At 40.6% G+C, this 72,089-nt stretch overlaps 4 protein-coding genes across 4 annotated transcripts; 3 read left to right on the top strand and 1 right to left on the bottom strand.

Annotated features, from left to right (window-relative positions):
• Window positions 1-13,477: 13,477 nt before the first annotated feature.
• On the bottom strand, window positions 13,478-14,554 carry LOC131065602 (uncharacterized). The gene is made up of 3 exons (XM_059218372.1): window positions 14,356-14,554; window positions 13,907-13,984; window positions 13,478-13,779 (listed from the first exon to the last, which is right to left on the bottom strand). The coding sequence occupies exons 1-3, from the start codon at window positions 14,523-14,525 to the stop codon at window positions 13,710-13,712; spliced, it is 318 nt and encodes a 105-aa protein (XP_059074355.1). The 5' UTR covers window positions 14,526-14,554; the 3' UTR covers window positions 13,478-13,709.
• A 36,286-nt stretch (window positions 14,555-50,840) lies between these two features.
• LOC131065612 (uncharacterized) lies at window positions 50,841-52,170 on the top strand. Its single transcript, XM_058000181.2, has 3 exons — window positions 50,841-51,575; window positions 51,695-51,927; window positions 52,028-52,170. Exons 1-3 carry the CDS (start codon window positions 50,845-50,847, stop codon window positions 52,141-52,143), a joined length of 1,080 nt encoding a protein of 359 aa, XP_057856164.2. The 5' UTR covers window positions 50,841-50,844; the 3' UTR covers window positions 52,144-52,170.
• Window positions 52,171-52,262: 92 nt separating this feature from the next.
• LOC131857530 (uncharacterized) lies at window positions 52,263-52,997 on the top strand. Its single transcript, XM_059210196.1, has 3 exons — window positions 52,263-52,673; window positions 52,787-52,919; window positions 52,969-52,997. The coding sequence occupies exons 1-3, from the start codon at window positions 52,284-52,286 to the stop codon at window positions 52,995-52,997; spliced, it is 552 nt and encodes a 183-aa protein (XP_059066179.1). The 5' UTR covers window positions 52,263-52,283.
• Window positions 52,998-53,097: 100 nt separating this feature from the next.
• Window positions 53,098-54,032, top strand: LOC131855823 (uncharacterized). The gene is made up of 2 exons (XM_059218371.1): window positions 53,098-53,195; window positions 53,295-54,032. Exons 1-2 carry the CDS (start codon window positions 53,108-53,110, stop codon window positions 53,891-53,893), a joined length of 687 nt encoding a protein of 228 aa, XP_059074354.1. The 5' UTR covers window positions 53,098-53,107; the 3' UTR covers window positions 53,894-54,032.
• Window positions 54,033-72,089: the final 18,057 nt, after the last annotated feature.

The following is a 72,089-nucleotide window of genomic DNA, read 5'->3' as shown; positions in this document are numbered from 1 at the left end:
AGTCTTCCCTATGCAACTCAGGATTCCAACCTTGAGATTTATTCAGGAGTACATGGAAGACACTGATGCGGTACAGGCCAGGTTGACACAGTTGATGAACCTAGAAGAGAAAAGAGATCAAGCACTAGATAACTTCGCTAAACATCAAGGAGTGGTGAAGAGATGGTTTGATCGACAAGCAAGAGTCAAGGCGTTCCGAATTTCAGATCTCGTCCTGTATTGGGACAAAGCGCATGAGAAAAGAGGAGAACATGATAAGTTTGATAAGCTTTGGAAAGGTCCTTATCAAATTTCAGAGATATTGGGAGAAAATGCATTTAGGTTGCAGACTTTAACTGGAGAGGACATTCCGTTGCCTGTCAATGGGAGATATCTCAAACACTATTTCCAATCCTAAAATGCCAAGGCCTTCCCTTGTACATAGTTAGTTTAGTTTGCTTTCGTCGTTTTCCGTTTGTTTGTTTTTCTCGCGTTGGTTTGCCTTTTGTTTTTCTTAGTTTAGGTGCTTTTGTTTTTTTTAGGTTAGTTGTTTTTGTCCTGAGGGGTATCCATTTGACATTGGGTGATTTTGTTATATAACGCTCTGACTTCCTGCTGGATTGTTGGATGCATTTGGAAAATCATGAGGTCTTTTGGAATTACTGAGGGAGTTTCTTTTAATGAAGCTTTGAGTCAGGACATATTTGCATTGAAGTAGATTAGCTTATTGAACTCACGTATTTTTGTCCTCCAGTTATTATATTTCACACACTTATAATCTCCGAGTCATTATGGTTTACAGGCGAAGCTGTGATCAGTGAAAAATCTAAAGTCTAGCTTCAGCGCCACCGCAATCCTCAAACCCTAGTGAGTTTCGTTACTCACAAGCCAAAGAATTGACAGAACTGAAAAGCAGTATCAAAAGAAAAGTTGAAAAGATGAGAAAAAAATCAAAAGAAAAGAAATGAGCTAAAAGGAAATATCAAATTGGCTAAAGGGAATATGCGAGTAACTCCATCGGGGCTATAGACGCCTGACTGGCAATGGAGCAATGTTCGTGAGCTTGCGGCGATAACCTCGTCGGGACTATGGACGTCTGACTGGCAGCGAGGCTCTATCCAGGATGCTTTTGGAGTTTAGACGAACTATGTAGCTTATCACAGGGGAACTTGGAGATCATGATTGTCTTGTTGAGGGGAATTAACGCATTTGCACACACATGGGTAATTGTGGACTTGATACTTTGTCTCAATATGATGGTCTCTTCTTGTAAGTGTTTCTTAACTCCTGGTTTTGTTGAGGGAGGTTTTCTGGGTCTTCTTTTAGAAAGATTGATTCCCAAATGTTTTGCAACATTTCTCAGTGGTGTCGCCAGATGTTGTGACCATTTCACACATCGCCCCATCGCAAATGGGGACCCCCTCTTTTTCGCTTGTTTTCGCTTTCGTTTTTAGGGTTTTGTTAGTCCGTTAGTTGTCTGGATTTAGGGCTAAGCCTTAGGGTTTTAAATCTTGCCTTTTCAAGCCAAAATCCAGTCATTTTTGAGAGCTTTTGAGCTTTCTTTTCTAGAATGCAAATTTTGAATGCAATAAATTCGCCAAAATGGTCTAATTTTCAATTGGAATGTTCATGCAAAGCTTAAACTTGTCTAAATGATGACCGTCAATGTGAATTTTTGTCTGATTGAATATTTTGACCAAATTTTGACTTTTTTGAAGTTTGATCCTGGGCATTGGAATTGATTTGTTTTCGCCTCGTGAAGTGTTAAAATGTGAAAAATCTTGTTATTTTGGCCTGTAGGAGCAAAATCGCTCCTGTCCCTCAGTGAAGGACGGGAGCTCAATTTCAAATATCTCATTGTCCTTGCAGAGTCCAGACGAAGTTTACGTTTGAAGTGATGGAGAACGACAAGGTCTTTCCATTGAATATAAATTGAAGATTTTCATGAGCACAGAAAGGCCTCCAGGAAGAAAATCGCTCCTGTCCCTCAGTGAAGGACCGGAGCTACAATTCAAATTTCGCCATGTCCATGCAAGATTTTGATGACTCAGCAATTGGAGGACGTCCGAAGGAAGATACTTTGCCAAATGAATATAATTTGAGATGCAAAAAATGAAGGAAAATGACCTATATTGACTAAATCGCTCCTGTCCCTCTCCAAGGGACCAGGGCGAGGTACCTTGTAGCTCTCGTCCCTCTCCCAGGGACCAGAGCGATTTCCTCCATTTTGCAAAATCCAGACAAGGGTCAAGGCAAGTTTACGTTCAAAAACAAGGGAAAACATGAGATGAACGCATTGAATATAAATTGAAGATTTTTGGGACGCCCATAACAGTGCTAAATGCCTAGTTCGCTACTGTCCCTCAGGAAGGGACCAGAGCGATTTTTGATATAATTACCTCTTTTTGCAAAATTCCAAACAATGTCAAGGCATGGACGAATGGGGTGAAGAGGGACGAATCCGTTGAATATAAACTTGGAACCTGGCAAAGTGAGGTAGTGGCCACAAGGGAAGGATCGCTCCTGTCCCTCTCCAAGGGACCAGGGCGATACATTGATGATAATACTCCCTACGCAAGTTCAAGGTCGTTCCTCCGAAGTTCAAGGTCGACACAAGTCAAGACAAGGTGGCGAGGGACATTTCAAGGCGTCTTCATCATGCGCAAACACTCAAAGGACGTTAAAATGAAGAAATTGACACCCTATAACATAGATCGCTCCTGTCCCTTAGGAAGGGACCAAGGCGATGTTAGATGCATTGGCCATTTCATGCAAAATTTACGTAAGGACAAGACATTGCAATGTTTTAGAGGGTCCATGGTATGGTAAAAGGATGATAAACAAGAGTTTTGAACGTGAAATGATCATTATTTTGAGCATGGAGACTATATCGCTCCTGTCCCTCTCCAAGGGACCAGGGCGATTTGCTTTGGATTCCTTGTTTTGCTTCAAGATCAAGCTAAGTCAAGACGTCTTAAGATAGCATATGGTCCAAGGCATCGTTTGAAGATAATTTGCAAAAGTGTTGAACGTCCAAACATTGCCAAATAATGTAAAAGCCTCACATCGCTCCTGTCCTTTGGACAAGGACCAGGGCGATATCATCAAAAGCACGCACGTTCCTTCAAAGATCAAAGCGAAGCAAGGTTAGGTAAGGTGAAGGACGACGTTTGAAGGGCATTACAATGAAGATCGAAGTGCAAAGTTGACAAGGTCAAGGAAAGGACATGGATCGCTCCTGTCCCTCTCCAAGGGACAAGGGCGATGATCCCTTTAATACACTCAAAACTTCATGCGAGCAAATGGAATAAGCGCAAAAGACACGAACAAAGGATGCTATTCGCCCACAATAAAAAAATCGAAGTTAAAAGATGCAAGATAGACATGAAAACAAGAGGATCGCTCCTGTCCTTTGGACAAGGACCAGGGCGATGTGCACTTAAAGGACACCCATATGCGCACACAAGGCGATCAAATTCGAAGGACCATCAAGGTGATCGATTTTTAACGTGGAGATGAAGGAGTTGGACGTAAGAAATGCAAAAGTCAAGACAAAATGGTAAATCGCTCCTGTCCCTCTCCAAGGGACCAGAGCGATGAGGTACGTCCCTTTGTTTTCCAATTTTGGCGCCAAACAAACAAATTTAAATTTCCTTAAATGCTAAATCGATTAAAAAATTGAAAATCCATTTTTATTTAGCATTTAATATGGCGTTATCTTTTATTAATTATTTTTTTGCCTTTATTAAAAATCGAAATTCTCATTTAAAAAACGCAAGGCATTAATAATTAATTATTTAATTAATATAAAAATCGATTTGAAGCGCCCAATTAGGCAAGTCGGCCTTGTTATTTTATTGCAAATCATTTAAAAAATGGTTTTATTTGTCAAGTCGGCCTAAGAGGTGAAAGGGTATGAGCGCTATTTATAAGGGGAGTGAAACGTTCATTTTTACATAATCATTTTTACCTTTCTTCATGCGAATCAAGAAGAGGCGAATATAGTGCGAAGTGTGTTCAAAGGTGGTGCGATTTCAAACCAAAGGTGGCGCTAGTATCATCTTGTGTGGAGTGCGAATTGCGTTGAAGACCAAAGGTGGTGCGAATTTCATTCATCCAAGGGTGGCGCGTAGTTATCAAAAGGTGGTGCGAATTTCATTCATCCAAGGGTGGCGCGTAGTTATCAAAAGGTGGTGCGAATTTGAAGACCACACCAAGGGCGAACTTGGAGATCCATCTAAGACCACACCAAGGGCGAATTTGGAGATCATTTAAGACCACGTCTAAGGCATTACTTGAAGATCACGTTCTCTCCCGAGGTGGCAAAGTATATTTTGAGGGAATCATATTGAAGATTATCTTATACCTCAAATTTTGCCTAGGCGAATTTTGTTTTTGCATTCTAGAGTTAGCTCTCTATCAAGGTATGGCGATTTAATTGTTATTGCTTTATTCATTCATCGTCATATTTCATTTTTGAATTTTGAAATTTTGAATCTCTTAGCTCAATCGTTGTTTTTTTTTTAGGAAATGATAACTCTAGGGACTTATCATGAGGTTTCCTAAAACCTATCTCTCTTATCTACGTTATTTATTGCAAAATCTATTTCTTATAATGAAATGTTGTGTAGGTATGGCGACCCCAAAGGCGGGAGCATCCACCAGTCGCTCGGCTCTCATGAAAGAAGATCAGAAGACTGAAGAGGTGGAGACCAAGATCGTGTCCAAGTGGAGCAACATTGGAGATACAAACTTGGGAAACTTTAGCACGAAGAAGTTCCGAGAGGTCCCTTACATCGGCAAGCCATCACCTGTCGCCCGGAGAATAATAGAGAGTGGCATCATTAAGGCGGCCGGTTTTCCTCCAGCTATTCAGTGCCACGAGTTGATGATCGAGTGTGCCCGTCATTACAATCCACAGTCCAGGACAATTGTGTCCAATGAGGGAAACACTTTGGCGTACCTTTCAGAGGAGGCCATAAGTGAAGCCTTCCATCTTCCAGAGCACAGGGACATGATATACAAGAGCATTGAAGGAGCTAGATCAGTGTACGATGACGATCCAGATGCTTGTCTAAGCATCATCAACAAGAACTGGCTACTCAAGAGTCGTCCCCGTCTGAGCAAAGTACCGAACACACCACACCGGATCGATTTCCAAGAGGAGTACAGAGATTTGATCACCATGCTCAACAGAGTTACAGGAGCACCTCATGCCTTCTATTTTGAGAAATGGATGTTTTATTTCATCCAGGTGATTGTTCAAGGGAAGGGTACAATACATTGGGCTAGGATAATTAGCCATTGCTTAGACGTACAGTTGAGAAGACTCAGGGCTACTAAGTCCTTCCACATGAGTTCATACGTCATTTATGCCTTAATCAGGAGCGTTGAGTACGCAGGACTACCTCACAGAGGAGTGATTGGAAGAGGACCCGGCGAGGTCAGAGTTTGTGAATCCTATACCTACTTGCATCATCCACCAGGGAAGAACTACAAGTTAATCAATGATACTTTCACGATGAACATCACCAGGACGTTGCAAGGAGGGATTCACAACAGATTATCTCAGGATGCCCAGGAGTTAATTAAGAGGTACGGTGCTTGGTTCATTCAGTTTCCCAAGTTCACTTACATTAGAGTGTATGGATGTCCTTTACCTCCATATATGTTGCCGAGGTACCCGACAGATAGAATTGTGTTACTTGAAGTAACAAGGCAGTTGGCAGCATATGTGAAGGCATTCAGACACAGACATCAGAATGGAGTTCAGGTACCTATTATTTTGGGTAATTCAGTTGAGGTATGTCCCAATGTCTCAGCCATGGATGACGCAGAGAGGGAGTTAGCCTTGTATCCTTTTTCATCTTTTGCTTGGAGGAATAGTTTTGATCCTCATGGACATTTAGAAGAGACAGTCGGTAGAAGATTTAGACATGAATACCAAATTGAAGATTTTATGATGAATCTCCTAGATGATCTTGAAGTGAAACGCAAGATACATTCTAGATTGCCTTTGGATTTCATCAGGAAATGTAAGATTTACAGAGTAGCCGACCAAGCTCAGGACAACGGCAGGCACATCCAATCTTCATATGATAGAGAAAGTAAAACAATTAGTTTGAATTGGAATGAGCCCGAGGCCGTGGATTTAGATGATTTGATGGCACCAGTCTTGTCTTGTACTCGCAGATGGGTAGACATTCAACATCAGAAGTTGAGAGAACAAGGCATAGCCATGTCTTTTACTTTGGAAGAAAAGCCAGCCGAAGGTGGAGCCAGTGTTAGTGAAGGCAATCCTAATCCTAGGAATTCAGGTGAAGGTAACCTTCGATGTGCCAGTGAGGGCAATCTCCATCCAAGAGGTTCAAAGAGAAAGGAAAGATCAGAAAAGAAAGAGCCTTCCAAGAAAAAGCAAGGTGCTAACAAAGATCAAACACCAGGTACTTCTTCCAGGCCAGAAGATAGAACAGTTCGAGTGGAAGAATCCATGGAATCGATGGTACAGAATGATAGACAGGAGGAAGAACAGGCACAGCATGTTTCATCCGATGGATCTCTCCAAGACTATGATTTAGATAATGATAATGAAGTAACATCTCCTCCCAGACAAGAAGAAGTAGTACACAAAGAAATTCAAGTTCAAGAGACAAGATCAAATATCCCAGACTGGTTGAAGGAGAGATTGACTAAGGTGATCGTAATTGAGGACGAGGACAGTGCAATCGATCTAGAGAGCCTTGTTGGACGCTCACATATGACAACAGAGAAGAAGAAGGCTACAAAGATGTCCAAGATGATTCGAGATGAGACTGGATCTAGAAAACTGCAGATAGCTACACCGGCAGCAGACAAATATGAGGGTGAGATCCTAGCAGAGGACTATCATATACAGACTATTGAGTTAGGACCATCCACAGCAGAGCAGACTTTAGATGATGCCACCGACACATTTGAGGCATTGAAGGATAAGTTTAGAGAAGAAGTAGAAAAGAATAGAAAGCTTGAGAGAGAGGTCGGTGCATGGAGAACATATTTCAGTCACATCAATGAACCTTTGGGACGTCAGGATCCAGTTAGATCACCATTGCAGGCATTGCCCCTTCAATCAATCAATGAAGCAGAAAGATTCAGGAATATGGTTCAGCGTACATGTAATTGGATGGATAGATCTCACACGGTGGCCATTGAGTTTATTACAAGGATGTCGAAGATCACCCATCAGGCTATCCAAGTTCTTGAGATAATCCACAGATTGATGGCAACAGTAGCTGCATTTGCCCGTACCAAGGACGTTGTCATCCCTGTCTTGAGAGTTATAAGACATACATCTAGAAAAATTTTAGCACAAGAGAGGATCTTAGAAGGTGATTCTCACAGTTTGTTTCAGTGGTCAACCTTACTCCATATAAAGAGTGTTCTCTTTGAGGACATCAGTGTTAGATGTGGTCAAGTTGAGGAGGTGATCAATCCGATCCAGGACAGAGTATTTGAGGTACTTCGTACCATTCTTGGCAGGAGGATCGAGGTCGAGACAGATGTGGATTTACAAGAGTTTGAGGATAGAATCACTATCATCTTTCGCAAGGACGCAGATGTTACAGATGAGCAGTATGATCAGATGTATGCCACCATGCTCCTGATTGATAGAACAAAGGAACTTGAACCTACTTGGGACACAGCTCTTCTAGATGCATTTGATCAAGTTATCCACTTAGAAGAGAGTATCAAGAATCTTCCCGAGATTCCAATCACAGAAATCGAAGGAATTGTGACAAAATTCATTGCATATGCTAAGAAGGAAAATTGGAAAGGGAATAAGATTCTAGATGAAAGGTTGTTACAGATGACATGACATCTTATTTCTCATTGGTTGATACCTCCTAGATTTTTGTGCCGAATTTAATATTTGGCTATGTATTTAATATTGTTCAGTAAAAAGGAGGTCATTTGTAATAAACCCTAATTAGGGTTTAGGTGTCATGATCTTGTCCGTTGATTTGCTTTCGATCTGGACCTTTCATTGTAATTGGGGATGCTATTTATACCCCCATTTTCATTTCATTTATAATAGTCAGTTAGTAGAGAATAGAGTTAAGAGCGAAATAGAGAGATTAGAATTGTAAGCAATTTTTTATTTTGTAGCAAGATTGAGTCTTGAAGAGAGAAGTTCAAGCAATTGTTGTATATGATGACTTGGAAATCAATAAAATATTGAAGTTATGGTGTTTTGTTGCAAGTTCCTTGAGTTATCTTCATGGTTGTTGGATGTACTTGAATCACGCTCAATCAAAGTAGTTTGTTAATTAGAAAGACTAAGTGTGAGATTTGATATTTGGTAGGATTCGCAATCCAAACCACTAGCTTCTTGCTGATTGTAAGAACGCCTTGCGTGGTCGACTGGAAAACACCTTGAGTCCTTAACCTTCAAGCATTTTCGTATCTAGGATATGTACCTTCGTAGTAGTGTCCTTGATCTTTGATGCATTGAACATCATTATTACCTTAGAAGATCGCACTAATTTCAGTTGAGTTGTTGTCTCATGGCAAAATTGAAATTGGTTGAGTCTTGCCAAATCTCATTCATGCTAAGTCGTTCATAGGGTTAGGCTAGATTAGACCTCTTAAGCCCTATCTTTTCCATTTTTTGAAAGTTCTTTCTAGATTAGTGAAATCTTCGAGCTATTGAATCCGTAAGACGCCTTGAAGGAAACAGCAAATCACATCATACCACTAAAAAAGCTTGTCCACACGTGGAGACCCCACTAAAAGAACCTTGGAGTCCACCTAACTGATCCTTTTTGCAGATCTTCAGCAGTTAGAGACTATTTTCTCAAGAGAGGATAAGATGCCTGTCGGTATTTTATTCTGTGTATGATTGTGTACAAAATACACGTCAACAATACTCTACTTTCATTTCTAGGGTTCCCAAATGATGTAATGTTCCTGTTGTGTTGTAAACGCAACACGCCTCATTGCAAATGAGGTCCCCCACTTTTTCACTTCTTAGGTTAGTCGTTTTGTTTAGTTTTTCTTAGCTTGCAATGATTTTGATCTTTTAGCCTTTTTGAGAGGGTTTTTGTCTTGTTAGTTTTGAAGAAAAACAATTGATCAATCCTTGAAATGACTTAGAGTGCAATGTCTTGTCCTTGGGGGTATGATCAAGTCAGGAATTCAAGTTTCGAGTCTGGAATCCATGAATAAACTTCAAGATTGTAAATTGAGACTGAAATTGTGAGAAATTTCACAAAGTAGAAAAGTTGTAAAATGTTGTCAAATATTCACAAAATGCAAGAAAAGTTCATAACTGATAACAATTATGCAAGGATGATCTTGATGTTCAATATGATATTAGCTTTCTCTGATTTGACAAAGGAGAGTATGCTATATTGTCTTCCTATCACCTATAGCAATAAATTGCCATTTCTGATTTCAATCCTTAAATATATGCAATGTATATATGATGATATTGCTTGTAGCGATATGTTGCTGTTTCAGATATGAATATGTATTCTTGCAACAATGATAATGATGCTGTTCCTGATATTGTCAATTTGCACTTGCAACAATGGTGCTGTCTCTTAATAATTCCTTCAGAGTATGCAACCGAAATATGCCAAGAGGCTGATGCTCTGTGAGCAGATCCAATAAAGGATACAAAGAGATAACGGTTTCCAAATCGATGATCCCCCAAATGAAAATGGATCCTCCCTAAATATCCTCCAAGAGGCTTGACGTGTGGGGTTGTGTCTTTTAAACATTGCATTCTTACTTAACAAAGTGCCTCTTCCTTAATTAATTTATCATTATTTAATGCAGATCGTGACTTATACAAGTTCACCTTCTTGCAATTAACAATACATCACACCCTTTGCTGTTTGTTAACAAATACATCTTTTCATGTATAATAATTGTGGCTTATTAGTAATTCGCACCACTTGTTAATATGTACCTTTGTTAACTTCCAAACAGATCGCACTTTCTTAACTACTGTTTCTCATTTATTAAATGGTCAACACAATAAAACATTTCTTTAATGAATTGCAGCACGGCCTTGATTAATATAAGTGTGATTCTGATGACAGCGATGATTGATGATAATCAGATGCTTATCATGTCAATACTAGTGATCATCTCTACGTTTGAAATCTCAGATCTGTGTATAAACTAATAGTTAGTCATCAACCCCAGCAATCCTTCTATCTTCCTTGTTGAGTTCACATATGTGATCAATCTATGCAAGGCACACTATCTTATTGGTCACTTGTATCTTCATTCCTTGTTTATGGAATTGGGTGGGTAGCAGAAAGCTCTTGTCTTCATTACTACAACTTATTTCCTATGCTTTACGGGGGTGCTCAAATAGGAAAACCATGAAGTCATGGAGTAAGATGACTTTCCATAATGTATCTTCATGCTACAATCCTCTGTTGATGTAATATACTACTACCTACTTGAACTATTTTGCACAAAATGTGATTCTAGGCTGCCACCCTTGGACACGTGATTGTTTATTATTTGTTAACCTTTAGGTTAAAGATGGGGACATCAAATCATGCCTACTTCTAATTGTTCTCTTCCTTGGTGGTGATGCATCTTTTGTTTTATGATCTTTGAATTGAATCATTTGGTGAAATTTAATAAAGTGTTTTAAAGTAGAGCGATGTGTAAAATCTGCGCATGTAATATGAGGGTTTATGCATATATATCTCATATACAATCTTGCATCTATAGTGTTTGTGATAGAGTGGAATACTGATCACTAAATTGTCGTTTATTTGAATTTCATCAGATTCTTCAAAATTAAGGCTCAAAATGAGTGCATCATTGGTTGTTTACTTTTATGTTTATTCCTCTAAATCCTAACATCTTTTTATTTCTTTTTACAATCTAAAATATTGTGACTTAATCAAACTCAATTTTTTTCAAGATTTAGAAAGATTTATCAATTGTTTTAGCATATTTAACATATTGGATACATGAATTGTCAAGTTTGATATTTTACCACAATAGACCCCTTGAACAAACAAATCACATAGACCATTAAGCTCCTCCAACATTGCTAAATTGATTACCTAACACACAGGACTTGGAGTTGATCGATTACTAGGATCAATTAGCTTTTCAAGATAAGTAAAGTGATTTCATTCTACATGAGTTGAATGTGTTGTAAGGACTATCAACAGGACCAAGACACACTAACACATGGGGACTTAGCCATTCAACAAGAAAGATAACATGGCCGAAATTGATGTGACAAGAATGACTTGATTTTGGCTATAAACACGATAAAAAACAATTTTTTATAGTACTGAAATTCCTTCCAACAACATCAATCTATATTTAGATTGGATTGTCAAAGATGTGGATATAAAGTTCACTAACAACGATATTGTGATGTCCCCTACTAGGAGGCTGCCAATTCCTGCAACTTAATAACAGTGTTCTGACTTGATCTGATCAATGGTCATGTCACTGGATGCTTTTGATTCCTTTCTTTTATATCTCTCAATGTGAGGGAGAGGTCACACCTCTTCATTATGGATGCTCTTTGGCAAGAGACACACCCTTTCACCATTACCACCCTCTGAAACAGTGCAACTCTTCATTACTTCTGCCCTTTGAAAGGGACACAACCTTTCACAATCTGCCCTTTGAAATGGACACAACCTTTCACAATCAGATATGCACTTCTTATTTAAATCAGATCTTCACTTCTGATTCCCAAAATTATCCCCCTTTCAAATGAAGTTCTCTTCTCCCTTTTATATCTCATGTTTGAGGGAGTCACAACTTTTCATCTTATGCCTTTTGATCATTCATTAAACTTAACTAAATTTTAGTTATGATTATGTTTAATTTTATTCTTTTATATTTATAATTTTTTTATTATTGTTTGTTATTAAATCCTAATTGAAAAGGGGACATTACAGATATTGCTGAATTGGAGAAAAACAAGGCTATAACAGATTCAATGGAAGAAGACATAATTGAGGAATGAAGAATCATTCAATCATGATTATTTGATTTCCCATTTAGTTTGAGGCTGTATAGTACTAATACTATAAGAGAGAGGAAGAAGTTTAGATTGTAGATGGCTGTCATGCAGTCAAAGAATGTTTGAAAATTTGATTTTTAGGCATTTATGGGTCATATGTCTCACGTAATCTTTAAAATATGATAAATTGATAATCAATATGTATCTATATATATATATAGCACAAATTAGTTTTTTGGTGCAATTATGTAGTGCACTAAATTGGAATACATGATTTTGAAAGCTAGAGTACATCCCTATTGCATTTAAAGAAAATTCTCCTTATCAAACATAGATCTGTTCAAAATTTCCTAACCATCCTTGAATGCATTAGTTTTTAGCAAGGTTAGTAGGAGTCGGAGGTACTTGGAGACTGGTACCAGTACTAGTATGGCTAATTTTCAAAAATAGGAGACGGGGGTATTAGGAGATGCCAGTTTTTTTAAATATAATTTAATAATTTTTAGAAAATGTCATGATAGAGAACTTTGAAAACAAGAAGAATGGTAAAGTTTAACATTAACTTTAAAATTGAACAAAAGTTGAAATTAAAATTGCTCATACTGCTGGTACCATAGCCAATCTAAATGGTTTAGTAAAAGTAAGGTAATATAGGTGTTAAGCACACTCGATATTGTCGGCTAAATAGTAAAGGCAATTTCTCTTTAGACAATTACAATGACAAGCAATCAGTCATACAACTGTTTATGTCCCTCTCAAAAAGTCTACACTATCAATAGATCCAATTAATATAACTTTGCATGAAATTTTGTCTTCCCGTGATGCAGTTTCCTTAATAGTTATTTCCCTACAACTTTTCTTTGCTGCGGGCTTATTTTATTTATTTGTTTTCCTTTTTTGCCTTTCACTTTGTTTTGCCCTAAGTTTTTGGCAGGAGGCATCAATTTTTGGTCGTAAGACTTCGGAGACGGCAGGAGATTGCAGCCAAAAGCACCCTATGCATCGGGAATTTTCTGGAGATGTGTCTCCATCTCCGAGACACATCTCCAAGGGTAGGAGACAGGTCTCCTGGTAACTATGGTTTTTTATCTTGTCGTTTCCATTTTTTGAAATTGGTTTATTTATAAGCACAAATGTTTCTGTAATTGAGGTGGCTTGCTTGTAATCTTTTACATTTTTATCATTTAAAATACCTATCATTGTGCACGCATTTTATCTGTTGTAGAGACACTGTCTATAAGATGTGCAATAGTGCTTGTTGGCATTTAACATTTCTGCAATTTAGGTGTCTTGTTCCTAAGCTTTTGTTTTTTTATTTTTTAAAATAATTATTATCATGCATGCATTTGATCTGTAGTAAAGCCAATGACTATAAGACATAGGATAGTGGTCATTGAAATTCTATATAGCAATATGTTCTAATTGTGTTTTCCAAAACACCAAGCAAAATGCATTGCGGTATCCTGAAAGAGAGGAATGTATTATTTCTTGTGCATTCCTTAGATGGCAATTGAGAACTTCCCTCATACAAAACAATCTCTTTCTAGAGAAAATGTAAACAAGAAGAAAGAGATATCATTAAAGATAGCTAAGAAATGTGCAAGGAAGTAAGTATACGATTGTGAAAGAGAATGAAGATTGGAAAATTGTTGAAATTTTCCTGACAAATGTTCTTAATCTAATAAATCAGTAATTCTTGAAATTTGCTGCGTGTTATTTCTGACTGCAAATTCTACACTTTTAACAAAGTGTTTTGGCCTATCTTTAGACTATTAATCTTAGCAGAAATTGGGTAGAGGTATCTGCAGTCAAAGTTAGCATTGTATACAGAGATTCAGTAACACAGGCAGCAACATCAAAGCATAAAACAGAATATATTTTACAAATGTCTGCTAATTTTATGTGCAGCAAAGGAAGAACACAACATACCCCCAACGCAATGTCTCCAATGACTCACATTTTTGTAGCAAAGCACCAATTGATCGTGGACTCAGTTGGTTGCATCGACTAAAAAACAATAAAAATGCTCAAGATGATAAGAATCAATAACATACCAAGCATGATAAAAGAGAACTATCTAATTGCTTCTGAAGCAGTAAATACCAAAATGTGCAATAATTTGTCCTATCCTTCATAAGTGTCTACATTTTGTAAAACTGAAAATGAAGATATAATAATTTTAAAGAGAAAATAATTCCATGTTTGTGTAATTTGCATAGTAATTCAAAGTATGAATATCCTCAATGGGATGGTGATGCTCACTAAAATAATACACTTGAATCCATCAAGGTAAGTAAATATGACAAACATTATATTACCTTTTACATATGATTTAGAATGAACACATAGTTTAGGAAGTTGAACACAAGCAAACAGACCTGATATCAACAGCTTTCAAGCAAAGGCACGTCTCAGCCACCTTCAGCATTCCTTTATCTGTAACTTCGGAACCTGAGATATCTAAGATTTCCCATGAACTGTCTACTAACGCAAGCAATAGTGTATCACACAACAGTCCTCGTCTCCTAGCAATGGCCAGCAGTGCCATCTGACATTTTCCAGCATCAAGGCATCAAAACTCAATCTCAAGCATATGACAGTCTTGACCAGAAATATTGATTCAGTCAGAGAAGAACTATCCTCTGGATTTTTTTGTAAACTGAATATGAATAGAATCATGCAGCCCACAATCATTGATAGATAAAACAATATTTTTTATTTCTATATAGTTGTAGTAAGAATAAAAGTAATACAAAGCAACATCAACTATTGGGCAAATTAAAATGACTGCCTGAATTGTCGAACTAGTGGCCAAGTTTTCCTATCTATGATTTACCTTTCTATTGAATTTCTCAAAACCATTTCTTTGTAAAATAGATAGCAGATGTTTTCTATGAAATGCACAATGCATTTTCTCATTGACTAGATAAAATAAGCACTTGAAATGATAAAAATATACCAGATGTCTTTTGATCAAATAGTCTAATACTAGGAGGTAAATTTTCCCAAACATTTGAGATAATGCCATTTTTGAAGTTCCTGGAACATGCTTGGAGCATAATGTGAATGTTTAGGATAACAAATCAGTTTAGTCGATAATATTTGAGTTCTATCTATTGCACAAAAGAGTATATCTAATATCTCAGTAATGGAGGATGTGAGCAATTCTATACCAACACCAAAATGACTGATTTCTCACTTACCGGTTCAGCTATATCCTTGACAGACAGGCTTCCTTCAAATTGTTTGAATAGAATCATAGATATAGAGGTACACCAAGAATATTAAGATAGGCAGGATGGGCATTCAAATTTCACAACTCATAGGACACTTCGTGCAAAAGCCATAAAAATTGAAAAAATGTGAGTTTTGCACTTTGCTAGCTCATAAAGCATGTGGTATCAGGGTTATTAGTGGATACAGAAGTTCATGACAGTGGTTAAAATATCCGACACATCAGAAATAATCTAAGGGACACCGCATTGCACTGAAGGACCAGTGATTTTAGGCAAATAATGTTTTTACTATAGGTTGTGAAAGGAAATCACAATGCATTAGCAACCAACGATGCAAGTCTCGCAGAAAACTCGCCAAGTTGTGAGATTTTCACCTCGGCAAGTTTTTGCATTATTTATTCAACAAAAAACTCGCTTAGTTTTTGGGAAAAACTCACTGAGTTATTGGCAAATTTTTCCCAAAAACTCTGCAAGTCCATAGAAAAAACTCAGAGACTTGAAAACATAAAGCCAGGGACATCAAAAAAGAAATTTCATTTTATGTTTTTTCATTTTGTCTGCTCCTCCAGCTAGGGAAAATCCTTGGGATGTGTTTACAGCCTATTCACGATGATTTTTCACCATAGATTGAAGATCTGAAGAGGTTTTTGAGTGAATTTCAACAAACAATTGGATTTCCAAGTAGGTTTTATTATTTTCTTTTTCTTTTTTTTTTAAAAACATTATGCATTGTTTAGTTGCTTCTAGGTTTAAGAAAGAGCATCAATGCCATTAACTAAGTAGTCTAAATCAGATTTAGATTGCAAAGAACAAGATATTTCACCATTTTTTGACAAATTTTTTCTGATTTTTTCATTGTTTTCATACTTTTTTCAAACCCTACCAATCTTTTTTTTTTCAAAGAAAGTGTTTAGAATCTTAAGATTAAATTAAATTTTTACTAATTTTAACTAATCTGTAATCATTTAAAAATAGTTTTGTTTGTTAATTTTTTTATTAAAATATTAACAACTTGTGCTTTCACTTTGTATGTGTAAGTTAATATATAATGGCATATAGAGAAGGTTTTGCATCTAGGTCGGCTTCAGGGTCTACCCCATTAGGATTGGTGCCTCTATCATTTGTAGGCACTCATCCTAAAGGAGCAAGACACCATGCTTGGAAGTATGCTTATCAAGGAGCGGAACATGGTTCAGTTATTCGCATTGAATGCGAAAAATTATTCCATGGAGGCATAAACCACCTCAAATACCACCTTGGAGACATCCATAAGCATGATGCCAAGGGTTGTCCTGGGACCACTGAGCAAATAAAAAGAGAAATGAATGCCATGCTTTCAGCCATGGAAGAGAAAAAATTGCAAAGGATGAGGTCAAAGCTAGCCATTTAAGCAACCATAGCTGCTTATCAAGGTGCTCCAGTCAACCTTGAAGCAAATGAAGCACTTCAGAGCATAGTAGGCTCTCTTCGTGGCCCACGTATCCACAAATCCACCACCACCACGACACCACTTCAGCTTCTTCTACTAGAGTATCAACACCAATACCACCACCAACACTGTCTCCTATACATAATTCTTGTGTGCCTACAAACACACTTGAAGCACAACCATCGTTGGAGGCAACCCGGTGGAATAGGGAGTCACATGAGCATGTGTCGATTTATCGTACTTTAATATCCCTTTCAATGTGGCAAATAATCCTCATTGGCATAATTTCGTTACCGCATTGACAATTGCAAGAAAAGGCTGCAAGGCACCTTCTCGCACAAACCTGAGTGGTTAGTTCAGTTGATTTAAATTTTTTGATAACTTATGTTGAGTTTTAAAATTTAGACTAAATTTATGTTATTTAATTTATGGCAATTTGTGTTGAATTTAAGTTATTTTTCTTTAAAAATTAAAATTGTGTACAACATTCACTTCGTACTTGTAGGTTGCTTGTGAGTGCAATTGATAGGACGAGAAAAAATATGGCTACACTATTCTTTCTGATGTGAAAGGGAAAAATTGCACCATAATTAATTTTTTGGTTACTTGCAAAAATAATGTTGTAATATCCCACTAATTTTTTTTTTTGTTTTTCAGGCCAATAGCAATTCATCCACAACAATTAACCCGTTAAGGTTAGAGCAATAAGCAAAACAACTGAAAGGGAACCCTTCCACCTTTTGTTCACCGAGAGCCCAGACTGGGAGGGTGAGAGCATACGGTGTTCCGGGGATCGTCAACATCAATAAACAAACTGAAAATTACAATTGCATGGGCGGCAAGCCATCCCCTTCTGCTTATCCAGTAGGATAGAAACTAAACTTCTTGGCGGTGAACCAACCAAGGGAAAGATTACAAGAAACAGAAGTTCAATCACTCTACCGCGTATTTCAGCAGGAGGACATTACATTAACAATCACTCTACCGCATATTTCAGCCGGAGGACCAAAAACATTGAACTTATCACTCGACCACTTATTCAGCGGGAGGACTGAAAATTACAAATTGTTGCATATCAGGCGGCAAGCCAGCCTCTTCCACTTATTCAGCAGGATGAGAATTACAAAGAGAGAACTGGTTAGTAGTACTACTACCTAACCTTACAATAATAGAAATGATAGAAAGAGAGTAATGCAGATTTCTATAGTAAAGATATAAATTTCTGTTACAACCAAATCTGCAAGCTGGAAACACAGACCAGCAGCCCAAATAAATGCCAAAATATTCATATCTCCCTCATTTTACATCCGATTGAGCTCAAACCAGTCCCAAACCCACCCTACAACATATGCAATGCTAACCAATCAAAACAACACCGCAAAAAGACCTTTATTTATTTTGCACGCATCCCAATGCAAGGCAGAAAACCCACGCCTAGACTAGGAATTTCGATTTTGCATAATTAATTCAAAACTCAAACAAACGTGCTAAAAACTTACAAACTTATTCGCCAGTGCTGGGAAGGAAGATAGGATTGATACCCATAACTGTCAGACGCTCCAGCGGAGAGATGTGAGCAAAAATATGCTTCAGCCACAAGCAAAACCAACAAGTACAAAATCGTTGCAACACCAAGATGTCAATGGCAAAGCTCTGAAAACGGTAGAGGAATACAAGGCACAGCTAGGTACTGTATTTCAAGTACGAAACCGGGTAGCACTAGGGAGACGCACTCCGAAGCCTCAAGTTTTGTCGCCAATCCGACAGCATAACATTACAGATTTTCAAGATGATGCAAATGGGAACCCAAGCCTCATATTTATAACTTCATTCTTCAAATTCAAATGACATCCCTCCAAATTCCACGCTTGCATTTGAATTTCATTCCACTTTCATGTGGACCCAAGTGTAGCGCCCATTCTCCTAAGTCAAAAGTCACGCCCAAGAAAGGGGAGGACCCACGTTAAACACTTAAGCACATATTAGCGATGCAAAGTGAAATAATATCCCTTCTAAAATATTTCACATTCCATAAAACAACTGAATTTCGCCCAAACTTAGGATTAAACAGGCATTAATCCCAAATTTAATAAACCAGTAGCCAATAAATAGATTAATTAAATATTAACCTTAGGATAAGGAAATAATATTTAATTATGTTGGAAATGTCTCCCGCACTAATTGTTATCACCACCAAGATGAAACTGAGCCCAGACGACCACAAACTGCTGCAGAAATCAGACCCCTGTCTACTGCCAAAAATAGAAATGTGCCACCCAGCCACTTACTAAAAATAGTAAGTCAAGAATAAATGCTCAGAAAAATATGATCATCGCGTCCAGAGGCAAAGCAAGGAGTGCTCAGTAGGACAGTGGCACCAGAATGGTCATTCCCTGACTTACTAAAAATAGTAAGTCCTCGTTTCATCGATGCTAGACCCTGATTATTCATTCCACCTAGCCTATGGGTCTCAGGAATAGGCTAATGGACCACTGAAAGAACATTAATGAGAAGGGGACCATTACAAATGTGGTTTTCTTGAAATCAATCATGCCTCCAACAAAGTGAAAAATACAGAAAATTTGGCTCTAATGTTGGAGCAAGCTATCATGGAGATGGGAGTTGAAAATGTGGTGCAAATAATAACTGATAATGTAGCAGCATATGTGACAACTGGTAGAATCCTCCAAGAGAAACACACCACACTTTTTACACACCTTGACCTTCTTTTGGAAGACATAGGCAAACTTGATTGGGTAACACCAATTGTAAAGGATGCAAGGAGGATCACAAAATATATCTACAATCACCCTTGGGTTTTGTTGATGTGTCTAAAGTCGCATCGCTGCAACTCTATCTGGCCAACGCAAAATAGAATGATCTCGCCGAGTATTCTGTTCTCTCTTGTATAAGGAAGCCCTAATGCTGTTTTAGTTGATCAAAGGGGACGACCTCGAGGTTTAAACTTTCAAGTCATGATTGCAGGATAACTCAACGGTCGATGTGTTTTGCTAGGAGCACAAGGGGCATTACATTTTGTAACAAGATGGTCTGCTGCGATTCTCGAACTGGGAAATAAAAGCAAAAGAGAAGGGTTAGGAAACCTAAAATTAACCAGGCTGGTATGCGGGTACACGGATTTGACATAACCAATCCCTGTTTGGATAGAATAACTCACAACCTCGCAGGAACGGTGCAATCTTCAAGGGGACTCGGAAGATTTTTAGACTGCAGGAGCATGGCTAAGCACCCAATTCTAGCGCAGCTCAGACGGACACCTGCAATTGAACTAAACACAATTTTAAAATGCACAGACTAACCATACACAGGGATACACAATCAGCATATCCCCAATGGTATGAACCTGAATCCATCAAATACCTACACACCCAAAAGAAAGATCTATCTAAATTGCTAAAAGAAACCATGCAAACAGAAGAAAACAAAGACAATAAACACCATATTTCAATGTTCATATATTTGCTTCCGCTGCCACTACAACAATTTCTGCAACATTTCTATGCTATTCCTAAAATCTAACCTTCAACAAAAACTCTAATCTGATCTCACTAGAATCTAACAATCTAACAGTCTAACTAGAGTCTAACCCTTTACAATGAGAGGCATCCTACCTTTTATAGAATTTACACATTGAATCAGAGGCCAAGATTGACTACATCCAGGGGCAGCAATCTGCCTTCTAGAAGTTCGTAGCTTTAACCCATGCCCACTCAATTCCCAGTTATCCCTTCAACCCCATTTTCAACTACCTATCACTATTTGGCTTCAATTTGGGTCTATCCGGTAGTTGAACACAACTGGTCTGTGTCCCTTTGTTTTAAAATATCTTGAGCGGGACCCACAGGCAGCTCTTTACAATTAAACAGTTTCAATCTTCTAAACTGAATTTCTGGAAATTCTTCCAGCTATGCATTTCATAGACTTGTAACATTCTTTTGCTTTTTGTCTTCAATCTTAAAGGTGGATTTAAACTCTGTGGTTCAGGGTGGATTTCAACTCTGTGGTTTAGGTGGTGGTCTGCATCTCCATGCTTCATTTTGCGCTCTGCATTCCTGCATATTTGCTGTCCGACGTTGATCGCGATCAAGGATTCACTTTGCGCTTTAGGCCTTCTCTTGGTTCTTCCCAATGATGTCGTCGACCTGCAAACAATCAATTTCCATTCCGAATTAATCATTTTGAAAAATTAAATAAATTAATAACAATCATATTAAATTTTAACTTTTAAATGTCAAGACCCGGGTTTTAGGCAAAACGACCCCCCCCCCCCCCTCTTGCTTCGGCGAAACTCGGTCTTTGCTCTTAGCTTGGGCAAGCTTCTTGTTGTTTTGACTTAAAATGCCTAACTTCTGCTTCATGGAATTCGACCACTTTCGCTCAAATGAGCGGGCTTTGTGAAGACTCTTTCTCTGCTTGCAAACTTAATGAAATCACTGAACTTTGTTTTCTCCCCTTTGGTTAAGCGAATTCAGGTTTTTGAAGACTTTTAGCGATTTATTGTTTTAAATTTAAACACCCTCTGTCAACAAACTTCGGTCAAAACTACCCTTTTGAGAGATTTATTTTGAGTTAAAATGCCCCTTGCTGAAATTTTCGGGCCTTATTCGTGAAATGCAAGATTCTCCTTTGTTTCCCTCTTCAAATTCGGGCACTTTCGGCCTTTTGCGAGATTTTAACTCCCTTTCTTTAGTTACAATGCACCTGTGTTTGGTGACTTCACACATTTTAGCTCATTGGTGAGACTTTCTTTATAAACGACTTTAGCATGCCATGTTTGGATTTTGGGTATTTGATCAAGATGTGCGATTTTGGTTCTTAAGACTTTAAATGCCCCTCAAAATCTCGAGCATTTTACTCTTTTGGGTGATTTTGCTTCTTGGAGTTTAGATGCCCCCTTCGATCTTGGGCTTTCTGAGTGAATGGTGCAATTTTCTTTCAACGCCTCTCTCTCTTAGTTGGAAATTCGACCATTTTGTATGAAATTTACGAATTTATAATCAACTACGCGATTCTTACTTTTTGTGATTTTTGGCCTTTCATTGGCTTTTGAAAGCCCGACAGGAAGACAATGTTTGCATTTCAAAGCAAATGTCCAAAATCCTCCTCTGTGGCGTCGACTTAGGATTCTATTAACTTTTCAGCCTGGATGCTTATTTTGCACGAATACGAGTTTATTAATCCTTTCAGCCAAAAAAGCCAATTTTTCGCAATTTTGAACTCCTTTTAGGTTTTCGGTTAAATGAACCTATCGCATGAACTTAGCCATTTTCGGCTAATTCGGTTGAAATGCACGATTTACAGAGTTGGGACTCAGTCGACGAATGAAGCTCGGGATTTTCAAGCAAAATAAGTGAAAAAAGAACGCTATTTTATCCTTTCGTTGCCTCACTAGGTTTGCACAGTAAATTCGGGCTGTTAAACAATAATGCGATTTTGACAAAATATTTCATCCTCTGCGGGAAGAAATGGGGGTCCCCGTCTAAGATGGGGTGGGGTGTGCAATACGCACAACAAATGGCGACTCGGCTGGGAAATGTTCCTGAACATTTCAAGGATGACTATCCGGATGGAACCCCAGAATCTCTGGGGTATACCCCACAAAACAACCCAAATGACAAAAGGCAGATTCAAAGCAAAAATAAGGTTGCAAACTGAATTAAGTCACCAACCTTGAGAATCAAGTGTGTGTAATGAAGTTCATTCTAGCTTAGAGAAAGTTGAAATATCATTGTTCAAACAAGACAAGTTATGCGGGACGAGTCTAACTTCAAAAGCAACTTGGATATTGCCTCGTTGCTAGCGAGCGTTTATAGCCCTGACGAGGTTATCACCTGTAAGCTCACAGAGATTGCTTTGTTTCCGGTAGATATATTTTTGTTTTTCGATACCGGCAGAGGTGTCTGCACTCCCCAAGCCAAGCAATTTGATATTTCTTTGCCTCTCAATTTCTTTTCTTTTGATTTTTTCTTTTATTCTATTTCACATTGGCTGGTAAGCAATGAAGCCTATGTTGGATTGAGCATAACAATGGTCGCTGAAGCAGAGCTTCAGATTTTCACTTGCAATGACTTCCCTTTGATAAAACAACAGACTTAAGCGATTTTAAGCGTTAAAGGTGCGGTGATCACAATGTTGGTGACAAAACGCAGTAAGCAACTAAATTTTTAGAAGGATTAAGCCTTAAACCAAATGAACTGACTACGGGGGCAACCGTCAATTAGGCGCGATACCAAAGTCGACATCCAAGAAACGGACCGGAAAACATCCTGACTTCGTACAACAATGCTTGGAAAAGCAAACACACCCCCACAAAAATGACAAGGAAACAACCCCTTCCGAAAGGACACCTACACTAAAGCAGCAAAGCAAACTAAACTAAAGTAGAAAAACAAGAAACTAAACTGAAAAAAAAAAAAAACTACTCTAAAAACAGAAAACAAAAACAACTAGACTAACTATGTACAAGAGAGACTGATTGTACAAAATGTGGACTATATGCATGCGTTCTCGACCAGGGTGATTTCTCAGTACGTGCAGCAATAACAAGGCATATAGAACAGTCCTAAGTTTGGCTGACTTGTCTTTATATTCTGAAAAGAAAATTTTCAGTTGGCCACTCTCAGATTTAACCAGGACATCGGGCAAAATTATCATTTGAGGGAGTTCATTAGGTTCGTGGTTAATCCATATGCAGGTTACTTTCCCAAAACATTCAAAATCAAACTAAAAAACTTTCAAAATTAACAACAGGAGGGAAAGAAACAACCTGTCAAGTTTTTGAGTCGTGCGGGGTGTTGTGCTGCGGGAGATCTTCAGCAGCTATATCAGGAGGTCGCCATTGGTGGTGCAACATCTCACTTGCATCCAACTCGTGCAAATCAGCATCACATTCTTCGTCGAGTTGCGCAAGCCAAAAAGCAGTCTCGAAACCAAACTCGAACTCAAGAAAGTGGAGTGTGTCATCTGTTGGTGTATCTTCAAATTGCATGAACCATGCAGCATTATGTGCTTCTGTCAACACGTCTTCAAATAGCAAGAACTTTGCGAGCGATTGATCCTCAAAAACATCCTCAACAGACTCTTGGATTGCATCATCCATTGGCAGGGCTGCTATAAACTGCTCTTCAACTTGGGGCTGATCCACAAAGCTCACTTGCTTATCCTCTTCAACACTGTCTTCCTTTGGTGCAGGGACAGCACAGTCCTCCTCTGTCACATCTTCCTTTGGAGAAAGGACAACAAAACAATCTGCTGCCATAGTCTGATTAACTGGTTCATTTTGGTCAACACTTGGCAACTCCATCCTTTCATCAACGAGGAGTGGGGCACTGCGTTGATCTTGAGATCTTTTGTGCTCGTCTGCAACAAGGTAGGCACTCCACACTTTGCTGGTGATGGGCTCCTCTAATTCTTCTGGCAGTCCGTACTGGACTTTGACTTGACTAACTGCCTCCATGCATAATGAGTAGGTGAATTCCGAGTGTGGGCTACGGTGAATTCTGCACCACCAAGGTGACAGCGCGCTCTCCAAGCATAACTCCTCTTCGAGACCAAACTGGTTCTCAATCCAGTCCTTAAATCGTGTAAACTCATCAGTGTTGGATAGAGGATTGGGGATATCCGGCTACACTAGCTCCTCCGGTTTGGGGATAACCCAAAAAAATATTTGTCCTTACAGTGCTAACTCGACCCTTGACAGAAATGTCAAGCAACTCAATTCTTTGTGCTCTGTTGTACCATGAATTCTGCAGTGAGCTGCCGATGTGAACTCGGATAACTGCCTTGGATACAACTACAGAATCAACCTTTGCTGGATTTAGGAAATATCGAACTGTGGACGGCCTTCATGAAGCAGTTGACCCAACATACTGACTCAGAATTTTTTGTATTTTCAGATTTTCAGATTTTTTGGTTTTTCTGGTTTAATAGGGATCCTGCGTATCCCGAATATAGCATTTAAAAGGGTGCAATAGACTCAACTTGCTGCAAGGAACTTGGCAGGGGCCCTCCCTCTAGTGCCAATTCTGTTGACGTGTCTAAAGTCGCATTGCTGCAACTCTATCCAGCCAACGTAGAATAGAATGATCTCGCTGACTATCCTATCCTCTCTTGTATAAGGAAGCCCTAATGCTGTTTTAGTTGGTCAAAGGAGACGACCTCGAGGATTAACCTATCAGGTCATGACTGCAGGATAACTCAACGGTCGATGTGTTTTGCTGGGAGCACAAGGGGCCTTACGTTTTGCAACAAGCCGGTCTGCTGCGATTCTCGGACTGGGAAATAAAAGCAAAAGAGAAGGGTTTAAGAAACCTAGAATTGACCAGGCTGGTATGCGGGTAGACAAATTCGACATAACCAATCCCTGCTTGTCCAGAATAACTCACAACCTCGCAGGAACGGTGCAATCTTCAAGGGGACTTGGAAGATTTTTAGACTGCAAAAGCATGGCTAAGCATCCAATTCTAGCATAGCTCAGACGCACGCCTGCAATTGAACTAAACACAATTTTAAAACGCTCAGACTAACCATTCACAGGGATGCACAATCAACATATCCTTAATGGTATGAATCTGAATCCATCAAATACCTGCACACCCAAAAGAAAGATCTATCTAAATTGCTGAAAGAAACCATCCAAATGGAAGAAAACAAAAACAATAAAAACCATATTTCAATGTTCATATATTTGCTACCATTGCCATTACAACAATTTCTGCAACATTTCTATGCTATTCCTAAAATCTAACCATCTACAAAAACTCTAATCTGATCTAACTAGAATCTAACAATTTACAATGAGAGACATCCTACCTTTTATAGAATTTACATATTGAATAAAAGGCCAGGATTGCCTGCATCCAAGGGCTGCAATCTGCCTTCTAGAAGTTGGCAGCTTTAACCCATGGCCACTCAATTCTCAGTTATCCCTTCAACCACATTTTCAACTACCTATCACTATTTGGATTCAATTTGGGTCTATCCGATAGTTGAACATAACTGGTTTGTGTCCCTTTGTTTTAAAATATCTTAAGTGGGACCCACAAGCAGCTCTTTAAAATTAAACAGTTTCAGCCTTTTAAACTGAATTTCTGGAATTTCTTCTAGCTGTGCATTTCTGAGAATGTATAGACTTGTAACATTCTTTTGCCTTTTGTCTTCAATCTTGCTGGTGGACTTCAACTCTATGGTTCGGGTGGTGGTGCACATCTCCATGCTTCGTTTTGCACTCTGCATTCCTGCATCTTTGTTGGTCGGCGTTGATTGCGATCAAGGCTTCACTTTGTGCTTTAGGCCTTGTCCTGGTTCTTCCCAATGACATCGTCGACCTGCAAACAATCAATTTCCATTACGGATTAATCATTTTGAAAAATTAAATAAATTAATTTAGCAATTATATTAAATTTTAACTTTCAAATGTCAAGACCCAGGTTTTAGGAAAAACGACAAATTGACCCCCCCCCCCTCTTGCTTCGGCAAAACTCAGTCTTTGCTCTTAGCTTGGGCAAGCTTCTTGTTGTTTTGACTTAAAATGCCTAACTTCTGCTTAATGGAATTCGGCCACTTTCGCTCAAATGAGCGGGCTTTGTGAAGACTCTTTCTCTGCTTGCAAACTTAATGAAACCATTGAACTTTGTTTTCTCCCCTTTGGTTAAGTGAATTCGGGTTTTTGAAGACTTTTAGCGATTTATTGTTTTAAAATTTAAACGCCCTCTGTCAACAAACTTTGATCAAAATTACCCTTTCGAGAAATTTATTTTAAGTTAAAATGCCCCTTACTGAAATTTTCGGGCCTTATTGGCAAAATGCAGTATTCCCCTTTGTTTCACTCTTCAAATTCGGGCACTTTCGGCCTATTGCGAGATTTTAACTCTTTTCCTTTAGTTACAATGCACCTGTGTTCGATGACTTCGCACATGTTAGCTCATTGGTGCAACTTTCTTTATAAACAACTTTAGCATGTCGTGTTTGGATTTCGGGTATTTGATCAAGATGTGCGATTTGGTTCTTAAGACTTTAAATGCCCCTCAAAAACTCGAGCATTTTACTCTTTCGGGCGATTTTGCTTCTTGGAGTTTAGATGCCCCCTTCGATCTCGGGCTTTCTAAGTGAATGGCGTGATTTCCTTTCAACGCCTCTTTCTCTTAGTCGGAAATTCGACTATTTTGTATGAAATTTGCGAATTTATAATCAACTACGCGATTCTTACTTTTTGTGATTTTTGGCCTTTCATTGGCTTTTGAAAGCTTGACAAGAAGACAATGTTTGCATTTCAGAGCAAATGCCCAAAATCCTCCTCTGTGGCGTCAACTTAGGATTCTATTAAATTTTTGGCCCGAATGCTTATTTTGTGCGAATACGAGTTCATTAATCCTTTCTGCCAAAAAGCCTATTTTTCGCGATTTTGAACTCCTTTTAGGTTTTCTGGTAAAATGAACCTATCACGTGAACTTAGCTGTTTTCGGCTAATTTGGTTGAAATGCGCGATTTACAGATTTGGGACTCGGTCGGCGAATGAAGCTCGGGATTTTCAAGCAAAATGGGCAAAAAAAGAACATGATTTTATCCTTTCGTTGCCTCACTTGGTTTGCACAGTGAATTCAGGTTGTTAAACAAGAATGCGATTTTGACAAATATACTTCTTCCTCTGCCTGAAGAAATGGGGGCCCCCGTCTGAGATGGGGTGGGTTATGCAATACGCATAACAAGTTCTTCACTTGATGAGAAAGCACACCCAAGGGAAAAAGTTGGTAAGACTAATTGTCACAAGGTTTGGCACGATTTTTTTAATGTAGCAAAGCATTCTTGGTTCATTGATGGCTTTGAAACAAATGTTTATGAGTCAAGCATGGCTAGACTCAACTTATTCAAAGAACCCTGAAGGAGGAAGTGTTGCATACATAGTCTTCAACAACCTATTTGCAGAAAGTGATACAAAGATTGTGAAGGTAACTTCAAAAGTTCATATTTCAATTCAAATTGAATATTTAATTTTTTTAATTCAAGTCTTTCGTTATAAATGTATAACTTTAATCTTTTTGTCTTTTTAAATTGTAGGTGTCAAAGCACTTGGTAGATGGATAAAAAACACCAATGGGGTATCTTTATGAGGCCATGGATAGAGCCAAAGAGTCCATGAAACGTTATTACATGGGGGACCTTGTAATATCCCCAATAATTTTTTTTTTGATTTTACAATAAGATTTACAAAGCAAACATAGTAACCCGTTAATGTTAGAGAAATAATCCAAAATAACTAAAAAGAACCCTTCCACCGAGAGCCCAATCTGGGAGGGTGAGAGCATATGGTGTTCCGGGGATCATTAGCAACATAAACCAATTGAAAGCTGAACACAATAATGGGCGGTAAGCCAGCCCCTTCCGCTTATCCAACGGGTAAACAAGAAACTTGGCCGTTAACCAGCCAAGAGAACAACACATCAAGACACAAATCACTCAACCGCAATGTTTCAGCGGGAGAACTGAATCACAACAAAAGCTCAACTCGACCGCTTATTCAGTGGGAGGACCATTACAAACATAAAATCACTCAACCACTAACTCAATGGGAGGACAAAACTTCAAAATTGAATTACAGAGCAAGAAGGCAGCTAAGCCAGCCTCTTCCACTTATGCAGTGGGCAAGTAACACTTCAGAAATGGTTAGTAGTACTACTACTTAACCTTACAATATAGAAATAGAGAGATAGAATAGAGAAGTATGTTGGCGGCATTATTGTACACGGGAATAAGATTAGTTAATTATGTGTAATTGTTTTGGTTAGTTGGCAACCGAGGGGTGGTAGTTGCGGTGCGACGATTGGCGCTCGCACCTCCTCGGTACCCTCGGTACCCTTTTATACTGCGGAATGTAACTTGTAACATACACTTATTATGAATGGAACATCTGATATACTTTGTCTGATATTTACGGCATTGTTCTGCATTATGTTCTTTATGCCTTAAGTTATTCACCCGAGAGGGCAAACATTTGGCGCCGTTGCCTAGACGTACTCGGGAACGGAAGACACGGATGGTGCACAGACACAATGGGCCTACCCGTTGGTGAAATAAACCCAGAGGCCGACGACGCGCGAACAAAACTTTACACAGGAGAAGACACGGCAACGCAAGAATTTTCAATTTTGCTCTAGGTAGCCATTCAGACCTATGTCCGACGAGAGGCAGAAATCCCACCAAGTGCCGTGTGGACAGCGCTGGAGGTTAGCTCGGCAGTAAACCAGTTGATGAAACACCTCCCCCGGTTGCTTGCACAGGCATCGCTGGCACAACAGGCCCGCCTGGAGGAGATTGCCCAGGAAGAGCGACGACAACAAATCCTGCAACGCTACGAAGAGAACACCCGACGTGAAACGGAACGAGATGGCGCCAGGCCAGGAGGGAATTGAACCTTGAACTTCTTATTTTCAAATAAAAGTGTCATTGACACGAGTTGTATTTTAGCAGATGAATTAATAAAAGACATATTTTGATTTATGAATTGTGAGTTATGGGAATGTGCGGCAATTAATGCCAAACCTATTGAATAAAGACAGAAATAAAAAACCAGAAATGAACGAGTGGGAGGCCGCACAGAGGACCTTGATTCTGGAGTAGCGAGTGGGAGGCCGCGCAGAGGACCTTGATTCTGGAGTAGCAAGTAGAACGTAGACGGAGGCTGAGGCAACTTACCGAAGGACGACCTGCCGAAGGGGGGCCCGAGGGGAACCAAGGAGGTGTCACGGACGGTGCAGAGGCCGACGGGAATTTCTATGTGTCGCCAGATCATCGTAGGACGCAAAGCCATGAAGAGTTTCTGGAAGAAACAAGGTTACGGCGAAATATAGTCGAGGAGACTCGGGATCAGTTTAGAAACTTATCCCTTACGCCACGGAGTGAAGATCACCAACGGGAAGCAAGAGTGGGCGCGTGTGAGAGTGAAGGGGAGGGCAACCGTACGGGTGTAGGTGCCACACAGGACAGGCAAAACACCGTACCTCCAGTCGTCCACGCAGGACACACCACCAACGCCACCGGAGGAAGCAGCGCAGGGCCACAGACACAAGCACAACCGCCCCCAGGAAGACGACCCGGGATGGCGAGTAAACAAAAATTACCAAAGTTCATAGGGGACGGCAAGGAAGACCCCCTACGGCACTGCCGTACATGTGAAACCATTTGGTCTGCCAATGGAGTGACAGACCAGAATGACTGGGTACAACAGTTCCCAGCCACGTTACGTGGAGTTGCCATAGATTGGTACTCCGATCTAGATAAGCAAAAAGTGGCCACGTGGGCCAACCTACAGAAGGAATTCATGGAGGAGTTTTGGTTGCTCCGTGATGACAATGAAATTGTAACAGAGATATACACTACCAAACAAGGTACCAAGGAGACAGTACGGGCATACAATAGGAGACTGAAGGAATTGTTGGGTAAAATGGAAAGCCAACCGGCTGAGGGCTTAAAAAAATGATGGTTCGTGGAAGGATTGAAATCCTCCCTACGGAAAAAGATGAAGATTGTACCCCCGACGTCATATGACGACGCCTATAATAGGGCGATGGACGTAGAGAGCGAATACAAAACATCAAGGAAGAAAAAAAGTAATAAATATTCATCTGACGATGATGAAGATTCTGACGAGGAAAGCAGTAGCGGTGGCGAATCGAGTAAAAAGGTACACGCGCTCCAAAAGGACATGGAACGAATGCTGAAAGAATTCAAAGCCATGAAAGGGAGTGCAAGTAAGACGGAAGAAAATGAAGTGTGGTGTACCGACTATAGGAGTGACGGACACACCAAGGGGTCCTGTCCCAAGAAGGCTTTCTGCGACATTTGCTAGATTGCGGGACATTTGACAAAGGAATGTCCCTACAATATGAAAACTAGGAACCAACAAGTTCTCTTCACGCAAGAGCAGCCGGCCGCCGGAACTTCGCAAACCGCCAACAATAATGCATCATCTGGCGGATATCGGAACAACCGGCGAGGGGGGAGAACCAATAATAATAATAGGAGCCGAATCCAATATGATGCAAAGGGACGGCCAATGATCCAGTGCCGAGCCTGCAATCAATGGGGCCACTTTGCTAGAGAATGCACCTCAGAAGAAACTCCACAAAAATTATGCAAATGGTGTGGGTCTGGAGACCACGATGATGGAATGTGCCCAAAGTCTGGAGTAAACCTGCTCAGCATCGACAGGACGGAGGAACGAGTATTGGCAATCACACAGTCGCAGGCAAAGAAGGCCACATACCCGGAACCTTGCACAAAGAAGCAACGGGTGTTGGAGGCCAAGGTGGAAGTGGCAAAGGAAATGTTGGCACAAAGGAGCACCCAGGAAGCAGTAAGTACCTCCCAATCTGAGGCGGAGGAGAATATCCTGAAGCAAATGCTGGAGATTGAAGTGCCGGTGAAAATGAAGGACCTCCTAGAAACGATGCCACAATTACGTACGGCACTCCTACGTACAGTCCAAGTAACCCCGCACAGTCAGGCAACCCGGAATACAGATGGCACCGGCAGAATACCTATAGACCCATTGGTCCTGACACTATATGGTGGCCGACACCCAGCGGTGGTAGAAATGGGAATACTGGGAACCATTCTGATTGACACTATCGTCGACGGCGGGTCTGGAGTGAATGTGCTTCCGGAAGAAGCCTGGAAGCAGCTTGGCAAACCAACACTATGGCCGTCAACCTTTAACTTACTGGGAGCAGATCAACATGGTATCAAACCCCTTGGAATGCTCATGGTGCAACAAGTGACCATTGGGACACAACCATTTGTCCTCGACTTCGTGGTGATTCCGCTAGCCAAGAAAGGATACGACGCCATTCTGGGCAGAGGGTGGTTGGTGGCAGCCAGAGTGAATCACAACTGGAAGCGTAACACGTTGTCAATGGAAAAAGCTGGGAGAAAATTTATTATCGACCTGAAGACACAACTTGTGAGTGAAGAACTCGCGTCAGAGTCGGAATCAAACGGCGAAGGCCGAGTTGACGGAGGAAAGTACAGAAGGGAACCAAACGAGGAAGGCGTTCTCGGAATCCAAGGATGTTCTGAGGATGAGACTGATTCCCTTAATGGGCTTTTCCACTGGCAAATGGAGGACTACGAGTTGCTATATGGGTGTAACATGTTGCAGGTAGACGAGGATCAGGACGAGAACGAATTTCCACCGGCGTACGGGGAATACACCAAAGGGGATGCCCCAGTCAACGAAGTACCAGCACACAGGTTTGACATGACAAAACCAATCCGATACGAAGAATCGGTAAAACCTACAAACCTTGGCACGGAAGCAGAGCCAAGAAACATCCTGGTTGGCGACGATTAGAACCCAGTCTTGAAAGCCGCTGCGTTTAAAATATTCATGGAATACAAGGATGTATTCGCTTGGACGTATAAGGACCTCAAAGGGGTGCCACCAAAACTGTGCGTACACAAAATTTCACTCGTACGTACACAAAATTTCACTCGTACCTGGGGCCGTACTTGTACGGAAGAGGCCATACAGAATGAATAAAAACTATGCGGCAAGAGTGAATGATGAAATTGAACGTATGCTCGAAGCCGGGATTATTTTTAAAGTGCAGACCAACGAGTGGGTATCACCCATAGTGATATCCCTTAAAAAGGAGGCAAACCAGATACGAATCTGCGTGGATTTCAGATGCCTTAACGCGGTCACCATAAAAGACCCGTTTCCAATACCATTCACGGATAGCATCTTGGAAGAAGTGGCCGGTCATGAAATTTATTCATTCACGGATGGATTTTCTGGGTATAACCAGATATCCATCGCCGAAGAAGACAAATTAAAAACCACCTTCGTAGTGGAGGATGGCGTGTACGCGTATAATTGAATGCCGTTCGGATTATGCAACGCACCAACAACCTTTCAACGGATAATCCTTCACATATTTGAAAAGATGTCAGTAGGGAACTTCAGGGCGTTCCTAGATGACTGGTCCATCTACAGTAACCAAGATACACATTTGGCCGCACTGGGCGAATGCATGGAGAGATGCAGGCGAGCTCGCCTAGCACTCAACCCCAAAAAATGCAAATTCATGGTGCCTCAAGGGAAGCTATTAGGACACATAGTGTGTAAGGCTAGACTCAAGACTGACCCAGACAAGATTCGGGTGATAGTAGAAATGGAGGCATCCACAGATGTCACGGGAGTCAAATCCTTCCTAGGACACATAGGGTATTACAGGCGATTTATCAAAAATTTTGCTCGAGTATCCTGCCCGTTGGACAAGCTGACAAGGAAAGGTGAACGGTATATATGGGGGACGGCTCAGGAGGAGGCCTTCCAAGAACTGAAGTCACGGTTGGTGGGTGCGCCAATCCTAACATATCCTGACTGGGACAAAGAGTTCCACGTACACGTTGACACATCCAACTTTGCCATAGGGGCCACACTGGCGTAGGTTGGCGACCACGGGCTAGATCACTCGGTCTACTTTGCAATCAGACTCCTGTCGAAGGCAGAGAAAAATTATAGCACCACAGAAAGGGAAGCCCTCCGGATGGTGTACTCCGTCCAAAAATTTCGACATTACTTGCTCGCCACCCCGTTCACATTTTATGTGGACCACCAGGCTTTAATGTATCTGGTAAACAAGCCAATTATCCAAGGACGAATCAGCCGATGGCTGCTATTGCTGCAGGAATTTACATTCAACATTATAGTAAGACTTGGGAAGAGCCATGTGATAGCTGACCAGCTGTCGAGAATCCAGTCAGGAGAACCAGCCGAAGGAGTGAACGAAGATTTTCCAGACGCTCACTTATTTCGCATCGCGATTCTCCCCGCCTGGTACGTAAGCGTGGGGGAATATTTGTCGACATCACAGTTCCCGAGGGAGATGCCACCAGGAGAAAGAAGGAAACTGGTACTGAGGAGCAGGACATTCCAACTCATTAATGGCCTATTGTATAAAATGGGGCCCGATCAAATCCTAAGGCGATGCGTCCTAGAAGAGGAAATTCTGGGCATCTTAAAAGAAGCACATGAAGGGCCCGCAGGTGGACACATGGGGCCCAACACCACGGCGAGGAAAGTTCTGTTGGCAGGACTGTGGTGGCCGACACTACATAATGACGCCAGGGAGTGGGTAACAAGCTGTGATACATGCCAACGGGCCGGACGACCATTAAAAAGAGATTTTATGCCCCTCAACCCATCGAATGCCCAGGAACTGTTTGAGAGATGGGGATTGGATTTCATCGGACCATTAAAACCAAGTAGAGCTTGACGATGCAGATACATTGTAGTGGCAACAAAATACTTGACCAAGTGGGTCGAGGCACGGGCCTTACCCGACAATTCAGCGGTCAATACAGCAAAATTCATCTATGAACACATCATTACGCGGTATGGGATTCCAGTCCAACTAACGAGTGATAGAGGAGGCCATTTTGTAAATCACATAATCCGATTGCTAACAATGGAGTTTAAAATCTTCCACTCCTTATCAAGCGCCTACTATCCACGGGCGAACGAGCAGGCCGAGGCAACCAATAAAATAATAATGTTGGTGATATATAAGTCTTGCGGAGTGGAGAAGGATGACTGGGAGGAACGCCTACCGTCAGTACTCTGGGCATACCGAACAACTTACAAGGTAACTACTGGACAGCCTCCCTTCCAGCTAATGTATGGACAAGAAGCCGTGGTGCCAGTTGAATTCATGGTGCCGAGTCTACGGATTGCCATCGATAATCGACTTGGCGACATGGAAAGCCTGAGGGAGAGACTGTACGCTTTGAACAAATTGGACGAACGAAGGATGATGGCTCAGTGGGCGACAGAGACAGCCCAGCAAAGACGGAAGGTTTGGCACGACAAGCATCTCCGGCGAATGAAGTTTACTCCCGGACAGCTAGTTTTGAAATTAAACCTGGGAAATTCAAAGTCCGATGGTTAGGGCCCTTCCGGATACGTGAGGTCAATACGAACGGGGCGATTAAGTTGTGGACGCTGGACGGGAAGGAGATACCCAACGCAGTCAACGGGTCGAAATTAAAGGTCTATCACGAACGGAGGGAACCGGGACCCTCCAGTCAGTCAATCCACTAAAAATTGGAAAAAAAATTAAAAAAAAAAAAGATTAAAAAAATTAAAAATAAAAAATAAAATTAAAAAAAAAGAAGGAAAGTGGCCACCGTACGGTGGGACCACCGAAGGTGGCATCACCGTGCGGTGGGACCACCGAAGGTGGCAGCACCGTGCGGTGGTCACACCGACGGTGGAACCACTGTGCGGTGGTCACACCGACGGTGGAGCCACCGGCGATGAAAGCCACCGAAGGTGGTCACCGCACGCAGCCCGCGCAATATTAAAACACCGCCCGCGCACATTAAAACACCGCACACCGTCTTCGCATTACTTCGCGCAACATTAAAACGCAGGAAAAAAAAAAGAGAAAGGAGAAGACGCCGCACACGCTGCACGGCCCGACCACCACACGACACGCAAGGGAAGAGGAAGCACAGTCCGCACACGCTGCACAGCCCGACCACCACGCGACACGCACCGCACTTAAAACACCCGCGCGAGGCAAACAAGGGAACATAAACCCCCGCGCAACGCACAGCAGGGAAAAAGAAGCACGCAACGCACAGCAAGGAAAAAAAAAAAAGCACGCCGCACAACAAGGGAAGAGAAACACGCTGTAAAAGGACACCACGCAGGCCACGCACAGGGGAGAAAAAGAAGAAGTTACGAAGGTGTACGATTTTTTTTTAACAGGCAAACAGTTATACAGCGATTAATGGATTCAGCAGGGAAAAGAAATTGGAAAAAACAACTACACACTTCTTCCAGTAGCAACCAGAGGGATAGGGATAGCAATATCAGGATTTTAGTGTCAGGAGTACATGTTGCAGGCGGCACCATGGATGCCAGCGCCCAACAAAAGCAAAAACATAAGGCACCACAGGCTGCCATAAGTGCGAAAAACATAGTGACGCCACAGAATATTACTTTTGAAGGCCTGAATGGATCGGAATGCCGGAAATGGTGGCAGGACACCCCCGACAATGACCTGGTGAAGCAAAACCTCCGTAAGGCACAAGTAGAGTGGGCTGTTCGGATGCCCGTGTTCCCTATCCGGGAGTACGAGGGCGCCCTACGCTTCATGGTGGACACCTTCGACAGCCACACATGCACCAGCACGTTTGAATACCTCCGGAGGGATGTTACTATATCCTTCAAAGCAGGGGATTTCACGAGGGTATTCGGCATTGCAGGCAGCCAGGGCAAGAAAATAGACTTGAAGGCCAAAAAGATGACGTGGGAGGAGGAGTGGTGGATTAAATTAATCTCCCGGAACTTGATGACAGCAGAGTTGGACAGCGTGGCTAGTGCTACGAAGGGTCGCGGAATCCGTAAGACTTTTGTTGCGGAGGGCCACTAGAGATGCATTATGGATGTCATCAAGAGCAGATTGACAGGGTTGGGTAGGGCGTCGGACATTGCCCTCCCTCAGATTATGCTGTCGAACGGGCTGATGAATGGCATCGTGTATGATTGGGCCGCATTACTGGCAGAGCATATGTATGAGTTTTTGACGCTCCAGCATCGCACATTCTATATGCCTCACTACGCTATAGGGTTATTCCTGGAGGCCACGCGGGAAGCAGTGTCGGAGGACGAGTTGGAGGTACGGCCGCAGGGACCGTTGACAGCAGGAGAGCCTCCAATAATGTATTGGAGGCACTTGGACATTGGGCACTCTTCCGCGAAGCGGAAACAGGCGGTAGATAGGGCCTCGACCTCAGGGGAGCCTGACAGCGGGAGGGATTCGAGCAGCGCGGAGGATTCAGAGGTGGACGATGAGGAGGACGATAGCAGCCAAGCGACGGAGGAGCCTGTATGAGTCCTGTTTGCCCCACCCCTGTTACCGATGGGCACACCTGTGCCATCATCTGGAGTGGGCGGCACCTGTATTCCGGCCTTCGGGCAGAGCCATACGCCTGTTACACTTGGTCCCCTCCAGCATGAGCACCAGGGAGCATCACCGGGCCCAACCACAGCGACACTTACCGAGGACATGGCAGAGTCAGGGACGGAGGAGTCACCACATCGGGTAGTGGTCGCTGAGGAGCAGGGCCTAATGGAGGTGGTGGATACCGAGCCTCACGTACGATTGGACGTCGTAGGTAGTGACGCAGTGGTGACTGTTTCTGCTTCCTTGTTGGAGGAGCCGACGACAGCGAACCATCCCCCGGTCACGGAGATGCGTGCCGACCTCGAGGCTATGCAGAGCTGGCTCACACAGCAGTTTTAGATGACACTGGCACAACCGGAGGGAGCTGTTGTATTCTCACCGTGTCGAGAAACTAGAGCAGAGGTAGTCGACTTGGATGACTCATCAGGGGAGGCACATGGACTCAGAGTTGGGAACAAGGCGGGGGAGGTCGCCTCTACTGGGCAGGCACCAGGAGATGGTACACCTTCGGTGGCAGAGGAGGTACCTTCACAGCAGGATACAGTTGTGCCCGTTCCACCAGGGACTTCACAGCCTTCGACGCAGACGGGGGAGGATATTGAGACCTATCTAGCTGACAGGGCTGATATGGTGACGAGGGGTAGGCGGGTGGTGGCCGCTGCCCAGACGCAAGCATTGCAGCAGGTGGTGGTGGAGCTAGAGCAAGTCTTGCAGTTTATGCGGGTGGGCTGCCCGACAACCTTTGCTACCTACTTTGAGTCTCAGGGGTGGCCGACTACGGAGACAGAGGAGATGCTCCAGGCTTGGAGGCTGCGTCAGCCCGTTGTGGAGAGTCGAGTGACGGCAGTTGTCCGCGCGATCGAGCAGGTCTACCAGGATGCCCATTATACATTGAGGCGTACACAACAGGAGTCTGCAGTCAGGGAGGCTGCTCGAGTAGCATTGGAGAAGGAGGTGGCCAGTCAGCAGGCCTCACGGACAGCCGAGAGGGCTCAGTTGTTGGCACAGCTAGAGATGGCCCGCACAGAGACAGCTGAGACCCGGGCAGTGAAGGCCGAGGTAGAGACTCGTCTGGCAGCCGAGCAGACTCGGTTGGTCTGCGCGACGGAGGTAATGGATACAAAAGAGGAGTTGTTGGAAGCCGCACACATGGTGAAGACAGCTTTGGAGAAAGTATTAGTGGCGGAGCGGGATGTGACTGCACGCACTCAGCAGGTGTATGAGCTCCACGCCCGCTTGGCAGCCCAGACACCGACATCTCACCCTTCTGCTTCAAGGACGCTTCCTCAGCCCCCTCCCTAGTCTTTCAGATATGTATATTGTATAGGTTGCATCATCTCCATTTTTGTAAGTCGCCTGGAGACGACTTTTCTTTTTGGGGGGGATGATGTTGGCGGCATTATTGTACACGGGAATAAGATTAGTTAATTATGTGTAATTGTTTTGGTTAGTTGGCAACCGAGGGGTGGTAGTTGCGGTGCGACGGTTGGCGCTCGCACCTCCTCGGTACCCTTTTATACTACAGAATGTAACTTGTAACATACACTTATTAGGAATGCAACATCTGATATACTTTGTCTGATATTTACGGCATTGTTCTGCATTATGTTCTTTATGCCTTAAGTTATTCACCCGAGAGGGCAAACAAAGTAATGCTGTCCAAACTGATAAAACACCAAATCCAACACACTCAAAGAAACTGCTACTGCTGTCCCTAATTCTGAGCATCAATAACATGCAGACCAGCCATTCCTAGTTTCACTAAATTATTCATAACTCTCCCAAAACCCATCGGAATTGCATCAAATCAAAAGCAAATGATAGTTATAACATGGGCGACCAAAATAGAACCTCAAACCTGTAACTCCAGAGATTGGAAAGAAGATGCACGCATCCCAAGGCACCAAGGAAAGGGGGCAGTACAGCAGAAAGTTCGATATGCTTCAAAAAATCAGAATCTACACCAAACACCACACCAAGTTAGAAGAATATTCGCCTTTCCAGTACGCTTCCAAAGAGCCGATACCCAGAATGATGGGTCGCACAAGTAGGAAGATACAAGCAAATCTTCACTTCAGCCACACCAAACCAGCAACTCCAGAAAACACACCACACACTGAAAACTTCACCAAGAATACACCACTCAGCTAGGTACTATGTCTCAAGTACGAAACTAGCAACACTAGGGAGCCACACTCCATAGCTTCAAGTTCAATCGCCAAACCGGTAGCATAACGATGCAATTTCATAAGATAAGCCAAATGAAAGCCCAAGGCACATACTTATAGCTTTCTCCTCAAATCGAACTGCATTTCCCTCCAATATGGGATCATTCAAATTATCTTTCATTTGCTCCAATTTCATTTCATGTCATTTCCTAGACTTGGCGCCCACTCCAGGACTCTTGGGCGAACTTTTTAAGTTGTCAATATGTTATAAAATAATAAGATTACAAAGCATCAATAACATGAAATTTGGGCGCCCACCTAACTTAGGAAAAATATGAAACTTAGGATAAAATAATATTTCCCTTTTTCCTAAGTTGTCCATCAAAATCAATTAAATATTAAAACCTCATGCCTAAGGTATCAATATATTAAAAAGTATCTTCATCAAAAATACTGATTATTGCCAAAATCAAGGATGAAGCTGTGCGATGAAGACCACAGAACTGTGCTAAATCAGGACCCTGACCGAGACTGCTAAAAATAGAAATGCTCAACACAACCACTTAAAATAGTAAGTCAAGGAATACTACTCGGAAAAACATGATCTTCGCACCCAGAGAAAGAGCTTGGAAATCCCAGTAGAACTGCTTCATTCGAACAGCCAAACCCTAACTTACTAAAAATAGTAAGTTCTCACTTCACCAAAGAATCACATGCATGTTATGCCACCCTGGAGTTCATGGAAAACCAAGAAGGAAACCATAAGCAGAACTAAAGAAATCCTTCATGACAAACCCTAAAAAGCTTGTGCAGAACTCCACAAAAGTTGGAAACCCTAATTTTCCTTTCCAAATAGCCTACGGGTCTCCGGAATAAGCCAATGGACCACTGAATGCACATCACTGAGAAGGGGACATTACAGACCTGTTGATGTGTGTTTTATGCACATACGAACACAAAATAATATACCAAAGTATTTTACCCTCTCTTGAACAAAATCACCTCAAAGGCTAAAGGATTGATCAACTAAAATGATTCCAAGGTTTCTATGATTAGTTCTTGACATGTGGGTAACTCAATGGTTTTATGTGATAATGTTGTTTTCACTCAAGGACTTACGTAATTGTTCACTATGGAGACTTCTCATGAATCGGATTTGGAAGAGGAATGCTAATGACTTAGGATTTTGCAATTTAGCTCTCAATCTAATCTAACAGAGATTTCTAAAAAAGGGGGAAAAGGGAATAGAGTTTAGAAATTCTATTCTAAAGCCTAGAATGCGAGAAAAGGGTGAATTATTCAATGGAATCCTATCAGGCAGGGTTTCATCATCAAATCGAACAACTTGACACAAGCTTAGTGCAATCATCTAAGGTATATCTCATAGATGTTCAAATCATTACTATCAAACATTGATACCATTCAAGTTAATGCATAACAATGGACGTATAACAATTGAAATCAAGTGCGCATAAAATTTCAGTTAATCATACAAGGCACACTTACAATCAGCAAGAGGCTAGTGGTATGGACTAAATGGATTCCACACAAATGCATTCAACAAATTCTTTCATTCGATCTAACAATATTTGAAAGCAAATTCTAATCTAAATTGATAATCTAACTTGGAGGAACTGAGAACCTCAAATGCACACAACACTAAAACAAAAATCACCATCAAGTCGAACAATGATTTGAAATCAAGGGCCAAGATCATGCCAACAATGCACTAAAGTTGCCCTAATTAGGGTTTACATAAAAAATAGAGCCACCAACATATGGCCCAATGAAATAATGCCTAATCATCAAGTAGGGAATCTTCTAGAAGATTTTGGCCTGCATCTCTCTCTCTCATAGCATAATTCAAGAATCTAACCAATACAGAATCTAACTCCTCCATGGAAATGCTAGGCAAAGCATCCCGTTGCACATCAATCACATCGAACGCATCGGAACAAGCATCTAAAGTGTTCTCTCAATCTGGCATAAGCTTCTGCGAATTGTGGACATGAATCAGCAAGGAAACCAAACCATTCGTCTGACTCTTCTTCAAATAATCCAACTGATTGAAGTACATGAACTTCACTTTATCTCTCAATTCTGCTAAGTGTTAAGTTATGAGAAGGCACTATAATCAGCGATTACAATAATCAGACACCGATTATATATGAAGGGACATGAAGAGATGCAATTAGTATAAAAAAAAGGGAGGCAATGATGGATAGGCATGAGTCGTGTCTTTTGCCAAGTGACTTATCATTTCAATTACAAGATATAAGAAGGCATTCGTTATCACTTCCATCGGCACGAAGGATTGGAAATTTATTTAAATATATCCATTTCTGAATCAAGTATTTGCCACTTGGAATTTATAGGTTGCAAGGATAAACTTCAGATTAGAGACAATAACAGTTATCGCAGGCATTAAGGGTGCATGTCAGAAACAGCATCGATTACTAGGTTGCAAGTATACAAATCAGAATCTGAGACAGCAACATATTGTTCTTAGCGATATTACCTTATTGCATAATTACACTATCACATCTGATATAGCAAACAGATTACTGCCAGTAATACATATTAATTGTATACTTATATTGTTTATGTCAGACATAGTATCATTGACTATCACTATTAATGATAGGAATATTACATTCATAACATATTTCATATCCCTGTAACAGACATTGTTATTAATCATATTAGTACCTATATCATATCGCATATACACTTTGTTGAATTGAATCTGAAACAATAGTAGATATTTGGCATATCTTCCCTTGTTGGATCTAAGCATAAGTACAGATTAAAGTAAAGAGGAGAATTCAAGGTAATTGTCCCAACATTCTAAGGTAGTTTATTAACGGGACATTACATATTCAGACAGCAGCCAAGAGTTTCAATAGTCAACATGAGTACAATGGTACTTTCCATGTGTGGTTCCAACATTCTGGGAGCACTATACACTTATTAGAGAGGTCCATCATCTTGGGAGAGTGGCAACTTTCATATATACTAATACCCTATACATTTAAGGTATTGGTGGTGTGGTAAAAATTCACATTTTGTGCTATTTTAATATTTTTCGTAACTTTGGTGGTTGTGGGGGAAATAAATAAATTATTAAATTGATGAATATTAAGGCAGCCAAAAATGTAAAATTATATGACAACTTATATTTAATTATTTAAATAGGTGTTTTTACTAGGCAAATAAAGTGTCGCTAGTCTCAAGGTGTTGACAGGTGGTCATAAGGACATTTTATATTATTTTATCAAGGAAAAATGAAAAAGCTAATAAACAGTTTTTTAGAAAAACAAAAAATGAAAAAAGCCAAAAATGTTTTTTTCCCTAAAATAGCTCTAAAAAGGTTATAAAATGAGGTTGGGTCTTGAGAAGAAGGGTTACTACTTATTCATTTTATTTGCTATGAAAAAACTTGAGTTCTTCCTATTTGCCTAAGGACCAAAACCCTTTGGTGAATCCAGTTTCGAGGATGAAAACTCTCCTAGTTGAATGAGTGAGTTTTATCCAAAAATCACCATTGTGTTGAATGCTAAGTCTTTTCCAATTTGATGTTGATAATGGTAATTTTTGAATTGTTTTGGGAGCTTTTGGTATACAAGTTTATCTGTTGTTTGTTGTCCCAATTCTAGCTTGAATTTAGGAGTGATTTTTGGAGCTTTGAAGGACCATACTTTCTTATTTCTTGCTATACTATTTTCTGCCGCAACAATCAAAGTTATTTTAGAAGGATTTTTCTTTGCATATTGAGTCGTACAATAGTGTTGTTATTCTACAATTAAATGTGCTTCTACAATGGTTTGTGGTATTAAGTATGGTGGATGGAAGGCATTTTCCAACCCAAACAATCTGATATGACAATTCTATGTAATCATGCTATATCATTCTTAAGCCCTCTTTAGAGGTGCACTTCAATTTATGGAGTCCACATGAATGGTATAACATCAACTACAATTTTATGGACTAACTTATGTATATGCAGCAGTTTGTTCTGCAATGTCTCCATTTTCAAGTTGTCTAGGAGTGCAGTTGTTGATGACTTTCTGGGTTTGTGTCAGCTTGTTCAGAGGAGTAATTTGATGTTATCAATGAGCTCAGATAGTTTAAATGAGCCATATGACTTTCAGATGTTATTTCGGATTCCAATTTGGGCTCCAAGATTCTTGGAGGGAGTGCCTACTTTTAGTAAGTCACCTAGTCAAGTTTGTTGATCATCTTTCATCATCAAGATCACTCCTACATGGTCAAATTTCAATTTTGATGCATTTCGACTATTGTTGCTAATCGGAAGTATTATTGAGCTATATTTAATTAATTTCACTATGATTGCCATTTTAATTAAAATCATTTATCGATCACCTTAGTGTTATAGCTCGTTGGAAAGAGAACAACAAGAAGTTTCAAGTGTTGAGACATTTAAACATGACTTTAAGTGCCGAAAATGTTCAAAAAGAAAATTAAATTACTTTTGGGAGTTCAAAGGCTTAATAAATTAATAAAGTGATTTTAAAAAGCAGTTTCTCGAAAATTTGCTAAAAAATCTTATAAAAAGTGGGGATGGTGGAGAGCTCATTTGATATGTTGAGCTTATTATTTTTGATACTTATCTCTAAGAAAACCTTGCATGGTTCTATAGATTTGGACTTGGTCCATCTCAGCCTTCTAAGGATGAAAACCCTCTTGAAGAAGACTAGCTATGGTAGTGAAAGATTTACTCTAGCTAATATTCATTGGAGACATCTTACAAGTATTTCACAATTCTTTCAAATTCAAGATTTCTTCATGTGGTTTCCTTCAATGTCTAGATTGCATGAGATTTTGGTGTTGGGATTTGGAGGACTCAGAAGCAACATATTCACTTCGTTTGCATTGCACATTGCTTGGCGTAGATATATCGCTTCTTCTTGGTGTGAAATTCTCTTAATGTGGCATGAGGGTTTGGCACTTCATTGGGTGTGGTTAATAAGGAATAACTTTATTTTTTGGCATGCAAACCCTTCTCAACTTTGGCATGGAGTTTTGAGCTACATTGTTCTAATCATTGGTTCGTTCTTGGATGGCGTGAGACTTCCCTTGTCTTTAGCATGGAAGTAGAAGTCAAGTTTGGTGTAGATTGGCGATAGATAAAGAAGGGTTTGGCTTTTCCACTGATGGAATTTGTGGCATCTATCCTTACACTCATAGTAGAAGCTGAAAACTTAAATGAGGTCTTTGAAGGAGGCTTCAGTACAGCTGTCGATTAATGCTTCAGATTGGTAAATGTATTTTCTGCTATAGCATTGGGATTTGCTAAGGTTAGAAAACAAACCTCTTTCCTTGTATTTATGGAACAGCAAATTTAGAAAATTAAGAGAACAGTGTCATTTATATACTAGTCGCTAGAAAATATTTTAGAATAAATTCAGATTTAATATTTCTGCAAATAAGGTCACAGATTTATCTTTTGAAATCCGTTCCTGTCGAATATTGAATGGTTTATAATATTCTCTTCTTGGTGTAAGTTTGTTTTCTTTGTTGGGAACAAACATTATTACAAAACCTATTGCAACTTTCAATACAATTGCAAGTCTAAAACAAACATTTAAACCCTCAGCAAATTGAGTTTTTATGAACAGCAAGTTAATGTACTTTGTTAGTGAATGCATGCAAACTGTTTGACAAAATAATAAAGAGTGAGAAGGGAAAAAAATTGGTTCTAGGACAGGGCAGCATACTATAGTAAGATTATTTTCAGTATTATTTCTGATAAGGGATCAGCACTTATCCCTTCCAGTTAGAGCTGAGAGTTGGTTATTTCACAAAGAAATATGAAGACTTGAAGAGTGCCTTCTAGAAGGGTGGATAGAATTGAAGCAAAGTTATCAAAATTATAGTTAGAGTTGTCATGGCAAGAATTTAAATGCAATTGCATGAGAATCCTACGTGGTTCAAGTCTCTCTTTTCAATTAAAGAGAAAGCAAAAGTAAATGAAAAGAATTCTACCAGTGGAGAACTAATGAGAAGCGAGAGAAAGAAGAGAGGCTCATAACAGAACATTTGGATGGAGATGGTGCCTTGACTCATGAGGAATATGTGATTAAGCTTCAAGGTGATTCTTTGGTCAAGCATGTAGCTACTATGGATGAAATGGAGTATGAAGGAAAGGACATAATAGCAGCTTTAGAACCACTTTCAGAGTTATATAGTGATGCTACTAAGGCTATTGACTTCCATAATATTTTTTGTGAAGCGCTTCCTAATGTTCTTTCAGATGAAAGGCTTAGTGCTATTGGTGATGGATTGTTTGATGATTTGGACCCACAGTTTACTACTGAAAATGATAATGGAGAGGCACAGGTGCTTTGGGGCAGCCTTGGAGTCATTGATGACAGGCACAAAAATTCTGATTTTAGTATTCATCATAGCAGCAGTTCACTTTCTTTGAATGAACATGATTGGAAGATGATTTCAGTTGAAGATTCTTTCTTTGTTGGTACTTTCTTTGAGTTGCATCATTCTTGTATGAATTTTGGTCTTGAGTTTTGTAGTGGGCCAACAAGTGGGACTTTTCACAAATTATTTGAGTTGATGAGTTGTAATGAATGCCCTTCAATTGTAGTTGGTGATGTATCCTCTTCATGGGATGAGTTGATTCATGGAGATACAAGGAAAGGAGATTTCAAGCTTGTTACTTGTGTAGCTCTAGAGTAAGGACCTAAACATGACATCCACATGATTGACAATCCATCCTTTGGATTGAGTGATGTTTTATCTTATACTAATCTTTCTTTGGGGTTGGTTTTGAAGATAACAATTGTTCCTTGCACCTTAGTTGTTTATGCTTTCATGGATGGGTTTCAAGAGATTACTAAAACGGTCACAAAGTTCCTCAATGTGCATGATGTTATGGATGGCACTTGTAGTTGTCATGTGTATCTTTCTCAATACGTTGGAGACCATCCTTGGTTTGGTATTCATGCTTGGGATCCTCAACAAGGATCGATGGAGCTTGTATGATCTTTGGAGGTATATGTAATGTCCCCACTTTAGCAGTTGACCAAGTGTGTGTGCGTTAGCCTTGTTCTACATGGTCCTAAGGGCTAACGAAGGGTTTAAGGGGATCCTGGAGTGTTTTGGCCTAGTCATTTCCAGTTTGGGCCAAAACGAAGTTGATTTACTCAGTTTCAGGCATACTTACTATTTTTAGTAAGTCAGCAAGACATAGTGGAGGTCAGTTTTCGTGTTTGGATTTGATACTCCTCGGTGAGAGCTTTCCGATGAGCTATCACTCGCATTATTCGGAATCCGATTGCTAATACATTTTAATGCCTGAAGTTTTATTAAAGTAACATTTAATTTAATTGTAAAATATTAAGTGTTACTCTAATATTTATTTTATGGGGATCTGTACCCAAGGGAGACATAAGTGAATATTTTAATATATGTTTTATATTGCTCATCATTTATCCCACATTGCCCATGAGAGATGAGTGGACCCTTGGAAAAAGAATAAAAGAAAGCGTTTGTGGCTTCATTAGATATGTTGAATATAAGAAGAATTGGTATGTGTGAGTTGCAGATCCGTTCTTGGCATTAGAGGACGTCTATCCTCTCTTGTGACATTCTAGACGTCATTCCCCTAGGGTTTGGCCTTTGGAATCCATTGCTATCAGCTTCATTATCAGGCAGATTGGGTGCATTTCCAGCTACAGGCAGATTTAATGTTTGTTCATATCTTCTTCCCTACTTGTCTGATGTTTATGCCATTTTGAGGAGATGATTTTATGAAGATATTGGACATGTTGAAGACAAATTAATATTGCTGCAACACTATTCACATGGGTACTATTCACGTGGTTACTATTCACGCGGGTACTATTCATGTCACTATAGCAGCAAGATTGAAAATGATTGCTGGAGTATTATGTCAATAATGCTGGAATAATTAGTGAGTTGACAATCTGCCATGTATTTGATTTTATTAAAATCTGAAAATAACATCTTATCAGCAGTAGTTCAATTTTCAGTTTGCATATTATTGTAGTTTCATTCTTGTCCATATTCTGTGATTTCAATTCCATGTAAAACAAACCAACATTTCATTTCCGGAGCCATAAGGGAATTTAAAACATTAAACGGAGAAATAAGGAGTTGGATGTAAATTGTTTGATAAAATTCCTAGCAGCAATTGGTATGGTTTTTGGGCATTCCGGGGTGTCCATTACAGTGGTATCAGAGCTATAAGTCCTGCCATCCTGTGGAGGTCTTACAGAGACATTGGAACCCCGGATAGAGGGAAAAGTGTTTGACGAAATATCAAAACACTAAAATCAGAAATTAATGAATTAAAAAACATGCTATGCATGTATGTTTAAGCATGCAACAGGGGCCTTATAACTTCTGCCATACCAAAGCAAGACAAAACAGAAATTTGAACTCACAGAGCGAGCAGTCTAGTTCATCCGTGCAGGTGGACATACAATCCAGTCATACAAACATAGAGGAGATATTCTTTGATCAAGACAGCAGTATGGGTGACCAAGATGATAGGAATACTGGTCCAGATCAGGGGGAGGTAATGTTCAGACAGTTACTGGGTACATTAGAGCAAGGGCAGCGTATGCAGCAGGAGCAGAATAGGCGAATGGACATGATGTTGCAGCTTATGGCTAGACAGATGGGTGTCATTATTAATCCAGGTGATGCCAACAATGGAAACAATAACAATGGGGGAAACGATAACAATAGGGGCAATGATAATAATGGAGGCCGAGGCAACAACAATGCCCCTGAGAATAACATTAATGGTAATAATGGACATGGCAACAATGGGAATGAGGCGGATAACTTTAGACATGTTGCACGCCCAGCTCGAACAGTGAGCTCGAGACCTCTTCTACCCACCTTCCCACCTAGGGATCCGGTTCAACCAGTGAACGAACCGCAGATTACTGAGTTACAGGGTCAGTTCAGGAGGGACTGGGAGGCCAATGGACCCGAGTTTCAGGCAGATATTTCCCTCAGAGATTATATGGACTTGAGGATGAGACATATGCCTAGAGCAGGAGGGAGGAATCAGAATTTTGAGCTGAGAAAGAAAGTTGGAAAACTTTCCTTGCCTTATTATGATGCTTCAGGGAAGATGACCGCACGAGCTTGGGTGCAGAAGGTAGATACATACTTGCAGCTAAATCCTAGCACTGAGGAGGAGGCTATCAAGTATGCGGCTATGCATTTGGACGACGTTGCGCATGAATGGTGGCATCATGGCATGGTGACTCTGGGGCATAATCAGATTACATCCTATGAGGAATTCACAGAAAGATTGATTGAGAGATTTGACACTAGGGATCCCGAGTTACATTTCAAGGAGCTAGCACACTTAAAACAGTCAAGTTCTGTGGATGCTTACATCGCCGAGTTTCAGCGTTTGTCTATACTTGTTACTGATATCTCTCCTAGGAGATTGGTGGTGTTATTTTGTGATGGGCTTGCTGATCCATTACATGGTTGGGTGAAGGGACATGATCCACTCACCTTACCAGAAGGAACTAAAAAGGCACGAGATTTAGCCCCTTCGGTATACAAAGGAAAATACCATTCAACAAATTCTTCCTACCGCAAGGACAAAGACAAAAACCATTTCAGAAAGAGTATAACAAACCCAAAGAAGGATCAAAAGGACTAGACAGTGAAACCTTGAATGAACTTCGAAAGAAGAAACTGTGCTTCCAGTGTAGAGAGCCTTGGGACTTATCTCATAAATACCCTCTCAAGGCTAAGGCAAATCAAATGGAGTATTTTTCAGCGGATGAGTCAGAGTCAGAGGCGGAGGATCAACACTCCGATACAGATGAGGGTAACATGATAGAGGAGAGCAGCATTCCTAAGGATGATAGATCGTTGGCACGCTTGACAGGGGCCCAAAAGGCAATCACATTTAAGGTCAGGGGTACTATCTAGGGGCAGAAAGTGATATCTCTCATTGACATTAGGGCTACACATAACTTCATAGATACACATTTGGTAGCCAGGAGAGGCTTACAGACAGAGGAGCATGATGGTTTTAGAGTCATGGTGGCTAATGGCCAAAAGCTATTATGTACTCAGAAGGTTTCAAATCTTCACATTAGATTTGGAGATGGCTATGAGTTGGAGGATGATTTCTATGTTGTGGACATGGGAGATTACGACATCATCCTCGGTATGACATGGATGGCATCGCTGGTTGAGTTCACTTTCAACCTAGCGAAGTTGGAAATGAGGTTTCAGCATGAGGGTAGGACTGTTGTTCTCAGGGGACTTTCAGATGGGAGTTGCAGGGTAGTCTCTTTGAGGAGAATGGAGAGACTTTTTCGGCATAATGACATAGAGTGGGCAATAGAGTGCTTAGTTATGCCATCTTCACCGGAGCCTCGGTTGAAGAGTCATCCACCAGATATACAAGAGATTCTTGACAGACATGCCAAGGTATTCAGTGATATTCCTCATGAGTTTCCTCCTGACAGGGGTGCAGAGCATGTTATTGAGCTCGAGGAGGGAGCCAAACCAGTGATGATCACTCCCTATCGTCATCCTAAGAAACATAAAGATGAGATAGAGAAGGCAATTAAGGAGTTGTTGGAAATGGGGCACATCAGGCCTAGCAAAAGCCCCTTTGTTTCAGCTGTAGTTCTGGTAAAGAAGAAGGATGGGACAATGCGCATGTGCATCGATTATAGGGCATTGAATAAGAAAACAATAAAAAGCAGATATCCCATTCCTCGGATTGATCAGTTGACTGATGAATTGCATGGAGCATGCTTTTTCACCAAAATAGACTTACAGTTTGGATACCATCAGATCAGGATGAGGGCAGAGGACATTGAGAAAACTGCCTTTTGATGTCACTATGGCCACTTTGAGTTTATGGTTATGCCATTTGGACTAACCAATGCACCCGCTACATTTCAGAGTTGTATGAACCAGGTATTCAAGGAGCAGTTGAGGAAATTTGTCTTGATCTTCTTTGATGACATCTTGGTCTTCAGTAAGACCTGGGAGGAACATTCACAACATTTGGAGGAGGTATTATCTATCCTAGAGAGAGAGTCTTTGTATGCCAAGGAGTCTAAGTGTGAGTTTGGTATGACAGAATTACTATACCTTGGGCATATTATTAGTGCAGATGGAGTTCGAGTAGACCCTGAAAAGATTAGAGCTATAGTTGATTGGCCTACTCCTACGAACCTCACACAGCTTAAGGGATTCTTTGGTCTTTGCGGATTTTACAGAAGGTTTGTTAAGGGTTTTTCACAGACGGCAGCACCTTTGACAGATCTCACCAAGAAGGGGGCCTTCATGTGGACAGGGGCAGCACAGAGGTGTTTTGAGCAGAGAAACGAAAATCGCCTAAACTCGCCTGGACTCGGCGAGTCCGAGTGCGAGTCACCCTCGCCGAGTCCTGGGGACTCGGACTCGGACTCTGCCGAGTCCAAGAGCCAGACTCGCCAGACTCGCCGAGTTTGGCAAGTTTGGCGAGTTTGGCCGAGTCCCGTGCCTGGGGCTCGGCCGGCGGCGAAGTGAATGATAAGTTAAAAAAAAAACAATTTTAAATGGTTTTTTTGACTTTTTTTTTTTGTGTTATTTTTGTTTTATACCTAAAAGTGACTTTCATTTCATTCATTTGCAAAAATAGGAGGAGTAAAGTGAGATAAAAAGAATAACAAGGGTGCATTGAAGAAAAACCAGCAAGGAAGATTTCTTCAATTTCTTCAATTTTCTTCAAGAGTTCTAAGAGGTAACATTGTTTTTTTGAGATTTTTTTGTTTCTTATATGCAAAAATTCATTTTTCTATTCTTTTTTTTATGAAAGTTTTAGATTTTATTCCAAAATCTTTTCTATGTTACTATGTAGGCCCAGGGTTTGTAATTTTATTTTTTTTAAAGTAGGGTTTGACAAACCCTACAATTTAAAAAAAAAAAAATTGCAAACCCTACTTTAGCTTTCTTGAAAAAAATGTTCAATGAGAATGAAATTATGAATACACAACATAGAATGAATGTCTTAATTTATTTTTGCATTTGTAATGTTTTATTGCAGCAACCTTCACATTCTTATTTGCCTCAAGTTTCACAAAACAATCATACAATGTCCTCTTCTAGACCTCCCATTAGAAAGGACCCTGCTTGGAAATATCATGAGGATTTTCCAGGGCAAAGAAAAGGGCAAACAAAGTGTATATTTTGCAAAACAATATTCCATGGAGGCATATATAGATTGAAATACCATATTGCTGGTGTGCGTGGGCATGATGCCGACCCATGCACAAAAGCAGTCACTGAGGCCGTACGTGATTGCTATGTAATGGTTGAAGAAATTGAAAGGAAAAGGAAAGAAAAAGAGGATCTCACAGTCATTGGGAGACATGCACCTTTAGGAACAGGGACACAATTAGGTTGTGTTGGAGGGCCTTCTTCCTTACCTTCATATCGTCCCACTCATTTTGCTACTACTCATGCTTCCGGTTCTGCTTCTATAAGTGCCAGTGCTAGTGCCAGTGCCTCTGCCCCTTCTCATGTTCCTAGCACTGGCAGTGGTAGTGGGAATGTTAGCATTGGACCTAGGATTCGTAAATCTAGGTTGGATACCTTTTTTGCACCTCGCACTACTCCTGGGTCCCAACAGTCACTTGAGAGCATGGGTTGGAACAAGGAGGTCCATGATGCTGCTAAAATGGCAGTTGGCAGATTTTGGATCTATGGCAGTATTCCATTCTTCACAGCCAGGTAAATGTTTTATGTTTGATTGTTTTAATTTTTATAATTTGATTGTTCATATTAATTTTTGTTGTATATAGTTCATTATACATAGTACATACTTATCTCATTAAAATTATTTGTGACAGGTCACCTTATTGGCAAGAAATGGTTGATGCCCTTACCATTTGTGGGGCGGGGTTCAAAGCCCCTTCTGAGTTTGATTTGAGCGGACCCATTTTGACTGAATTGGTGAATGATGTGAAGAAAGAATTGGGTGATCAACGCCAAATATGGAGCACTAAAGGTTGCACCATCATGACTGATGGTTGGACAGACAGGAGAAATAGAACTCTCCTTAATTTTCTTGTTTCTTCCGCAGGTGATTGATTAATTTTAGTTTCATTTAGGCATTAATTTTTTATTTTTCATTTAATGATTTATTGAATGATCATTGATCTTGCTTTATTTTTTTATTTCAGGGGGCACCGTTTTCATCAAGTCTATTGATGCCTCCGCCCATTGCAAGAATGCCACCTACCTATGTGAGCAGATAGAGGAGGTGATTAATGAGGTGGGTGAAGAGAACGTGGTATAGGTGGTGACTGACAATGCACCAAATTATGTTGCTGCAGGTAAACTTTTGATTACAAACTAATTTTGTTTGCAAATTAATTTCTATTTTGTAACCTCATTAATTACAATGCAACAAATTATGTTGTTGCAGGCAAACTATTGATGGAGAGGCACCCATCTATAGTTTGGACTCCATGTGCCGCCCATTGCATTGACCTCATGTTAGAGGATATTGGAAAACTTCCATGGGTCAAGACATGTGTAGAAAAGGCAAGAAATGTGTGCAAATTTGTATATAATCATTCATGGGTGTTGGCTCTTATGAGACAATACACAGAGCATAAGGAGTTAGCTCGTCCAGGAATCACAAGATTTGCCACAAACTTCATCACATTGCAGTCCATGCTTCGTTGTAAGATGGCCTTGAGACGTATGATTGTTGGTGAGGAGTGGTCTTCCTCATCCTATGCTGCCACCCCAGCAGGAAAAGATATGGCAGACTGCATTTTTGATGAGCGAGGCTTTTGGAGCCCTTGTGATGAGATAGTGAAGGTAATTTTTTTATAAATTCTACAATTTTTATTTAACTTTTTGTTTTATAACTTATTCATCATATTCTCTTATTTGCTTATGTTTTAAATTACACAATATTTTCAATTTTACAGTTTGTTAAGCCCTTGGTGGTTTTGTTGCGAGTTGCGGATGGAGAAAAGCCCGCAATGGGCTACATATATGAGGGCGTGGATAGGGCGAAAGAGGGCATCAAATCTATCTATGCAGGAGATGAGAGCAACTATGGTCCCATTTGGCAGATCATTGATAAGAGATGGCATCATCAGCTTCATAGGCCCATCCATGCAGCAGCCTATTATTTGAATCCGGCATTCCATTTTAGCCCTACTTTCAGGGCTGATGCGGAGGTCCTTGATGGGCTATACTCAGTCATGGAGAAGATGGCACCTGTTGGCTGTACTCAGACAGATCTTATGCGAGAGCTACAGTTGTTCTCAAATGCACAAGGGGAGACCTTTTCTCGTCCTATCGCCAAAGAAAGTAGGACAACTATGATGCCAGGTAAAAATAAATTGTAAGGCTTAATTTTAGTTTTATTGTATATTGTTAAATGAGTTTATGAGAGACTGATTTTATTTATTTTTCTCATTTCAAACTCAGATAATTGGTGGAACTTTTTTGGCCCAACGACACCAAATCTTCAAAAGTTGGCCATTCGCATCTTGAGCCAACCATGCAGTGCATCTGGTTGTGAGCGCAATTGGAGTATGTTTGAGCACATACACTCCAAGAGGCGCAATAGATTATCCGTGGAGAAGATGAATGATCTTATCTTTGTTCACTACAACCTCCGCCTGAGAATGAGAAAGAATGCACTAGCTGACATCTCTCCTATCATTCTAGATGAGGTTGATCCTGAGGCAGAGTGGGCCATTGAGACAGATCCTGTGGCTGTCTTTAGTGATGATGACACTGATTGGATCGACCAGGTAGATATAGAGGTTGAGGCTGTAGCCATGGCAGACGAGGAGCAGAGAGCACGAGCAGAGAGAGGAGATTCAGAGGCAGATGGTGATAGTGACAGAGATGGTGACAGTGACACAGATGTTCCTGATGTTGGTGAGCATGGCGTGGTGTCACGAGGAGCGGCTATGGCTGCCCAATCATCTATGACCTACCTTAGACGCCTTCGTAGGAAGCCGGGGCCTTCATCGGAGCCGACGTCAGGGCCGGAGGGTGCAGACTCCTCTGCGCCATAGGCTTGTAGATGTATTTACCTTTGTTATTTGTATGGAACATTTGATGATGATCATATGATGACATGGATTTTTTATTCCATGAGTTTTGTAATATTGTATACATTTGACAATATTTATATATCTATGTTTGTTATTTCCTTCAGCTACAATTTGCGTTTATGCTTATGTGATAGATCATAGATGTATACTTGTGTATGTATTATGTAATGAAATGAGCCAAGTTTGATGATGTTATTGTGTCTTATTCAATAAAGGGTGCATGAAACAAGTTTTAAATCTTAAAAAATCTCTAAATTTTTTGAGTTTTTCACTTTCCCGAGTCCAGCCGAGTCTGGAGCCGAGTCTGACGCCGAGTCCCGAGTCCGAGTCCGATTTGGCCTTGCCGAGTCCGAGCCGAGTCCGAGTCTCGTTTCTTTGGTTTTCAGCATTTCAAGCAGGTAATGTCTTCATGTCCAGTTCTAGCTCTACCAGATTTCACGAAGCCTTTTGAGCTTCATTGTGATGCATCGGGTGATGGGATTGGAGCAGTATTGATGCAAGAGAAGCATCCCATTGCATTCAAGAGTAGGAAGCTCCGGAGAGTTGAGAGGAGTTATTCTGTCTATGACCGGGAGATGTTGGCCATAATGCATGCATTGGCCAAATTCCGATCATATTTGGTAGGTGGGCGTTTTGTGATCAAAACTGATCACAATAGTATTAAATACTTCATGAACCAACGTGATCTTAATGACCGGCAACAGAAATGTGTTACTAAATTGCAGGCTTATGACTTTGACATAGAGTTTCTCAAAGGTAAGAAAAATGTGGTGGCTGATGCCTTATCTCGGAGACCTCACTTATGTGCTCTGGCAGAGATTTCAAGAGATTGGAGAGATCGGATTATAGCAGAGTATGTCAGAGATGCTTGGGCTTCTGGATTGATTTCAGGTACTATACAGGATGATCGCTATGAGGTGATAGATGGATTGATCAGAGTTCAGGACACGGTTTATTTGATTCCGTCATCACATTTGAGAGAGGTGATACTGAAGGCATTTCATGATGCACCCACAACTGGGCATCCGGGGATCTTCAAGACCTACAGGCAGATCCGAGAGCGGTTCTCATGGAGAGGGCTCAAGCATGATGTTCAGAGGTATGTCAGGGAGTGTGCGGTTTGTCAACAGAATAAGGGAGAGCACACATTTCCTGCAGGTTTATTACAGCCCTTGCCCATTCCTGATAGGAAATGGGAAAGTATTTCGATGGACTTCATCATTGGTTTACCACGAGTGCAGGGAAGGGATTGCATCTATGTGATGGTGGCCCGCTTGACGAAGTTCGCTCACTTCTTTGCTATTCCGTCCATTTACACAGCAGCATAGGTGGTAGATCTTTTCTTTAGAGAGATATTCAGGTTACATGGGTTGCCTAGATTCATTGTCAGTGATCGGGATAGTAAGTTTATGAGTGTTTTTTGGCAGGAGTTGTTTAGGTTGTGTGGTACAGATCTTACACCTAGCACTAGTTATCATCCGCAGACAGATGGGCAAACAGAGATTGTGAATAAATGGGTGGAGGGATATTTGAGGAACTATGTAACTGCACAACAAAAGGCTTGGGTTAGATGGTTGCATATGGGAGAGTATTGTTATAACACCACTTATCATATGTCCATCAGGATGACTCCTTTCATGGCACTCTATCGTTATGACGCACCTAGCTTCATGGATTTAGTTTTGGGGGACAGCAGAGTGCCCAAAGCCAAAAACTTATTGCAGGATAGTCAAGACATCTTGAAAGTGCTCAAGGAGAATATACAGCAGGCCCAGAATCAACAGAAATTGTACGCTGATCAGCACCGAATAGAGCGCAGTTTCGAGGTAGGGGATATGGTTTACTTGAGGCTACAACCATATAGACAGTCATCGCTCAAGAAGAGCGGAGCTGAAAAGTTGAAGCCTAGATTTTATGGTCCCTACAGGGTGATTCGCAGAGTGGGCGAAGTCGCCTATGAGCTTGAGCTTCCAGAGGGCAGTCGGGTGCACAATGTGTTTCATGTGTCTAGGCTTAAGAAAGCCATTGGTCAGAGTGTAGTGCATTCTGCAGATTTACCCCCTTTGCATGAGGAGGAGAAACTTGTGTTAGTACCCGAGGCTATAATGGACACCAGAGAGAGGAAGCTTAGAAATAGGATAGTGAAGGAGTATTTGGTCAAATGGAGAGACCTGCCAGAGGACGATTCTACATGGGAGAGTGAGCAGGTTATTCAGCAGGATGGACTGAGATTGCTTGAGGACAAGCAATTTCAAGGGGGGCGGACTGTAATGTCCCCACTTTAGCAGTTGACCAAGTGTGTGTGCGTTAGCCTTGTTCTACATGGTTCTGAGGGCTAACAAAGGGTTTAAGGGGATCCTGGAGTGTTTTGGCCTAGTCATTTCCAGTTTGGGCCAAAACGAAGTTGATTTACTCAATTTCAGGCATACTTACTATTTTTAGTAAGTCAGCAGGACATAGTGGAGGCTAGTTTTTGGTGTTTGGATTTGATACTCCTCGGTGAGAGCTTTCCTACGAGCTATCACTCGCATTATTCGGAGTCCGATTGCTAATACATTTTAATGCCTGAAGTTTTATTAAAGTAACATTTAATTTAATTGTAAAATATTAAAGTGTTACTCTAATATTTATTTTATAGGGATCTGTACCCAAAGGAGACATAAGTGAATATTTTAATATATGTTTTATATTGCTCATCTTTTATCTCACATTGCCCATGAGAGATGAGTGGACCCTTGGAAAAAGAATAAAAGAAAGTGTTTGTGGCTTCATTAGATATGTTGAATATGAGAAGAATTGGTATGTGTGAGTTGCAGATCCGTTCTTGGCATTAGAGGACGTCTATCCTCTCTTGTGACATTCTAGACGTCATTCCCCTAGGGTTTGGCCTTTGGAATCCATTGCTATCAACTTCATTATCAGGCAGATTGGGTGCATTTCCAGCTACAGGCAGATTTAATGTTTGTTCATATCTTCTTCCCTACTTGTCCGATGCTTATGCCATTTTGAGGAGATGATTTTATGAAGATATTGGACCTGTTGAAGACAAATTAATATTGCTGCAACACTATTCACGCGGGTACTATTCATGCGGTTACTATTCACGCGATTACTATTCACATGGGTACTATTCACGTGGTTACTATTCATGTCACCATAGCAGCAAGATTGAAAATGATTGCTGGAGTATTATGTCAATAATGCTGGAATAATTAGTGAGTTGATAATCTGCCATGTATTTGATTTTATTAAAATCTGAAAATAACATCTTATCAGCAGTAGTTCAATTTTCAGTTTGCATATTATTGTAGTTTCATTCTTGTCCATATTCTGTGATTTCAATTCCATGTAAAACAAACCAACATTTCATTTCCGGAGCCATAAGGGAATTTAAAACATTAAACGGAGAAATAAGGAGTTGGATGCAAACTGTTTGATAAAATTCCTAGCAGCAATTGGTATGGTTTTTGGGCATTCCGGGGTGTCCATTACAGTATAAGGATGAAACTTTTGGAATTAATAGTGCTGCCCTTTTTCTTACCAACCATTTAATGATTCCATTTGCTCATCTACAAATGGATTGGAGAGAGATTTTAAGGATTGGAGTGATGGGCAACTAAATACTCTTGGGAGTGTTTCTTAGCAAAGAATGGTTGAAATTTCACTCAAGTGGAAGATCCCAAGCTCTATTACTGCCCTGAATTCTGAGTTTAGGTTTGAATGATAGTCTTTGACCAGCGTATGCAAATAGGTGATTGGTTTTTGCTATTTGTAATTTTTTTTTTGGTTTTCTGATTTTTTGTTGTTTGCCAATACAATATGGAATTTGAATGCAAAACATAAACTAACAATGGACTGATGATAAATTGTAGACTTCTGATTTTTATTGCAGCAAACACTAAAACCAAAATTTGAACAATTTATAATGTCCAGAATCAGAAATGGCATACCAAGAGTCCTGCACTGATCTGGGAAGGGCTTATTTATTGCCAAAACTGGTGAAATGAGCAATACAAGAGCTTCCAAGGGAAGACAATGGCTCCAATGCTATTTATTTGCTATTACTATAATTATCAAAAAAATTTATTGCAATAACAGGTAGATCTGTGTAATGTCCCCTTTTTAGCGCAACATGATATGGGGTGTCGTTAGCCTATTCTGACACAGTCCCGAAGGCTAACAAGGACATTGATGGGATCTTGTGGTGTTTTGGCCTAGGTGTTTTCGATTTCAGGCCAATCGGTGCTACTCTGACAGGGTTTCTAGACACTTACTATTTATACTAAGTTAGTCTCCAAGCAGTGACTTGAAATTTTTAGTGTTTCCCTGGTTGGCATAATTATCAGTAAAAAATATTTGAAGGCGACAATGATTTAAAGGGATTGTCAACAATGTTTTAATATTTAACGATAAAGTGTAAAGTTAAATTAAATATTTAACTTTATCGTTATATTATAAGGTTGGGAATATAAAGTAATGTTTAAAATATTAAAAGTTCTCTTTAATGTGTACATTGTGGGAAATAATATTTTATTCTAAAATGTATTATCCCACATTCAGGAAATGAAGTGTTTGCATCCAGGAAGAAGATATAAATGGAGGTTGAGAGCTCTCTTTTGATATGCTGGGGATGAGATTAATGTTATGCTGTTGGATTTCGTAGAGATCTGATTATTGGGCTTGGAGGACGGAATCCCTCTTTGCTAGCATTCTCTTCGCTGTTGAAAGACACAGTCAGGAGGATTAATGGTGTTTTCATTCAGGAAACACATTGGGCTTCATCTGGTGCTCTCGCATGAAGTTTTTACAGGGGTTTGAAAGTGCAGATTTGAAAATAGTGTTTTTGCTACAGTACCGCGTGAATAGTGTTTTTGCTACAGTACCGCATGAATAGTGATTTGCTACAGTACCGCGTGAATAGTGTTTTGCAATAGTACCGCGTGAATAGTGTTTTTGCTACAGTACCGCGTGAATAGTGATTTGCTATAGTGCTGCGTGAATAGTAAAAAATGCTACAGTGCCGTGAATAGTGCAGCTACAGTGAGTGAACAGTGTTTTCAGCAGGTCTATACTTGTGGAGTTCAGGTTTGAATTTGTTTATTATCATATGGTCTGTAATATTCTTCAAATCTGATTTGTATGCTTGGAGTTGGAATTAAATAAATACCATCAGCATTAATCTTCTTGTTTTTGGTATTTGATATGTCTGGTTGTTATTATATTGAATAAACTTTGAACGCTTTACAAAAAAAATAACAGTTTATCCAATTTATCCTATTGCAAATCAAGAACCAAAAATCCAGTAGTCAGCTTGCTAGCCAACTGTTTGACAAAATTACACTAAGTAAAAAGGACATAGATTTAGTGGCGAACAAGGGGTGTCCATTACAATGGTATCAGAGCTATAAGTCCTGCCATCCTGTGGAGGTCTTACAGAGACTTTGGAACAACCGGATAGAGGGAAAAATGTTTGACGAAATATCAAAACAATAAAATCAGAAATTATTGAATTAAAAAACATGCTAAGCATGTATGTTTAAGCATGCAACAGGGGCCTTATAACTTCCGCCATACCAAAGCAAGACAAAACAGAAATTTGAACTCACAAAGAGAGCAGTCTAGTTCATCCGTACAAGTGGACATAGAATCCAGTCATACAGACATAGAGGAGATATTCTTTGATCAGAACAGCAGTATGGGTGACCGAGATGATAGGAATACCGTTCCAGATCAGGGGGAGGTAATGTTCAGACAGTTACTGGGTACGTTAGAGCAAGAGCAGCGTATGCAGCAGGAGCAGAATACGTGAATGGACATGATGTTGCAGCTTATGGCTAGACACATGGGCGTCAATATTAATCCAGGTGATGCCAACAATGGAAACAATAACAATGGGGGAAACGATAACAATAGGGGCAATGATAATAATGGAGGCCGAGGCAACAACAATGGCCCTGAGAATAACATTAATGGTAATAATGGACATGGCAACAATGGGAATGAGGCGAATAACTTTAGACACGTTGCACGCCCAGCTCGAACAGCGAGCTCGAGACCTCTTCTACCCACCTTCCCACCTAGCGATCCGGTTCAACCAGTGAACGAACCGCAGATTACTGAGTTACAGGGTTAGTTCAGGAGGGACTGGGAGGCCAGTGGACCCGAGTTTCAGGCAGATATTTCCCTCAGAGATTATATGGACTTGAGGATGAGACATATGCCTAGAGCAGGAGGGAGGAATCAGAATTTTGAGCTGAGAAAGAAAGTTGGAAAACTTTCCTTGCCTTATTATGATGCTTCAGGGAAGATGACTGCACGAGCTTGGGTGCAGAAGGTATATACATACTTGCAGCTAAATCCTAGCACTGAGGAGGAGGCTATCAAGTATGCGGCTATGCATTTGGACGGCGTTGCGCATGAATGGTGGCATCATGGCATGGTGACTCTGGGGCATAATCAGATTACATCCTATGAGGAATTCACAGAAAGATTGATTGAGAGATTTGACACTAGGGATCCCGAGTTACATTTCAAGGAGCTAGCACAGTTAAAACAGTCAGGTTCAGTGGATGCTTACATCGCCGAGTTTCAGCGTTTGTCTGTACTTGTTACTGATATCTCTCCTAGGAGATTGGTGGTGTTATTTTGTGATGGGCTTGCTGATCCATTACGTGGTTGGGTGAAGGGACATGATCCACTCACCTTAACAGAAGCAACTAAAAAAGCACGAGATTTAGCCCCTTCGATATACAAAGGAAAATACCATTCAACAGATTCTTCCTACCGCAAGGACAAAGACAAAAAACCATTTCAGAAAGACAATAACGAACCCAAAGAAGGATCAAAAGGACCAGACAGTGAAACCTTGAATGAACTTTGAAAGAAGAAACTGTGCTTCCAGTGTAGAGAGCCTTGGGACTTATCTCATAAATGCCCTCTCAAGGCTAAGGCAAATCAAATGGAGTATTTTTCAGCAGAGGAGTCAGAGTCAGAGGGGGAGGATCAGCACTCCGATTCAGATGAGGGTAACATGATAGAGGAGAGCAGCATTCCTAAGGATGATAGATCGTTGGCACGCTTGACAGGGGCCCAAAAGGCAATCACATTTAAGGTCAGGGGTACTATCCAGGGGCAGAAAGTGATATCTCTCATTGACACTGGGGCTACACATAACTTTATAGATACACAGCTGGTAGCCAGGAGAGGCTTACAGACAGAAGAGCATGATCGTTTTAGAGTCATGGTGGCTAATGGCCAAAAGCTATTATGTACTCAGAAGGTTTCAAATCTTCACATTAGATTTGGAGATGGCTATGAGTTGGAGGATGATTTTTATGTTGTGGACATGGGAGATTACGATGTCATCCTCGATATGACATGGATGGCATCGCTGGTTGAGTTCACTTTCAACCTAGTGAAGTTGGAAATGAGGTTTCAGCATGAGGGTAGGACTGTTGTACTCAGGGGACTTTCAGATGGGAGTTGCAGGGTAGTCTCTTTGAGGAGAATGGAGAGACTTTTTCGGCATAATGACATAGAGTGGGCAACAGAGTGCTTAGTTATGTCATCTTCACCGAAGCCTCGAGTGAAGAGTCATCCACCAGATATACAGGAGATTCTTGATAGACATGCCAAGGTATTCAATGACATTCCTCATGGGGTTCCTCCTGACAGGGGTGCAGAGCACGTTATTGAGCTCGAGGAGGGATCCAAACCAGTGATGATCACTCCTTATCGTCATCCTAAGAAACACAACGATGAGATAGAGAAGGCAATTAAGGAGTTGTTGGAGATGGGGCACATTAGACCTAGCAAAAGCCCATTTGCTTCAGCAGTAGTACTGGTGAAGAAGAAGGATGGGACAATGCGCATGTGCATCGATTACAGGGCACTGAATAAGAAAACAATTAAAAACAAGTATCCCATTCCTAGGATTGATGAGCTGATTGATGAGTTGCATGGGGCATGCTTCTTCACCAAAGCCTCGAGTGAAGAGTCATCCACCAGATATACAGGAGATTCTTGATAGACATGCCAAGGTATTCAATGACATTCCTCATGGGGTTCCTCCTGACAGGGGTGCAGAGCACGTTATTGAGCTCGAGGAGGGATCCAAACCAGTGATGATCACTCCTTATCGTCATCCTAAGAAACACAACGATGAGATAGAGAAGGCAATTAAGGAGTTGTTGGAGATGGGGCACATTAGACCTAGCAAAAGCCCATTTGCTTCAGCAGTAGTACTGGTGAAGAAGAAGGATGGGACAATGCGCATGTGCATCGATTACAGGGCACTGAAGAAGAAAACAATTAAAAACAAGTATCCCATTCCTAGGATTGATGAGCTGATTGATGAGTTGCATGGGGCATGCTTCTTCACCAAAATTGATTTGCGATCCGGATACCATCAGATCAGGATGAGAGCAGAGGACATTGAGAAAACAGCCTTCCAATGTCACTATGGCCACTTTGAGTTTATGGTTATGCCATTTGGACTAACCAATGCACCTGCTACATTTCAGAGTAGTATGAACCAGGTATTCCGGGAGCAGTTGAGGAGATTTGTCTTGATCTTCTTTGATGACATCTTGGTCTTCAGTAAGACCTGGGAGGAACATTCACAGCATTTGAAGGAGGTATTATCTATCCTAGAGAGAGAGTCTTTATATGCCAAGGAGTCTAAGTGTGAGTTTGGTATGACAGAATTACTATACCTTGGGCATATTATTAGTGCAGATGGAGTTCGAGTAGACCCTGAAAAGATTAGAGCTATAGTTGATTGCCCTACTCCTACGAACCTCACACAGCTTAAGGGATTCTTTGGTCCTTGCGGATTCTACAGAAGGTTTGTTAAGGGTTTTTCACAGACGGCAGCGCCTTTGACAGATCTCACCAAGAAGCGGGCCTTCGTGTGGACAGGGGCAGCACAGAGGTGTTTTGAGCATTTCAAGCAAGTAATGTCTTCATGTCCAGGTCTAGCTCTACCAGATTTCACGAAGCCTTTTGAGCTTCATTGTGATGCATCGGGTGATGGGATTGGAGCAGTATTGATGCAGGAGAAGCATCCCATTGCATTCGAGAGTAGCAAGCTCCGGGGAGTTGAAAGGAGCTATTCTGTCTATGACCGCGAGATGTTGGCCATAATGCATGCATTGGCCAAATTCCAATCATATTTGGTAGGTGGGCGTTTTGTGATCAAAACTGATCACAACAGTATTAAATACTTCATGAACCAACGTGATCTTAATGACCGGCAACAGAAATGGGTTACTAAATTGCAGGCTTATGACTTTGACATAGAGTTTGTCAAAGGTAAGAAAAACGTGGTGGCTGATGCCTTATCTCGGAGACCTCACTTATGTGCTCTGGCAGAGATTTCAGGAGATTGGAGAGATCGGATTATAGCAGAGTATGTCGGAGATGCTTGGGCTTCTGGATTGATTTCAGGTACTATACAGGATGATCGCTATGAGGTGATAGATGGATTGATCAGAATTCAGGACAGGGTTTATTTGATTCCGTCATCACATTTGAGAGAGGTGATACTGAAGGCATTTCATGATGCACCCACAGCTGGGCATCCGGGGATCTTCAAGACCTACAGGCAGATCCGAGAGCGGTTCTCATGGAGAGGGCTCAAGGATGATGTTCAGAGGTATGTCAGGGAGTGTGCGGTTTGTCAATAGAATAAGGGAGAGCACACATTTCCTGCAGGTTTATTACAGCCCTTGCCCATTCCTGATAGGAAATGGGAAAGTATTTCGATGGACTTCATCACTGGTTTACCACGAGTGCAGGGAAGGGATTGCATCTATGTGGTGGTGGACCGCTTGACGAAGTTTGCTCACTTCTTTGCTATTCCATCCATTTACACAGCAGCACAGGTGGCAGATCTTTTCTTTAGAGAGATATTCAGGTTACATGGGTTGCCCAGATTCATTGTCAGTGATGGGGATAGTAAGTTTATGAGTATTTTTTGGCAGGAGTTGTTTAGGTTGTGTGGTACAGATCTTACACCTAGCACTAGTTATCATCCGCAAACAGATGGGCAAACAGAGATTGTGAATAAATGGGTGGAGGGATATTTGAGAAACTATGTAACTACACAACAAAAGGCTTGGGTCAAATGGTTGCATATGGGAGAGTATTGTTATAACACCACTTATCATATGTCCATCAGGATGACTCCTTTCATGGCACTCTATGGTTATGACGCACCTAGCTTCATGGATTTAGTTTTGGGGGACAGCAGAGTGCCCAAAGCCAAAAACTTATTGCAGGATAGTCAGGACATCCTGAAAGTGCTCAAGGAGAATATACAGCAGGCCCAGAATCAACAGAAATTGTACGCTGATCAGCACCGAATAGAGCGCAGTTTCGAGGTAGGGGATATGGTTTACTTGAGGCTACAACCATATAGACAGTCATCACTCAAGAAGAGCGGAGCTGAAAAGTTGAAGCCTAGATTTTATGGTCCCTATAGGGTGATTCGCAGAGTGGGCGAAGTCGCCTATGAGCTTGAGCTTCCAGAGGGCAGTCGGGTGCACAATGTGTTTCATGTGTCTAGGCTTAAGAAAGCCATCGGTCAATGTGTAGTGCCTTTTGCAAATTTACCCCCTTTGGATGAGGAGGGGAAGCTTGTGTTAGTACCCGAAGCTATTCTGGATATCAGGGAAAGGACACTCAGGAATAGAATCGTTAAGGAATACTTGGTGAAATGGAGAGACCTGCCAGATGAGGATGCTACATGGGAGAATGAGCAGGTATCGCAACATTCAGGACCGAATTTGCTTGAGGACAAGCAATTTCAAGGGGGGCGGACTGTAATGTCCCCTTTTTAGCGCAACATGATATGGGGTGTCGTTAGCCTATTCTGACACAGTCCCGAAGGCTAACAAGGACATTGATGGGATCTTGTGGTGTTTTGGCCTAGGTGTTTTCGATTTCAGGCCAATCGGTGCTACTCTGACAGGGTTTCTAGACACTTACTATTTATACTAAGTTAGTCTCCAAGCAGTGACTTGAAATTTTTAGTGTTTCCCTGGTTGGCATAATTATCAGTAAAAAATATTTGAAGGCGACAATGATTTAAAGGGATTGTCAACAATGTTTTAATATTTAACGATAAAGTGTAAAGTTAAATTAAATATTTAACTTTATCGTTATATTATAAGGTTGGGAATATAAAGTAATGTTTAAAATATTAAAAGTTCTCTTTAATGTGTACATTGTGGGAAATAATATTTTATTCTAAAATGTATTATCCCACATTCAGGAAATGAAGTGTTTGCATCCAGGAAGAAGATATAAATGGAGGTTGAGAGCTCTCTTTTGATATGCTGGGGATGAGATTAATGTTATGCTGTTGGATTTCGTAGAGATCTGATTATTGGGCTTGGAGGACGGAATCCCTCTTTGCTAGCATTCTCTTCGCTGTTGAAAGACACAGTCAGGAGGATTAATGGTGTTTTCATTTAGGAAACACATTGGGCTTCATCTGGTGCTCTCGCATGAAGTTTTTACAGGGGTTTGAAAGTGCAGATTTGAAAATAGTGTTTTTGCTACAGTACCGCGTGAATAGTGTTTTTGCTACAGTATCGCGTGAATAGTGATTTGCTACAGTACCGCGTGAATAGTGATTTGCTACAGTACCGCGTGAATAGTGTTTTGCTACAGTACCGCGTGAATAGTGTTTTGCTACAGTGCCGCGTTAATAGTGTTTTGCTACAGTGCCGCGTTAATAGTAAAAATGCTACAGTGCCGTGAATAGTGCTGCTACAGTGAGTGAACAGTGTTTTCAGCAGGTCTATACTTGTGGAGTTCAGGTTTGAATTTGTTTATTATCATATGGTCTGTAATATTCTTCAAATCTGATTTGTATGCTTGGAGTTGGAATTAAATAAATACCATCAGCATTAATCTTCTTGTTTTTGGTATTTGATATGTCTGGTTGTTATTATATTGAATAAACTTTGAAAGCTTTACAAAAAAAATAACAGTTTATCCAATTTATCCTATTGCAAATCAAGAACCAAAAATCCAGTAGTCAGCTTGCTAGCCAACTGTTTGACAAAATTACACTAAGTAAAAAGGACATAGATTTAGTGCCGAACAAGGGGTGTCCATTACAATCTGAAGCTAATTCCTCCAAGTTGCCAAGCAAGGTAACCAAATTGACCAAATTTCCTCAATGTTTTGCTGATTCAACTCATGTATGCCTTGCAGAGACTGAAGAAACCTTTATTTAATTATTTGTTGCTGCAGATGCCACGTGGGCCTCTAGGGAGCTACGGGTGGCATGAAGGGTCTAAGAAACCCCAATTCAATTGCAACAAATCTGATCTATATCTTCTGAATAAGATTTTTGCCTCCTCACTTACCAATATGAATTATCAAAACAAATTGAACCATCAATCTTCTCAAAAGCTGATCAATCAATGTAACTTCTTCCACAGGTAAGCTGGGATATCATCCAACCTGAAAATTCTTCAAGAGTTTTCGTTCTTGAAGAGAAATAATGCTACAATCTTTGTGACCAGAGCTCTACCTCAATTTTGTAATGAAGAAAAATAACCAAGAATGATGAAAAATGACCTCCAAATGCCTTTTAAAAGGCTCCAAACCCTAGGTCGTCACTTTTAGGGTTTCTATAATTTCACTTTATTATTTTAAATTTTAATAAAATACAAGTCTTCCTTTAAAAATCAACCCCTTAGGCATTATATTTTATTATTATAATGTTTTCCCCTTTTTATTACAACATTTTATGCCTCAAACGCCTAGGAAAAAGGCCAACTTAGTATAAGTTATTTTATTATAAAGTGAGTATAATATCACTTTAGTATAATTTATTTAAATCCACAACTTAGGAAATATGAAAATTTAATATTTCCTTATTTAGTCAAAATGCAATCCGGGACTTGGATCTGAATTCCGTTTGAAGCACTGTGGTCACCGATGCCACCTGAGTCCTGCAAGCTAATTGGGAGTCCCTCCTAAAAAATAGGAACGCGCCCATAAAAATAGAAACCTCATTCCAAACTCTAGAAACTGCTCAAAAGGCTCCTGCTCCACTCTGTGGTCCCCCAAGTGGTCATCCAGTCAATTGCCAGTTCACCCTAAAAAATAGGAGACTTCCCTAAAAAGTAGGAACTATCATGTAAACGCTCAAAATGGCTCAAAGAGCCCCTGCAAAGCTCTATGTCCCTTAGAAAGAGTCCCCTAACCATCTGGTTGACCTACGGGAACTCGAGTGATAGGTCAACCCTCTGCTCATCTCCTATCGCCTACAAAGGGGACATTACAATCCTCCCATCCCAGAGATTGCTTGTCTTCAAGCAATCTGCACATGCACACTGAGCACCAATCCTTGGATCCCATATTGATCTGAGAAACATTGCTTCACCCAACCGCTGCGCTACTCTGATATAAACATCTTTATAGCCGAAGTGAAGCAACTCATCATGGATCCACTGAAGGAATGCACCACGCATATCGATACTAGGATCCCAAATCATTGTACTGTCATATCTATCCATCATGTCAATACTCATTATGCTACTTGTTGTTACCTTTTTCACACATCACCCCATTGCAAATGGGGACCCCATGTTTTTGCTTTTTAGGGTTTTTGTTAGAGCCTCACAACCTTCCCGGCGCCCAGATTTTGTCAATTTTGAATGGTTTGTGTTTTGGAAGTCATAAGTCAGTTTGTGCAAGCCATGGTTAGAACAGAGACTAGACATCGTCGATGTGCCTAGAAAGTCTAAAGGACAAAGATTGCAATTGACTTGGATGAATTTGGACAACTTTCTATTTTTGGAAAGTTTTGCTTTTCTTTGCTTTTTCCTATTTTTTAGGAAGTTTCGTTTTGGCACTTTAGGCACGATCCCCGAAATGGCTATTTTTAGAAAAAAATTCCTATTTTTTAGGGATGCTTGCATTTTCTATTTTTGGAAAGGGGATCTAGGGTTTGCACTGTTTGCTCAAAGTTACATTGAAAATGATCGAGAATTTCACCCATAATTCAAAGTTTTGTCTGAAAAAGCCAAGTTCCTATTTGTGGGATCCAGAGGAATTCAAAGGATAAATGGTGTATGAATTTCAAATTCCAAGATGATCGGAGTATGTAATGTCCCCATTTTTTAGCCTCTTATGAAGTTTTAGCCTTTTGGCTAACTGGAGAAATAAGTATAAAGTCATTAAACTAAATTAAAAATTAAAAAGTGACTTTATATTTAATTAATTTAATTAAATAGTGACTAAAATAAAATATTAAATTATGAAGTCACTAAAATAAAATAATATTATTTTATTGCAAATGGAATCTCTAGAAGTTGAAGAGACATATGTGGGGAAAGGTTAAATAGAGGTTGAGTCTCATTGTATGATCATTGGAGAATTGATATTTGATTGAATTGGTTTTGTAGAACCGAGAGGTGTCTACAAACTTTGGTCTTTGGGAACGAAAAACTCCCATAGATTGCATAACTGAGGGAGTGGAAGACCTTCCGAGGGGTTGCAGCTGAGAGTGGGAGACAAATCAGTCTTCCATATTGTGCCTAAAGGGTTTGTAGCATGTTCATGGTGATTGAAAATTCATGATATTTCAGATTCTTATGAGACACCACCTAGTGCATCGAATTTTTATGTGGGTAGCAAGGCGGTCTGATTGGAGACTAATAGAAGTGAGACTTGTGAGTTTGCTGGCCCAATTTCAGATCTGAAACAAAATTGTAATCTCTGCCAAAACCCACAATTTGGGTCTTATTTCATCAGCAAATCATCAAATCTTCCCTAAGACGCCAGTGATAATTTTGGTGAAGGGTGGCAATGCTTTTTGACAGACTTTGAAGGTGTATTTAGAGGGAGATCAGTCACAGATCAGTCTGAAGCAAATTTGCAGCAGTCTATTCTTTCCCTACGATTTTGCTCATAACTCATCCATTTGGCATCTAAACTTACCAAGGAGACCAGCGCTTATATCAAGGAGGAAGGGCGACTCATCTAGGGACAATTTGAGGAAGAATTGAGTTGAGATCAAGGCCAAATTAATGTCTGAAACAAATCATACCAGTCTGCCCTATCTCACAATTTTGTTCATAAGCTCCCATTGAGGCATCGATTTGGCCAATTGACATTACAACTTTATTGGAGGAGTAGGGCAATCGTTCTTGAAGGAAGAGTGGGAACTAGGAGCTGATAAATTGGTGATTCTCAGACCTTTATTAATGCAGCAGGGGCGATCTTGTAACAGGTTCGATTTGGTGCTTAGGAGGTTCCAAAAATCAGGATATGGATTGCTTCTTCAGTCACAAGACAAGGCGATTTTTTATCAGGATCTTCAACAATATTACTTCTTGTAATTTTTCAGTTTGTACTCGACTTTAATGGCTGCCATTGTTCTCAGAAATTCTGAGTATTAGATGTCAAGTGTATGGTCATTGGGTGAAGATAATCTATGGGTTTGTTTGATCATTGCCAATTGAAATTAAGGAGGAATAAGATTGCTTCTTGATTACATGATTATCTGAGGTTTCATGCTAAGTGTTTGTTGAAATTCCTACTTGCTGTAGCTATTCATTCTCAGTTACTTATATGCATGTAAGAAGTGTAAACAGTTGGTATATCATTGCTATTATCAAACACGCACCTCTAGAAACAGATCTAACATCGATTTGCAGCATTCAAACACCTTTCAACCCAATATTATCAGTCTGAATAATCAGACGAGCAAGCTGGAAGGTTGTCCATGAACTGTTTGACAATATTCCTTGGGTTGGAATCATTTCTACTCCTATTTGACCAAGGGATATTACAGAGTAAAATTGCATAAGTTACGGAGATTTCAAATCTGGCTTCCATGGAGATCATCTCTCTCCAAGTCCACCCGGCAATAAGGTTCATAGGGTCAAGGGTTTGGCAAAGTCCGCCTTGACTTGGTGCAAAGAAGTCATGAAGTCCGCCTTCATGGTGCATAAGATTGATGAAATCCACTCATGGTGTGGTTCCCAACATTCACCAAGTCCGCCTTTGATTGAGATAGAAGGTGCACATGTTTCATCAAGTCCGCCTATGTATAAGGGGCACAAGTTTGGTCAACCCCGCCCAAGGTAGAAAGTGCATGAGTCTCTTGAACTCCGCCCATGGAGAAGATGCATGAAGTTGAGGAAGTCCGCCAAGTATAAGGTAAAGAGGTGCACATGTCAAGGAAAGTCTGCTCCAAGGTGAAAGGAGATGGTGAGTGGTGCAAGGAGGTGATAAAGTTCGCCCTCCTACAAAGACCAAATGCATAAGATGAATGAAGTCCGCCTTGGGATGTATGTGCTAGGGGAATGAAGTTGTTCAAGTCCGCCTTGAAGGAGATTGAACATGGTGCACAACTCTCACCAAGTCTGCCATGTAAGAGGTGCAAAGGTGTGATCAAGTCTGCCTAGAGGAGGTGAACAACTCACATGAAGTCTGCTTGGAATGTGGAGAGGAAAAGAAACATATGAAGTCCGCCCTTGAGTGGAAAACATTCCATGAAGTCCTCCTAAAAGTTGAAGAAGTAACAAGAGGTGCACAACTTTTGTCAAGCCCACCCACATATGGAATACAATCTATGAAGTCCGCCCTACCTTGGAAAATTTGATCAGCAAGGAAAATATTTTACCAACTCCACCACGGTGAAGGAAAGAAAATCTGCCTAAGTTCGAACTAAGGGAAAGAAGAAAGTTTTAGAAAGTTTTAAAATTTGGAAGAAGAAAGAAAGATGGAGTTCGATTCATGAACTCAAACTGAAAATAGAAACTTTCTCAAGGAACTAAACTCAAACTAGAAACAAAATCAGAACTTTCCCAAGTGACTGAGTTCAACTGAAATGAAAATAGAAACTTTCTTAAGAGACTAAACTCAACAAAGAAACAAGACATGTCTAGGTTCGATGAATGGAAGAAAAATAGAAACAAAACTAGTTCAAGATTGGAATGACCAGTTGTGTTTCTAATTGCAAAAATTCGAACTACTTGAAGGTTTATACAAATGGTCATTCATTCATTCATTCATTTCATTCATGATGAAAGTTCAAATTTGAGGAGAATTTTAAGAGTTTCTCTTGGCAGGTCTCAAGAGTTTTCAACAATTTTTGAGAGTTTTTGTGCAGATTTCAAGAGGGTTTCGAAAGTTTTCTAAGGCATCTTCAGAGCTTCAAGAACAGTTCGAAAATTTTCTAAGGCATTGAGAAGACAAACAAGGGTTTTCATCTATTTCTCAAGGTGACGGGTATTCTTACCTTTTGATGAAGATTCAAGGCATCTTCGGTGATTGTCAATCTACTTTTCAAGGTTTTGGAGGAGATTTTCAGGACTTAGTCTGATTTTCACATATTTTCCAGAATTCGAATCTGATTTCAACTTTAATTCACAGATTTTTGGAGATTGAGTTTTTCATTTCCAGGTTTCTTGAGGGCCAATTTCAATTCCAAATTCTCAAATCAGATCAAGTTCTTTGAGTATTTCCAGATTTCTAAGTGCTTACAACCTATCAAAAACTCTAAGTTCAAAGGAATTGGAAAATCAGAACACACTTTGCCATCAAACCTTCAAAATGTATACCCAAAGTTAGAATCTTGACTTAATTTTCTTTTGGTTTTGCGGGTCATAAATGGCAGCTGAAGGTGGGATCATCGCAGAAAACACAAATGTAATTTCGAGCCAAATTCAGAATTGAAGGCAGGACCATGAGCAAGGTTCATCCGAGCATAAAGATGGCGAAAATTTTGCTAAGTATGGGAAAAACTATTTCATAGAAAGAAATTCCAAATTCCTTCATTATGGCGAAGGCATAGAGGAATTCTTCTCCAAATTCAAGGCACTTGAAAGAATCTCAAAGCATCAAGAAAGAAAAGTACTCAGACTTAATGAAAAAATTTCAAACTTCTTGGGGAATTTCATCCATAATCCCAAACCTATTGGAGCAAGCAAAGCAACTTCTTGAAGGATTTCATCTACTGAAGAATTAGAGACAAGCTCCCAATCAAAATCAAATGGTGATAAGAAGAATCAAATTTCCATACTTAGACAATTTCTTCACACAAATTGGAAGACATCCAACACGCTGAGGTGGCACTTCATCTTCAAACCAATCAGATTGTTCCAAGTCAACATGTCCAGGTTCA

This window comes from Cryptomeria japonica, chromosome 1 (genome assembly GCF_030272615.1).
Source record: "Cryptomeria japonica chromosome 1, Sugi_1.0, whole genome shotgun sequence".
NCBI classification, from domain to species: domain Eukaryota; kingdom Viridiplantae; phylum Streptophyta; class Pinopsida; order Cupressales; family Cupressaceae; genus Cryptomeria; species Cryptomeria japonica.
This window is presented reverse-complemented; position numbering and strand designations above follow the sequence as displayed.

Bases quoted from the DNA above. Each gene is read 5' to 3' on its own strand.
- LOC131065602 (XM_059218372.1), bottom strand. From the start codon at position 14,525: ATGGCACTGCTGGCCATTGCTAGGAGACGAGGACTGTTGTGTGATACA. The intron at 13,985-14,355 runs GTCTGTTTGCTT...ATTGTTTTTTAG, and splicing joins TTGAAAGCTGTTGATATCAG to TCGATGCAACCAACTGAGTC. The intron at 13,780-13,906 runs GTATGTTGTGTT...CTTTGACTGCAG, and splicing joins TTGGAGACATTGCGTTGGGG to ATACCTCTACCCAATTTCTG.
- LOC131065612 (XM_058000181.2), top strand. From the start codon at position 50,845: ATGAATGTCTTAATTTATTTTTGCATTTGTAATGTTTTATTGCAGCAA. The intron at 51,576-51,694 runs GTAAATGTTTTA...TATTTGTGACAG, and splicing joins ATTCCATTCTTCACAGCCAG to GTCACCTTATTGGCAAGAAA. The intron at 51,928-52,027 runs GTGATTGATTAA...TTTTTATTTCAG, and splicing joins TTTTCTTGTTTCTTCCGCAG to GGGGCACCGTTTTCATCAAG.
- LOC131857530 (XM_059210196.1), top strand. From the start codon at position 52,284: ATGGAGAGGCACCCATCTATAGTTTGGACTCCATGTGCCGCCCATTGC. The intron at 52,674-52,786 runs GTAATTTTTTTA...TCAATTTTACAG, and splicing joins CTTGTGATGAGATAGTGAAG to TTTGTTAAGCCCTTGGTGGT. The intron at 52,920-52,968 runs GTCCCATTTGGC...TCAGCTTCATAG, and splicing joins AGGAGATGAGAGCAACTATG to GCCCATCCATGCAGCAGCCT.
- LOC131855823 (XM_059218371.1), top strand. From the start codon at position 53,108: ATGCGAGAGCTACAGTTGTTCTCAAATGCACAAGGGGAGACCTTTTCT. The intron at 53,196-53,294 runs GTAAAAATAAAT...TTTCAAACTCAG, and splicing joins TAGGACAACTATGATGCCAG to ATAATTGGTGGAACTTTTTT.